At 42.3% G+C, this 72,089-nt stretch overlaps 3 protein-coding genes across 3 annotated transcripts in view; all 3 read right to left on the bottom strand.

Moving 5' to 3' along the window:
* LOC130848749 (pregnancy-associated glycoprotein 2-like) overlaps nt 1-5,870 on the bottom strand; it is a 16,927-nt gene extending 11,057 nt beyond the window's left edge. The window contains exons 1-4 of the mRNA XM_057727155.1: nt 5,821-5,870; nt 4,575-4,725; nt 3,526-3,643; nt 3,310-3,428 (exon numbers count right to left, since the gene is read on the bottom strand). Of these exons, the coding sequence (XP_057583138.1) occupies nt 3,310-3,428; nt 3,526-3,643; nt 4,575-4,725; nt 5,821-5,870 (438 nt within the window). The remainder of the gene's footprint in view (nt 1-3,309; nt 3,429-3,525; nt 3,644-4,574; nt 4,726-5,820) is intronic.
* Nucleotides 5,871-22,273: 16,403 nt separating this feature from the next.
* On the bottom strand, nt 22,274-53,412 carry LOC130848748 (pregnancy-associated glycoprotein 2-like). The gene is made up of 4 exons (XM_057727154.1): nt 53,325-53,412; nt 51,979-52,142; nt 22,532-22,649; nt 22,274-22,431 (listed from the first exon to the last, which is right to left on the bottom strand). The coding sequence occupies exons 1-4, from the start codon at nt 53,410-53,412 to the stop codon at nt 22,274-22,276; spliced, it is 528 nt and encodes a 175-aa protein (XP_057583137.1).
* A 7,276-nt stretch (nt 53,413-60,688) lies between these two features.
* The window catches only part of LOC130848270 (pregnancy-associated glycoprotein 2-like), a 15,786-nt gene continuing 4,385 nt past the window's right edge, over nt 60,689-72,089 (bottom strand). Inside the window, exons 5-9 of the mRNA XM_057726540.1 lie at nt 65,281-65,474; nt 64,302-64,418; nt 62,521-62,662; nt 62,336-62,434; nt 60,689-60,841 (exon numbers count right to left, since the gene is read on the bottom strand). Coding sequence (XP_057582523.1) covers nt 60,689-60,841; nt 62,336-62,434; nt 62,521-62,662; nt 64,302-64,418; nt 65,281-65,474 — 705 coding nt within the window. The remainder of the gene's footprint in view (nt 60,842-62,335; nt 62,435-62,520; nt 62,663-64,301; nt 64,419-65,280; nt 65,475-72,089) is intronic.

The following is a 72,089-nucleotide window of genomic DNA, read 5'->3' as shown; positions in this document are numbered from 1 at the left end:
TGAGTCTCTGCTGTACAGCAGTAATTAACACAACATTGTAATTCAACTATACTTCAATGAAAAAGAAACTTAAAAAAGACATATGAATTGGAAAAGAAGTAAAACTGTCACTGTTTGCAGATGATATGGTAAACTATGCATAGAAAATCCTACAGGTGCCACAAGAAAACTACTAGCGATCACCCATGAATTTGGAAAAGTTGCAGGAAACAAAATTAATACACAGAAATTTCTTGCATTCCTATACACTAACAACAAAATATGAGAAAGAGAAATTAAGGAAACTATCCCATTTAGCATCACAACAAAAATGATAAAATACCTAGGCTTAAAGCTACCTAAGGATACAAAAGACTTGTACCAGAAAACTGTAAAACACTAATAAAAGAAATAAAAAATGACATGAATATATGGAGAAATATACCATGTTCTTGGGTTGGAAGAATCAACACTATGAAAATGACTATACTACCCAAAGTAATCTACAGATTCAATGCACTCCCTATAAGTTACCAATGGCATACTTCACAGAATTTGGACAAAAATTTTACAATTTGTATGGAAACACAAAAGACCCTGAATAGGTAAAACAATCTTGAGAAAGAAAAATGGAGCCAGAGGAATGAGGCTCCCCAAATTCAGACTATACTACAAAGCTACAGTAATCAAGACAGTATGGTACTGGCACAAAACTAGAAATATAGATCAATGGCACAGGATAGAAGGTCCAGAGATAAACCCACACACATATGGTCACTGGATTTATGACAGAAGAGGCAAGAATATACAATGGAGAAGAGAGCCTCTTCAATAAATGGTGCTGGGAAAACTGGACACTTATGTGTAAAAGAAAGAAAATAAAAAAACTCCATAACAACATACACACAAAAAAACTCAAAGTGAAATAAAGATCTAAATGTGAGACAATAGACTATAAAACTCTTAGAGGAAAACATAGGCAGAGCACTCTATGAAATAAACAATAGCAATATCCTTTTTGACTCACCTCCCAGAATAATGGAAATAAAAATAAAAATAAACAAGTGGGACCCAACAAAACTTAAAAGCTTTTGCACAGCAAAGGACACCATAAAAAAGACAAGTAGACAACCCTCAGAATGGGAGAAAATATTTGTACATGAAGCAACTGCAGAACATTAATCTCCAAAATACACAAACAGCTCATGAAGCTCAGTATTAAAAAAACAAAATAACCAACACAAAAATGGGCACACCTAAATAGATATTTCTCCAAGAAGACATACAGGTGGCCAACAAACACATGAAAACATGCTCAAAATCACTACTCATTAGAGAAATGCAAATCAAAGCCACAATGAGGTATTACCTCACACCTGTCAGAATGGCCATTATCAAAAATGTAGAAACAATAAATGCTGGAGAGGGTGTGGAGAAAAGGGAACCCTCCTACACTATTAGTGGGAATGTAAACTGGTACAACCACTATGGAAAACAGTATGGAGGCTCCTCAAAAAACTGAAAATAGAATTACCATATGGCCCAGCAATCCCACTGCTGGGCATATACCCTGAGAAAACCATAATCCCAAAAGAAACATGTACCACGATGTTCATTGCAGCACTATTTACAATAGCCGGGACACAGAAGCAACCTAAATGCCCATCAACAGATGAATGGATAAAGAAGATGTGGCACATATATACAATGGGATATTATTCAGTCATAAGAAGGAATGAAATTGAGTTATTTGTAGTGAGGTGGGTGGACCTAGAATTAGTCCTACAAAGCAAAATGAGCCAGAAAGAGAAAAAGAAATACCATTTGCTAACTCACATATATGGAATCTAAAAATATGATATGATGAACCCAGTGACAGGGCAAGAATAAAGATGCAGTTAGGGAGAAGGGACTTGAGGACAGGGGGCGGGGGTGGGAAGGGGAAGCCGGGATCAGTTGCGAGAGTAACATTCACAAATATACACTACCAAATGTAAAATAGTTAGCTAGTGGGAAGCTGCTGCATAACCCAGGGAAATCAACTTGATGATGGGTGATGACTTTGAGGGCTGGGATAGGGAAGGTGGGAAGGAGCCACTGGAGGGATGGGATATGGATATATATATATAAATACAGCTGATTCAGTTTGTTGTACAGCAAAAATTGGCACAATAGTGTAAAGCAACTATATTACTATAAAGAACTTAAATAAATAAATAATAAATAAATAAATAATAAATAAATGCTGGAGAGAGTGTGGAGAAAAGGCAACCCTCTAGCATTGTTGGTGGAAATGTAGATTGATACACCCATTTTGGAGAACAATATGGAGGTTCCTAAAAAACTAAAAATAGGACAACCATATGACCCAGCAATCCCTTTACAGGGAATATACCTGGAGAAAACCATACTTCAAAAAGATACTTGTATCACAATGTTCATTGCAGCACTATTTACAATAGCCAGGACCTGGAAGCAACTTAAATGTCCATTGACAGATGAATGGATAAAGAAGATGTGGCACATATATACAATGGAACATTACTCAGCCATAAAAAGGAACTAAACTGAATTATTTGTAGTGAGGTTGATGGCCATTGTGTCTGTCATGCAGAGTGAAGTAAATCAGAAAGGGAAAAAGAAATACCATATACTAACCGACATATATGGAATTCAGGACAATAGTACTTATGAACCTAGTGGCAGGGCAGGTGTAGAGACACAGATATAGAGAATGGATTTGAGGGCACTGTGGGGAAGCGAGAGCTGTGATTTAGTGAGATATATATATATATATACATATGTCATATATACATTTATGACATGTATACACTGCAAAATGTAAAATGGATGGCTAGTAGGAAGCTTGCACAGAGCAGTAGGTGATCAGCTCGATGCTTTGTGAACGTAAAGTTTCAGGATAGGGAGGGAGGGTGTATGGGGATATATGTATGTGCATAAATATATATACATATATACACACAGCTGATTCACATTGCTGTACAGCAGAAACTAACACAATACTGTGAACAATTATATTCTAATAAAGATGAAATATATTCAATTCTGGAGAAAAAAAAAAAAAAACATTGAGCTGCTTCTGGGCAAAGGAGCTGCAAATCCACACCCCTAGCCACTGTCTGGGTTAGATATTCTGGGAGTTGTGTGTAAGCAGGGGCCCTGGATCACCATGGACACATGCTGCTGGGCAGACAGCCAGCCACTCGGGGACTTGGGAAAGATGGGCCACCCCGATTGGTCTTGCATGTGTTTTGTAAGCAGCAATCACACCCAGAAACTGTCCTGACTCAGGTTCTTGTTTCTAGTTACCCGAACGATATCATAGCCAAGAATTCCAACAATCCTCGCAGAGATGTATTTGATGTCAAAGGGCCGCTCGGAACGCCGGAAGCTGGTGGATAAACGAGGGTTGAAGAGCTTGTGTGCACCTGAAGATACAAGAGATGAGTATCCATCAGGTGCCAAGGATGAAGAAGTGTTTGGGAGGGGATTACAAGATGGGCAGGGGGAGTGGGGGGTACTCACGGCAGGAGATACTGGAGCAGTAGGTGGAGTGCACCCACAAGTCAGATGAGCCAGTATCAAAGAGGATCCTGAATTCCTGAGGGGGTGTTCCAATGGTGATGGTGCCAACATAGAACATCTACGGGGGCCAGGGATGGGTGGTTAGGGCAGGCCTCGCTGCCCTGGACATCCTTGATTAACGGAGTGATGCCCCCCTCAAGGTATCCCATGTCTCCTGAGTCACTTCGCAAATGCCCCAATCACAGCCCCAGCACAGACCAGTGCCTTCTCTGATTTTTTTTTTTTTTTTCTGTCCATGTGCAATCTAAGTTTCCTCACCGGGGATCATGCAGTATTAAAGCAGTCTTAACCATTGGACCTGCAGGAAAGTCCTTGTGCCTTCATTTGAGAAGCTCTCCATTCTCCCCTTCGAGGCCCGGCCTGAGTGTTTCCTTCTCCTCGGGGCCCTCCTAGGTCACACTGGGCCACTTCCTCTAAACTCACATGAAGTCCTTTCAACACCACAGATTTGGGCATTTAATTGGACATACATTTGTTCTTTACTTATTACTCAGGCTGGCCCATGTATTCTTGAAGGAGAGACAAGACCATTTTTAAAATCAGCAACAATAACCATAGTGTTAGATTTCTATGGTGTCACAGGCCATAGGGCTCAGTAGTTTTTACTGGCATCTTACTTGGATCTTTGGATGCTGAAATTCCTCTGCCTGGGATTGCAAACTTGATTTGCAGTTGGCTTTATCTTTTGATCAGATGTGGCTCACCTTTCATCCGTAACACTGTGGCACACTTAGATCAGAAAGAACAATCTTCCTCAAATAGATGACATATATTTGGCACAGAACTAGAGGTTTACCTGCCCCCTGCACATTACGGAGCACAGTCAAGAGTACATTCTCCTCTGGAATTGGGGTCCCTAATCCCCAGGGTTTCGGCTTCCTGCAGAAGCCCCAGCTGCAACATTCACTCAGGCCCCTTGAGATGAACCCCAGTGCTAGGCCAGAGCACTAGGGTGCTCTGAGGAGTGCCATCTTCCCCAACACACTCACATCCATGTAGTTCCTTGTGGGTTGAAGAGTATGATTTGGGTCATCAGTGGCAATCTGCGACATGTTCTCTGTGTTCTCCTCTAGGAAATTTTTCAGCATGTTTTTCTCCTTGAAGATTTCTCCCATGGGCCTGATCTTCGTTAGAGGAATTCTTTCACTGAACATTGAGAAAATAAAGCAAAAAAGGGGTAGAAATCAGCTGTCCATGTTATTGTATGACTGTCATACCTTGAACTGTATTGTCGCTGTGTTTTTTTTCCCAGCATTACTATGAGTGTCATGTTATTACCAGGATGGCACACAAAGACCTGGGCAAAGACCTCGATTTGGAAAGAGGTTCTGTGTTGTAATCGTGGGTAAGTTGTATGACCATTTGGGGTCTCAGTTTCCCCATCAGTAAAAAGGTGGAGTATAATAATCCCCATCCCCAATACAGAATGTTGTGGGTGTTAAGTGAGATGATGGATATAATGTACCAGGTATGCAGAAAGTCTCAGCAATGAGAACTATTACCATTGCAATTGTCATCCCACTGTATCTTTTTCAAAGAAGCTCTGGGAAGGATTTAGAAGGGGGGTCATTATCTTCTTTTTTACAAGGGGGGATTTGAAATACAGGGAGTTTATGACTTGGCTGTGGTCACACTGCTTTTTAGAGCTAAAACAGCCTACAAGTAGCCTTCCTGATCTTTCTCCAGGGCTCAAGCAGAAGTGAGGGGTGAGAGAGGAAGGCAGGAGATGAGGAATAAACTTAAAGATGTAGAGTACACAGAAACAAGGAAGAGTCAAAATAGGAAGAAAAAACCTCAGAGCGTTCTGCATGCACAGAAACATCCAAAGTGATGGAGAGATAAAACAGAGAGATATAGAGATGAAGACACAGACACATTAACATAGAAATGGAAAGAGAGCAGAGAAAAGACCTAGAAGGAAATATAGAAGAACTGCTGTCCATTAGGAAAACACTTACAGTTGCAGAGATTGTTAGCTGAACAATTACAAGGAATTTCATTTTCACATAGGTCATGATGTAACTGGTACCTTCAGGTTGTGCCACCCTGCAGGCTGATGCAGAGAATCTTGGGCCACACAGTGCCCGTGGCACGGTACTCATCAATAAATGTGACTTGAACTTTTAGACTGGCAGGAAAAGATTGCATCATTTGCAATCCTGATGGGTGGAAGCACAAAAGGAAAAGCAAAACACCAGAAAGGGAGATGATGCCACTCATGATCCCGGTACTTACATGGCAAGGCACTCTGACAGGGTCAGCAGCCCGAGGAACCCAAGCCACATCTTGTTTCATTCCAGCATCCAAGTACTCAGGAAATTGTGTGTTCTGCATATGAAACGGCCTCCAAGAACTCCTGCTTTTATATGCTCTGACTTGCCCTAATTGTCCCCTTTAGGCCACTAATGGACCTGATAAGAAATATGAGCCTCTGGAAAAAATCTGTACCTCCATCAATGTTCATGGGGAGTGGACTTAGAAAATTCTTACAATACAGAGCTTTCTACTGTAATCTCTTCCTTGGGAATGGGTGCATAACCAAATTGAACTGCACAAACTAAGAGTGGTGAGACTCTTGTCTAATTGGATATAAAACACTGCTACTAACGTGATAAAAGTAAACGCTAGGGTCCATGCTTGACATTCGTGATCTCATGTGGTCTTCCTAGCAACTTCATGTGTTTTCATGTCCCCATTTGGAAAGGAGATTGCTAGGAGGAAAATAATTCAAATTGAAAAATGAAGACTTGAGGGGTAGCCCTGTGACATCTGAGTGAGTAGCTTTAGGTAGTGGAACAAATGGCACAGATGTGGGGCACTGATGCCAATCTGCATCAAAATTCTAGGCTAGAGTAGTATTACAATTGCAGTGTTTCACTATTGGAAGAAATGTTATGCATGTGTCCACAAGACACTTTCTATATTCCAGTGAACATATATGCAGCACCCTGTGTGCTTGGGTCTGGGTAAATGGCTGCCAAGTCAAAACAGAGTACGACACAGGTGATACTGATCTTCAAGGAACTAGCAGTCTAGGGCAGTTGTCATAAACTCATGGCCCTGCAGGCAAGAGAAATGAATGGAAGGACTGGGTGGTTATCACGACACTGGGCAGGCAGCACACATCGCACAAGTGTGGACAGCCTCTCCTCAGCTACAACCATTGTCTGCCATGCTGGAAAGCAGCATGGATTTGTGATTTTTCAAAAGTGAGAACTCTGAATATTTATGTAAAATCCACTGATTTTAAAAGTTAGCGACTTTTTTCTTTTTTCTTCCTCATAAAACATAGTGTGAGCAAAACCTGAAACAAATGTGTGCTGAATTCAGCCTGCAGGCTGTGCAGGTTTTTATATTTGGCCTAGAGGCAGGAGTAGAGAGGGAAAAGAGAGGGCATTAAATTCATGTTGGTTGAAGGAATAAGAGACTGAATGTATCTTAACAATGTTAATTTTCCTTCCATTTGTAAAGAAAGATCTTCATGCCATATAAACCAAGAAATTTAATAATGCCCACTTGCTGAGAATCTGATATAATTCCTTAATATGATTCTTGCCTTCAAACATTTTGTCTACTAAATCAAACATAGAAAGAGATCATTTTTAAGCATCTTATCTGTCAAAAAAAAGACAAAAAAATGAACACTCATATCTCCTGCTCAGCCAGAGAAAAACAGGCTACATGTTAAATTGTTTTTCCAGCCAAAGTAAAGACAATGGAACTTTATGGCTCCATCTTGGGTTCCCAGGGCCTGGGTGTTCCTAAATGAGGTCTGTCCAGGCCTGTCCCTTGGGTAGAACAATGGAAATCTGGCCTGGTGACCATGTGGGTGATAGATGGTGTGATGAGTCTTATTACTCATTTTTGCACACTGTTAAGTTTTGTTGGTTCAATCCCTATGGAGGGGATTTGACAGTATCTAGCAAATGTCACACACAAATACCAGTTAGCTCAGCAATTCTACTTCTAGGGATTTATTCCGAAGTTACCCTGCTAAAAATGCAAACAAGACATATGCACATGCTCTTCCCTGCAACATTGTTTGTAAAAGCAAAAGATTAGAAACATACCTGAAGTGACCATGCATGGGGGAGTGTTGAATAAGGCATAGGACATTGAAACAATTGGGCACAATTGGGATGCAGGGAGACGTAAAATGAGTGAGCTTCTCAGGGTAGAGTGTTTAGTTTTTAAAAAAAGAGGGACCAGAAAAGTGTTTATAGTTTGTTGCTTCTCCATACACATATATGCCTATTTTCAAAAAGAAAGAGTGAAAGAATAAACCAAAACCTAATAAAAATTGTAATTTATGGGGGTGAGGCAAGGACAAAAGTGAGATTTTTCTTGTTTTTATACTTTGCTTTTCATTAATGTAAATGTGTTGCAGAATCAAAAAATAGATAAATAAACACCCCTGTCAAAATTGAGAACTAAGCCAAATGGAACCTAATTCTATCAAGTTGGTGACATAGCTGCACAGAACAAAGCATAAAGTAGCTTTAAAATGCAGAATTTTGACTCTGCATTCCCAGTGGGATTTCTTTTAAAGACAAAGACAAACAAAGAAACAAAACACCCTCCCTCCAAAACAAATGCAAAACCAAAAAAAAAAAACCCAAAAAATCTGAAAATATATTCATAATCTTATTGTTTGTGATATTGCTAATGTTATTTTGAAAGTATCATATGTATGTGCATACAAGTTAAAGCAAGTAAGTAATTAACACTCATGTGGTTATGAAGCAAGACTTTCACTGTAAGAGAGCAAAGAGATTTATACAACCAAAAAGCTTAAGTAAAACCCTGTGGTCTTAAAACTTGAATTGGAAGCATAAGTTTGTATCAATGAATTATTTTCCTTTTTTTTTTTTTTAAAGAAAATCTGTACTTCTTCACTCTGACCACTGAAAATCCTTGAAGCAATAGCAACTTAATAACAGTGACTATCCTGAGGCCTAGCTTGTAGCCTCTAAATACCATTTCCCATCAGAGGATCCAGAGACTCTTGAAGAGATGGCTGATTCCAGGGTCAGGCCAAGAAATGCACAAGATAAGCCTGGGAATCTTGAAGGACTAGAAAGTTGAGCATCTTCAAAGACCACCAAGGTCCAGATAACCCTGGGAATCTTGAAGGACCAGAAATTTGAGCATCTTCAAAGACTACCAAGAGCCAGATAACCCTGGAAATCTTGATAGACCAGAAAGTTGAGCACCTTCAAAGACTACAAAGGGCCAGACAAAAAGTTTTGGAAACTGTTTGAAGAGGCCAAAAGTGGGACAATTTTGAAATAGGAGGGTAGAGGGCAGGGCACAAATTTTGAAAGAATGACATAGATGAAGGATATGGAATGAAGTAAGTAGGACCAAATGGGTCCAAGATGGCAGACAAGTTGACTTCCACTAAACCTTCAGCATAAGGATCAAAATATGGATGGTAGCCTAATTCTTGGAATCCCCACCTCTTCTTGAAAGAGCTGGAATACTCTTTCCACTCATCAGCTTATGGAAGTACCTACCCATATAAAGGCTGACAACGCCATATTCTGGTGCCTTTCTCATCTTCTGTGATGGCCCATAGTCTCTCTATACAGGGTGTTTATCTCTAAATAAATCTATTTCTTACCTACCAGTTTGCCTCTCACGGAATTCTTTTGAAGATGAGACATCAAGAACCTGAGCTTCCTTTAATCCTGGAACCTGGTGTGCGATCTCATTTGGAAGACTAGGTTTTGGCCAGGTTCAAGTCTCTATTTCTTTCTTCTTTCCTTTCTTCTTCCTTCCTTCCTTCCTCTCTCTTTCTTTTTCTTTTCCTTCCTTCCTTCCTTTCTTTTTCTTTTCCTTCCTTCCTTCCTTTCTTTTTCTTTTTCTTTCTTTCTTTCTTTCTTTTTCTTTCTTTCTTTCTTTCTTTCTTTCTTTCTTTCTTTCTTTCTTTCTTTCTTTCTTTCTCTCTCTCTCTCTCTCTCTCTCTCTCTTTCTTTCTTTCTTTCTTTCTTTCTTCTTTCTTTCTTTCTTTCTTTCTTTCTTTCTTTCTTTCTTTCTTCCTTCCTTCCTTCCTTCCTTCCTTCCTTCCTTCCTTCTTTCTTTCTTTCTTTCTTTCTTTCTTTCTTTCTTTCTTTCTTTCTTTCTTTCTTTCTTTCTTTCTTTCTTTCTTTCTATCCCAGAAGACCTGTGAGACCAGCAATGTGTACTTATTATTGCTTTGACTTCCCTCCCTCTGATCTCTACAAGTGCTGACCCTTTATTCCCAACTTATAGCTAGGCCAACTCCCACTCACTGTCAACTTCATTGAGAACATTGGTGCCATTTCTTTGTGACAACTTTTTGGTCACTAACACCTGGTTTAAGGACTACCTTGGAATGCGTAGTATCTAAAATCGTTAACTGCAAAACTTGACAATATTGTGTGGTTGATTTTGACTTAGTGCAATTTTGGAAAACTCAGGAGTTAGAGATGTCATATCAGGCTTATTTGAAGTTGATCAGGCTGCATCAATCCTAACCAAAACTGACCTGGGCCATATACTCCAGAATTGAAAAAAGATTTGGATAATAGGAATTAAGAGGAAAAATCTTAGTATGTTATGCCATTAGGTTGGGCCACAATATGTGTTAAGAAATTTAAATCAAGTCATGTACCTTATGTTCAAATTTTCATGGCCTCATTTATAAGCAATGGAATCTGAAAATGAATTTAATGTGTGTGTAGCTCAGAGGGATAACTCTAGGAAACCACAGAAGTCATTTTAACTGAAACACCCTGTAGGCCATTGATTCCGAGTGATAGTGGATCCCTCCTCCCCTGAGGTCCAAGCCGTTTTGGCTGTGCATTTCCTAGCCCAGTCTGCCCCAGCACTCAGTTGCAAAATTGAGGAAAAAATGGTTGGTCCTCAGACTCTGATGAATGATTACTTCCAATTTGTTTATTTGGTCTTCAGTAATAGGGATATGGTGGAAAAGGATGAATGCTACCAGAGAGATATGCAAGAGTCCCAAATGATTGCAGTGGCTTTGTCCATGCAGAGATCATCAAAGGGGAACCTGTCTTTTCTGGGCCAATCTGGTCCTGGCACACCACAAGGCCCATGGGTACTGATACAAAGCCAACATATTATGTGTAGACAAAGGGGCACTAAGGGAGACTGATGATCAATGCGCCCTTTGCAAACAGCCAGGGCATTGAAAGAGGGAATGTCCCAGATGCCAGAGAGTGAAGGGGGTCCCTCGGCTGTTGATGGGTTTGCAATCAGAATGTTGTCAAAATCTCAGCTCCCTGTGCATTAATGCCAAATCAAAATATGGAGACAGAGTTATGGAGGATAAAGAAAGGGTGGCTTTATTTCCTTGCCACGCAAAGGGGGAACACAGTAGGCTATCACCTCAAGAACTGTGCCTCCCCTTCCCTGGGGAATAGGGAGAGGTTATATAGTCAGCAGTAGTGGTCAGAAGAATGTGGTAAGGATCAAGGCAGGAACAGTCTTGCATTCTTCTTTCTTCTGCAAAGTTTTAAAGGGGTGCGGTTTAAGACAGGATTAGGGTGTGTGCATCATTTTAGGTGGTCAGGTCTCCTAATCTGATGAGCTTCTCTGGTCCCTTTAATCTTGCCTCAAGTGGTTTCATGGCTGATCTTCCTTTGAATAGCAACTGTTTGGAATCTGCCCCTTGGAACTCAGGGAAGGTCAAAGAGCCTGGAGTCTTCCTAATATAAATGGGGGACAGACAAACAAAACCTCTACATCCAGGAGCCCCACAGGTCCCTGGTCAGCATCAAGAAGACAGTGGGGGCCCAAGGACAAAAGTGGCTCTGCCTAGAGATATCATCTACATAACTAATGTTGAGCCTCAGGTGGTCATTGATGTGGTGGACCACTTGATAGAATTTCCCATAGACACTGGTGCAACCTTCTAGGCCTTAACCGAAAGGATTGGAAACCTTGCCAGTCTTAAGGAATATGTAATGGGGATGTCAGTGAAGAGAAAAGGGCACACTTTCTTGGAAACCCATTTTGTGCAAAATCAATGGCCAGCTGTTTTTTACATTCCTTTTTTTTTTTTTTTTTTTTTTTTTTTTTTTGTGCCTGACTGTCACATCCCTTTAAAAGGAAGATATTTATTAACTCAGTTAGGGGCCACTCTGTTTCTTGAGGAGCAAGGGAAACACTCTCATCAGCAAATGATTCTAACAGAAAGCAAAGTGGAACAGATAAAATTGGAAGTTAAAATGAAGCCTTAGTAAAGACCATGAAATGTGGAATATTAAGGCTCTGTGCTTGGAAAAGATACCCAGCCAGTGATTATTAAATAAAAAGTGTTACATAATGCCTAAATATAAGGTACACATATCTTAAACCAAGGGAAGATCCTCAAAAATGTTTGTAAGTGGATTAGGAAAATAGGAGGCCCCTGGTCTGACTAAACTGACCATATCTGATATTCAGGGCCTCAGAGGAAATTTGGAACAGGTCTTCTCCCCTAAGATAAATGAGGAAAAGTAAAACTTTCCAACATAGGTAAATTGGTGTGTCAGTCTTTCAATATCATTGAGGTAACCACCTAATTCTATGAAAAATGAAACAAAACTGTCCTTCTTTTCCATATGTAGTCTTTAGAACCACAGGTGTGGCTCCAGAAGCAATCCAAAGCTCACCAAACTTTTTACCACTCCCAAAACCTTCCCTGATTATCTTAAGAGGCTTTTGAGTATTAAACAAAAGGAAAACAAAGGCAAACTAGGAGGAAGGTGCCTGCACCTGTGAGATGCAAATGTCCTATGTAGTGTTCTCAGGAACACTTATTTCCTCAGTCTTTTTAAATGCAAATTTAAATGCAAGTTGTAAAAAAGAGTTATAGTAATTTAGAACTTCACTTTTCAAAGATAAATAGAAATCCCAAGTGTCTTCTCTGAAAACACTAGTAAAAAGGGTTTAGCCATCTCAATAGGTCACCTTGATTTCTTACATCTACCAGAAGTCCAATTTGTATCCAACCTCCTGTAACTGAGGGGTTTTATGTTGTATCTGATATGGAACTGAAACTTTGGAAAAGGAACTATGAGGTCTCTGTGATTGTTTGTGTTTGAGTGTTCATATGTAAATATGTGGGTGTCATAGATGTATGGTATTGCCAAAAATTAACTAGTAAGATACCTCTATTTAATTGGCTTAAAGGAAATTAATTCCTTACATACATACTCAGAAATAGAAAATAATCTGATCAGAATGAATTTCAAGTTCAAGTCATCAGTGATATCTGGTATTGAAGGTGGCTTAAACTTGTTGGTTTGATTAATATAGGCATGTCTTTAGAGTCATCCATATTGAGTAGAATACTTCTGTTGTACCTAGGTTTGCTAAATGTCAAATAAATCCTTACTCTATAATAAATTTGTCAAGCAGAAAAGGAACTCTGTGTGGAAAAAAAAAGAAACATTTAAAGAATGTAAGATATACATTTTCAGTAAAAGAAAGTGGGAGGATGAGAAAAAAATACTGAAAAGCATTGTGTATGATCAGAATTTTCTATGATTGAATTAAATTTATTTGGGTAAATTGATTCTGTTGGGAGTAGGCTGGGACAACACTCAATTTGGATTCTCCCCCCAGTGTTTTCTTCAAATGCTTCTTTTAATAACAGATAGCATGAGTTTCTTTGCTGTTATGTGTATTTGCTTTTAAGAACTTTTGTTACTTTGATTAAGGAATAAGTATTGCCTCACAGTGACCTATGCTCTTATTTCACCAAGTGTTTTAAAACTTTTTGACACACTTCCCAAATATCAAATTTTAGTTAAGTTCCTTTTGATTTCCAGCTAACTGTGGAGTGCTTTAGAGGTCCTCTGAGGTATCTTAAAGGGAAATATTTAACTAGGATAATTTGGTATATAAGTTAAATGTAATCATTCACAATTATAGTTATTGCAAACAAGTTTGTCAGTCATACTATAATGAGATATTGAATTATGCCTTTCAAATCTGCTGTCATTTATAGATACTTTTGTACTCTGATGCTGGTACAAAAAGTGCTTCTTCAACAAGGGCACTCATAGAATGGATATGGAAGCAATTTCAACACTTCCACACCAGGATAATGGCTATGTGAATATTCCAGCCTACACAGACTTAAAACAAGGAGGTGTCCTGCTGCCCTTGGAGTCCCTAGATCAGGCATCCAGAGATTTTTACTCCCTGATAGGTGTGGTCAATGCCGCTACTCACACTAGAAGCAGTTACAGAAGATGGACAATTGTGCTTCTGCTTCCCATAAGAATATGGGAGTAAAATCTCTGAAAGGGGGATGAAACAGGAAGAAGGGGGCAGGGCACAACCTTTAAACCAATGACATAGCCTGAGGACATGACATAAATTGTATAGAGCCAAATGTGTCCTAGATGAGGGAAAGTTGACTTCCACTAGATTTTGAGCCTCAGTAAAACAAGCATAAGAATCAAAAAGTGGGTGATGGCCCACGTCTTGGAAATCCCTGTCTCTTCCTTAGATAGCTGGAATACATCTCCCACTCATTAGCCTATGGAAGTATCCACCTCTGAAAAAATTGGCAACCCCATAACCTGATGACTTTCTTATATTCTGAAATGGCCTCCTGTTTCTCTATGGAGTGGTTTCTCTCTAAATAAATCCACTTTTTATCTATGAGTTTGTCTCTCACTGTATTCTTTCTGAGATGAGACATCAAGAACCTGAGCTTCCTTAAGTTCTGAAATCTGGTGTGCAATCAGGTTTTAGTGGGATTTGAGTCTCAGCCTCCTGGGGTCAAGTTGTAATCTGAGGTGCACAGTTTCGATTTTAGCATCACATCAAATCAATTGAAGGAAGTTAAATATATAAACAGTCATGACTGGGAATTCCTGGTGGCATAGTGGATGAGACCCCACACTCCCAATGCAGGGGACCTAGGTTTGATCCCTGTCAGGGAAATAGATCCCACATGCCACAACTCATAGTTCACATGCCACAACTAAAGAACCTGCATGACACAACAGAAGATCCATGTGGTGCAATTAAGACCTGGCCCAGCCAAGTAAATGAACAAATATTTTTTTTTCTAAAAAGCATGAATGATATTTCTTATATGTCTGTACCACATTTTCTGTACCCAATCAACTGTTGACAGATCTCAGTTGCTTCTATATCTTCACTGCTGTAAATGATTTTGCAATCTACATGACAGAACAAATATCCCTTTGGGATCATGATTTTAAGATTTTGGGATAAATAACCAGAAGTGGGATTGGTGGATGAGACAGGAATTCTCTTTTTTTATATTTTGACAAAACTCCATTGTGATTTCCAGTGGCTACACCATTTTACATCCTCACCAACAGTGTACGGGGATCCACTTCCTCGTCAATACTCGCTATTCTTTGTTTTATGGTACTCACCCTCCTAATAGTTTTGAGATGGTATCTCACTGTCATTTGATTTGCATTTTCCTGAAAATTAATGAGGAAGGAACTCTCCTCATCCCAAATTTATGGAATAGGAAACTGCTGCCCACAAATAAACTTATCAAAGTCACATGACTGGAAGGTTTCAGAGGTGGGATTTGAACCCAGGCAGAAAAGCACCAGGATATGCTCTCTGGCAAGTACACTGCACTGTCTTCCATGTGCTTAGCCAACTTGGGATTATGTTGCTTTGTGTTCTGGATCTGATCTATTTCCTGTGTCCCTGACCCTCCATATCCTTCCAATAAGTCTCCCCTTTCCTTGAAGCCAATTGGAGTTAGTCTTCTCTCACTTGTGGTTCAGAGAAGGTTGTAGATCCTACCCGTTTATGATGCAGTTCCCCTACCCAAACAGAGGCATTGATTTGCATTAGCACCATTGGAAATGGAATCCTTTATTCTACCAAAAATAGGGCTTTGCAGTGTACAAAACCCAGTCCATCACCATCCCTGGGAGGGAGTTCCCTACGTGTGAGGAAGTGTGTGTTTGGAGTGGGCCTGATTGATTCCTGAAGCAGCCCCAGCATTTATACTGCACCAGCATCCCTGGGCAGGAGTTCCCTCCACATGAATGAGTGCCTGTTTGGAGTGGGACTGGCTGATTCCTGAAGCTGGCCCAGCATTTACACTGCAGGAGCCAGGCCAATCCTGTTGTTTCCCTGATTATTAACCAAGAAATACAGCCTCAGGAAGACGTCCAGGTCTCCAACCAGTTCCAGTTCTCTGTGCCCCCTTGAAACCCACTGAGACAGGTGCCCTTAGGACTCTATAGGAAACTAGCATACACCCCAATCAGCCTGAAGCCTTTCCTGCCATGCCCCTTAGTACCCAGTGCCAGTGGTTTCTTGGGTTTATTTCCCTCCTTTATTAAGAAACAAGTCACTCTCTCAGTAGCTTTGGAATTGGGTTACCCATCCAAGAACAAAAACGGCCAAGACATGTGGTCGCCCTGAGGGAGGGTGGGGGTAGGGTAAGGGATGCATTGCAGTTTGGTATTAGCAGATGCAGACTACTATACAGAAGATGGATACACAAAAAGGCCTTATGTACTGCATAAGGAAACATATTCAATATCCCATGACAAACCGTAATGGAAAAGAATAGGGAAAAATAAATAATATTATATATATATATATATAATTATACATAACTGAGTTACTTTGCTTTAAAGCAGAAATTAACACATTGTAAATCAACTATACATCAGTACAATGAAAAAAAAAAAAAGGCTTGTATTTCACCTGTTTTATTCCTTCTGACACGTACTCAATGTTTTCTCTGCAAACAATGCCTTTTCTTCTCCTGCTTCCCCAGAACCTCTTCTTTAAAACTGTGCTCAGCCCTTCTAGGAAGACTTCCTGGACCTACCCTCACCCTCCCTAACTACTCCAGGCTGGGTTGGGAGACACACCCTCATGCTCCTATTGTCTGAAGGCTTCATCATCCCTAATCTGGCCCCTGCACCCATTGACCCAGTGCTTGGGAAGTGCCATTTACATGGAGTCCAGGGTAGATTTGCCTCAACGCAAGCAGGCCTCCTCATGCCTCCATGAGGCTGGAGGTGGTGATTCACTGAAATTCCCTGTCTTCCTCAAAGCCTTCTTTAAGCTAATCTGCCTCCTTTGAGCTGACATTAAGCCTAAATCCTGGGCCAGGACTGTGCAGTCACTGTGAACCCTTTACTCATGTGAGCATCCAACATCCCCACAGAGGGATCTGGTAGCCCAACTTACAGAGGGGGAAGTAGATTTTAGCGAGAGGAAGTTGCAGCTGAGGACTAGGGGAACATGTAATTGACCATACTTCCAGGACACTTTCAATATGGGAAGGGAGACTGTTAAACATTATGGTGAGAAACACACTGAGACTGTCCCTGGCCAATTCTACTTGTCACTTGGCCTATTTCAGGGATTGCTAGAGCTGACTTTCCATGTTCACCTGTCTGAGGCCTCTGGTGGAAGTGGAGCTCTTTGAGGGCAGAGGCCCTTATTGTTCCCCTATCCTTGTGCCTCACTCCATGCCAGGATGGGATTGTGTCTCCATTTATTCCAGCATGATGGATGTCCCAGACTCCCCTTTACTCTCAAGTAGTTAGATTTGTGGGAGGCACTGACCCAGCCACAGAATCTCAGCAGCATCTGCAATGGTTTGGCTTGGTGCTCAGAGCCCACCCCCCCCTCATCACAGCAGAAGCCCAAGGGTTCCTACAAGGCCCAGATTTGAGAACCAGCCCCCAGGGTTTGCCCCTCACCTTCCTGATGTAGGCTTGAGTGGGCGCTGGGTTGCAGTTGCCATTGATGGTGAACATGATACTAGGCAGATGCCTGATGTTGCTACATGGAGCCGGGTACATTTAGAGGAAGAGGAAAGAGGTTGACTCAGCTGATCCCTGGTTTGGGAAAAGCTCCAGAGTGACAGTGATATGTCCCATCACCTGTTCACGAACAGATGTGGCAATGATGAGCTTCTGGATGGCAGTGACCAGTCTTGTTGGGACAAGTTGTAACATGCTCTCCATATTTACAATGGCCTGGCAGCCACAGAAACAAGCAACAACCACCCCATTCACGGTGATACTGAGACACAGTGGGAAAAAGTGGGCACCAGAATCACTCTGAAGTACCCCCCCACCACATCTGCCCCACTGCCTGACTGTTTCCAGAAGCCTTTCAGCTCATACTTTTACTTTGGTTTCCTTTGGTCTGGTCACCTAACCTTCTTTGACTTCCTTTCAGTTCTTGAATGCACCAAGCTTTTTTGTGACTCAGGGCCTTGCCATGGGCTGGTCGCCTTTCCAAGAAGACCCTCATCTGTTTGGTCTAGCTAGTTTCTCTTCATCTTCCAGATTCCAGATGAAATGTCACTTTTTTCAGGGAAGTATTCCCCCAGACTAGATCAGGCTCCTTCTTGGTTACTCTCTGTAAACACTTCCTCATTTGTACCAAAGTGGTAATTCATTATGTGTGTTATGCATTTCATGTACATCTGTCTCACTTGATGTGAGGGCAAGTTGCATCCTCAGTGCCTATCTCAAGTTTTCAGCGCACAGTGAATGCACAATGTATCTTTGTTGAATGAGTGAATGAATGAATGATTGAAAAAATGCATGAGCAATAGCCAGAGACCTGTGTCTTATGTCTGACCAATAGTGGGTTAACCCACACTGTGAAGATGAAGGTTCTCTGGGGCAACAGTCATTCAGAGTGTTTGGAGGGAGACACAAGTTGCCCTGGGTGAGGTTGTTTCCCATCACAGCCCCCTCACACGGCTCGGACACTGAGGCCACTGGTCCGGCGATGCCCAAGCTAGCCCAGGGGGCCTCCAAAGGACCCATGAGCTTCTGTCTGAGGATATCACACAGAATCCCATCATTGATTGCCCCTTGTTTTCAGGCCACTCTTGGATCCCAGCTTCCTGATTCTTTCTTCACAACCCCTGTCCCAATGTGTCTCCTGGATGTAGGTGTGGGTGGCAGTGGGTAGGAGAAGTGTCTTGTTGTATGCACTGCTTTCAGGTCTCAAGAATACAGCCAACCTCTGTACACTGCTAGGGAGCTTCTCCCAAGACCAGTTTTCCCAATTTGTCCAGGACTTTCCCTGTTTTGAAACTAGCACTTTTGTGTACTAAGAACTCCCTTGGTCCTGGGTAGTCCTGGACATTTGATCATCTTATCACAACCCTATTCAGGCTGGTGAAATTCTCCCTGATCTTCTTTTCACAGCACTTAAAGTTCCTCAAACCATGTTCCCTGCCTCATAGCACAGTGGATGCAGCAACGTCTGGGCTGCACACACCTCTCAGGACCCTGCTCAGGACATTGGTTGTGGCCCTAGGTAGGATACCTGGGATGATTATGAGCCCATGGATTGAGTGTACATTTTTGTGTTTGTGAGTATATGTCTATATGTCAGTGCATCTGTGCATGCCTGTGTGTCTGTGTCTGTGTCTGTGTCTCTCTGTGTGTTATCTGTGTTCCTGTGTGTGTTTATATGTGTGGCTCTGTGTGTTTAGATGTGTTCCTGTGTGTATCTATATGAATGTGAGTCAGAAATTATCTACCCACTGGTTATATTAAAACTCTGTTTTCCACAAGTCTACTGTCATCTCAGATATTGCTGTGCAAGTGTGAATGTGTTATATCATTTCATTTGTTACTGCAGTGTGAGCAAAAGTGAATGCCCCACTTGTGATTTACGTGAAGGTGGAGCATCATGCAGTGATTTATTCTTTGTTACCTGACTTGATGACTTTGTGTGCAGTGTGGAGAAAGTGTTTTGTTGCAAATAAGTCCATAGGAATAGATACACTTCTATCTATGGGTAGGGAAGTTCAAGGATAGACACACAAGTGTTAGCCATCAAGAATGAGCTGGATGCCCATTCTCATGAAGATGGGAAGACAGCAGTGGCTTGCAGCTCAGCCTAAAATATTTTTTAAATAGGGAACACAGAAACTTATTGACAAATGGACAAATTGTTTTGGAAAGCAAGGGAATTATGTCAAAAATTGATGTATCTGAATTTTCTAAATGTTAATTAAAATAAATTCTGCAGGCTAAATGTGGATAAATTTTAACTCACCCATATATGTATGTCTTTGTGAGAAGAGCACATGTCTCTTTGTGTCACTGTGTGTCTGCATGTGTCCATGTGCATGTGTGGAAGAATTACTTGGGGTGGCAGTCAGAGGAAAATGCTTATTTGCTCATGCTTTCCTGCCAGGAGTGAGTTCAGAACACTGGTATCTACTTGAGCTGTCCTTTGTGGTAGCTGTGGTCCACCCCACCAAATGTCACCATGCTGCCATTCTGCTTTTAGCTGAGGAGAGAAGGAAGAAGGAGATCTCCTTGAATAATGCCATTCACTGTCTGAGAGCTGTGCTTATACACCCATCAGAGGCACTACTATGGTCCCAATTTTACAGAAATGAAAATTGCAGCACAGAATGATTGAGCACCATACAAATTTTGGTTGCTGACTAATGAGTTGCACAGAAGAGATTCTAAGTTGGGCTTCCTGGCTGGCTCCCACCACCCACATTTCTAAAGAGGGCCTGTTCCCCTCCAGCAACCAGAGTGCTCATAGATACCCTAAAAGGACACTGTGCTGAAGGGGTCTGGCTGCCTTCTGTGTAGTCTGTCATTTTTCAGAGAAGCTGAGACCGTGGGCACTAAGAGGCTATGTTTAGTCTCACCCTGGGTTGGTTTCACTGGCCTGTGACCTGAGCCATCCTTGAGGTCCCATGTTCAACTCAGCCCTGAGCCTCTGCTCTTTCTATCTTGCAATTCACAATACTTTCTTGAATAAGAGGCACCACATTTTCACTTTGCACTTGGTTCTGCCAATTGTGTAACTGGTCCTGGGCTCCCAGTAAAATATTAGTGAGGAAGTAGACATTCCCACCATCCCTCTCCTTAAGTCCATATCAAATCCATCAGGAAATCCTGTTGTCTTTTCCTCCAACTTGTATCCTGACACCTTCCATTGCTCTCCCACTTCCCTCTACATGCCTGTATCAAGCTGCTGCCCTTGAGGCCATGAGCATGTTTGTGTTTGGATAAATATTTATTTACAAAACCATTTGTGGGGCAAGATGTGGCCCTGGGGGCATAGTTATGCTGGGCAAGACTGTCTCTCAGGAAACCTCTGTATCAGGTGGTCTATAAGTTTTCATGCAAGTGAAATCATCTTAGAGCTAATTTAGAGAGAGGGCTTGTCCAGCTCAGACTTACATATTCAAGTTGAAGACAAACACAAGCTGAGAAATGACATTCCAACTGTCAGGTTGTTGAAGACAGGGCTGATCCCTTGGAGGATTTGGCTGGGGTAGACCATTTCCAGGACACCGTCAATAGGTGTGTGATCCAACCCAGTCTTCATGGGTCCAGGCCAAATGTCAATACCAGGATCACTTTGACAAATTTCCCAATCTGTAGGAAAGAAGAGTGTTCCCACAGAAAGGTTTGGCATGTGGGACTGGGGTGGAGATATCATTAGCACCACAGAGAAGATCTGAGCCCTGGCTGTGCCCTGGGTGAACCAGACATGGGTAGACCAAGCTGGGATGGGAATTCAGTTCCATTTGTGTAAGGCTGTGGATTTTTACCCAACACCTGCTCCTCCTCCACACACCATCTGACGGGAGTCAAATTATCCTCATTTCTTCTGTACAGTTGGGAAAACTGAGACTCATGACAGGACCAAATGGTTCCCATTTGAGGATAAAATGAGTAGAAAGCAGGGTAGTCTTCTCTTGGCATCACTATGATCAGATGACAGATATAAACTGAATCCATTGACATGCATTGTGGCTTCTGCACCTCTCAGGAAGATAGAAGCCCCTTAAACAATGTTGCTACCAGCCAGAGTGGTAGGAAAAGAATAAATATATGTTCAATAAAAGGGTCAACTCCATGGTATTGATAGGACATGCTCTGAGTTTACAGGAAGTGGCCCAAGGTGACCTAGGAGGGCCATGTGGAGGAAACACTCAAGCTTATGCAAATTTTGCCTGGGAAACATGCTTTTGAAGATATGACTGTGTATGTGTGTGTGTGTGTATGTGTGAGAGAGAGAGAGAGAGAGAGAGAGAGAGAGAGAGAACTCAGGACTTTTGGGGGAGGCAGGCCATAGTTTATATTAGACTCTCAAAGGCCCCCTACAGCCCCATTTGTCACATCCCTCTTACAGCTGTGGTTCCCTGCTTTCACTTCCCAGACGCCTGAAGGCCCCGGCTGTCCCCAGGGGCCCATTATCAGTTTTAACCACTTCCAAATACCCCACATCTTCATGAATCCTGACTGGCTCACCAAGCTCCACCACTTACCAGATGTGTGATTTTGTCAAGGCCCTTTCTCCCTGCATCTCAGTTCCCTCCTCTCTATATGGGAGGTAATCATAGCACTTGATGTGTGGCATTGTTGCAGGTTAAACATATTCTTATCATGAAAGTGCCTGGCGCAGTCTAAGAATAGCAAAGTGGCTTCTTTATTCCCTCTCTCCCTGCTCCCAGCAAAATGAACCCTGAGCTGCTCATGATCAATGGGGCTGCAACTCCACATCCCAAATGGCTCTCTGCATTAGCCATTCTGGGAATTTATGTATCACCAGGGGTGCTGTCTCCCTAGCATCATGGCAATGCAGGGAGGGTGGCCTGCCATAAGGGGACTTTGGGAAAGAAATACCCTCCCAGGTGGTCCTTCATCTGTTTTGTAAGCATGAGTTTCTCTCAGGGCCAGGCCTGACTCAGCTTCTGGTTTCCAATTACCTGAATGGTGTCATACCCAAGAAATCCAGTAATCCTCCCAGAGCCATAGGTGAGGTTGAACTTTGAGGCCGAGAGCCCGGAGGTGGTGGATGAGTGAGGGTTGAAGAGCTTGTGTGTATCTGCAGAAAAAAAGTGGTGAGTGTCCCTCAGGTGACAAGGGGTGAGCATGGTTGGGAGGGGGAGTAAAATATGAGTGAGGTGGGGAGGGTGCTTACCCATGGCAGGCAGGACTGTAGCAGTAGATGGAGGGCATCCACAAGTTAGATAAGTCCGTGTCAAAGACAACCCTGAACTCCTGAGGGGTTATTCCAATGGTGATGTTGCCAACATAGGCCAGCTAAAGGGCCCAGGGAAGGGTGATGAGGGCAGGCCTGGCTGTCCTAGCCACTCTCAATTTCTGGAGAGCTGCCTCCCTCCAGGCCTCCCATGTTTCCTGAAATAACTTTGCAACCACCCCACCTCACAGCCTCTGCTCAGACCAGTGCCATAATTATTATATTATTATTATTATTATTATTATTATTATTATTATTATTATTATTATTATATTGTTCATGTGTGATCATCGTTCCCTGACCAGGGCTCAAACTCACAGCCCTTGAAGTTGAAGCACAGGGACTTAACAACTGGTCCTCCAAGGATGTCCTGGTGCCTTCATTTGAGAAGTTCTCCAGTCTCTTTCTCAAGGCCCAGCTTGAGTGTTTCCTCCACGTGGCCCTCCTAGGTCACCTTGGGCCACTTCCTGTAAACTCAGAGCACATCCTATCAATACCATGGAGTTGGCCCTTTTATTGAACATATATTTATTCTTTTCCTACCACTCTGGCTGGCCTATGCATTCTTGAATAAGAGACAATACCATTTTTTAAAATTAATAATAGATCAGACAGGAAGATGGTGGAGCAGTAAGATGTGGATATCACCCTCTTCCCCACAAATACATCAAAAATGCATCTACATGTGGAATAGTTCCTACAAAACACCTTCCAAACCCTGGCAGGAGACATCAGATTTCCAAAAAGGCAAGAAAATCTCTCCCCCCACCCCAAGTGGGTAATGCAAAATAAAATGCAAAAAAAGCAGACAAAGAATCTTGAGAAGATGAACCCCTCTGTGTGGGAGGTGTGAAGGGGGAATAGCTTCCACACACTAGGAAACCCCCTCACTGGAGGGGATGAATGGGGGGAGATTCAAAGTCCCTGGAGGAGAGAACAGCAACAGGTGTGCAGAAGGCAGAGTGGAAAGATTCCTGCATGGAGGATCAGTGCCAAGCAGCACTTCCCAGCCTGAGATGCTTGTCTGCTCACACACAACAGTGGGTGGTGCCTGGCTGTCAAGGCTTGGGATTCAGAGAACAGACCCCAGGGAGAGAACTCAGATGGCGTTGTGAAAACAGCCTGGGTGGCTAGTGCACCACAGCTAACTTGGATGCAGTTTGGGGAAAAGCCTGGGCCTGATGGAGAGGCAGGAAACCTTTCTTTCGGGGTGCTCAAGAGGAGCCACAGGAGCTTCCTTCTCAGCGCTCAAGGCTGAAGGGCAGCGCATGCACAAGTAGCATTGTTAGCCACACTTGCTATATTGGAACACAAGTGGCCTGCTGCCACGGCCACCAAGGATCCTGTGTGCAAGGCAAGTCATTGGCCACACCCTCCCAAAAGCTGGTGCAGCCCAGCACCTTCAATGGTCTCGTGTTAAGGATCAGCTTCCCTGGAAGAATGCACAGCACACTTCAGACTCACAGTGATCTCTGCTGTTGCAAGCACTGCCACAATTTTCAATTAGACTGACATACCCACCCACTCCCTGGACTGAATATGCAAGTGAGCTACAATCACTCTCTTTTGCCCCATTTTCTTGGGCAGGGAACTAACACATGAGAGCAGCCCACATGCAGAGACTGGACCAAAACCAAAATTGATCCCCCGGGACTGTAAGACCAAAGAAGAGAAAGGGAAACAGCCACAAGAGGAGCAGATTTAATACGCACAATCGGCTTGATAGACTCTGCATGTGTGGATCACCTGAATAGACATGTGTTTCTACAATGGAGGCTGTACACTGAGGGAGTAACTGTGGCATTTGGGTGTAACACATGCAGGACTATCACTAAATCAGAGTCTGAGCTCACTCCACATTGCCCACAGCAGGTGCAGGGATCTACCTAGAAGTGTTGGAGGACTTATTGATTTGTTTCACCTATTCCTGGTATTATGTATTTGTCAGTTTAATCTTTACTGTATATATTCCTATGTGGCTTTTCTTTTTGGTTTCATTGCTCTCTTCTTTGTTTTCAATCTTTTTCTTTTTCTTTTTTTTTCTCTTATTCTCTTTTCTCCTCTTTTTGTGAGTGCATGTGTGTACATATTTTTCTGTGATTTTGACTGCTGTCTTTTGTTTTTACCACTTGTTTTTTTTTCTGTTCTTTTCATTCTTCCTTTCTTTTCCTTCCTTTTCTTTCTCTTCTTTTTCCTCCTTTTCCCCCGTGCGTTGCAGCTACCAGGGTCTTGGTGCCTGGCTGGGCCTTGTACCTTGACCTCTGAGGAAGAATTGTGTCCAGAACTTTGTACTGCCAGGGAATTCCTGATCCCATGGAATATTAATTAGCAAGAGCTCTCCCAGAGGTCTCATTCTCAACACTAAGATCCACCTCTACCCAAAGGTCACCAAGCTCTAGTGCTAGATACCTCAAGTCAAACAGCTAGCAAGACAGGAACATAATCCCATCCATTATCAGACAGACTTCCTATAGTCATACTAAACTCAAGGACATACCAAAACACACCACCAGCCATGGACCTGCACATCAGAAGGACAAGATCCAGCTCCACACACAAGAACAGAGGCAGTAATCCCCCCAGCAAGATGCTAAAAAAGCACTGATTCAACCTCCCCACTGGGGACAGACAACAGAATTAAATATTATGACCCTGCAGCCTGAGGAAAGAAGAACCCAAACGTAGTCAGTTAAAGAAAATGAGAAAACAAAGAAAGATACAGCAGATAAAGGAATAAGGTAAAAATACACAAGATCACACAAATGAAGACAAGTAAGGCAGTCCACCTGAAAAAGATTTCAGAATAATGATAGTAAAGATGATCCAAGATCTCAGAAATAGTATGGAGGCACAGATGGAGCAAGTGAAAGAAGTCCTTAACAGGAGCTAGAAGAACTAAAGAGCAAACAGTGATGAATAACAGAGTAACTGAAGTTAAAAATACTCCAGAAGGAATGTAGAGCAGAATAATTGAGACAGAAGATCAGATAAATGACCTGGAAGATAGAATGTTGGAAATAACTGATACAGAGTGAAGTAAAGAAAAAAAGAATGAAAAGAATTGAGGACAGTTTCATAGACCTATGGGACTACATTAAACACACCAACATTTGTATTATAGGGGGCCCAGAAGAAGAAGACAAGAAAAAGAAAGGGTCAGAAATATATATTATAGGACATCATAGAGGAAATTTCCCTAACATGGGAAAAGAAATAGTCAATCAAGTCCAAGAAGCACAGAGAGTACCATGCATGATAAACCCAAGGAGAAACATACAGAGACGCATATTAGTCAAATTATCAAAAATTAAATAAAAAAGAAAAAATATTAAAAACAACAAGAAAATGTATCAAATAACATACAAAGGAACCCACATAAGGCTAAGAGGTGATCTTTCAGCAGAAACTCTGCAGGCCAGAAGGGAGTGGAAGGATATACTTAAAGTGATGAAAGGGAAAAACCTACACTCAAGATTATTTTACATTGCAAGGATCTCATTCAGATTTGAAGGAGAAATTAAAAGTTTTCCAGACAAGTAAGACCTAAGAGAATTCAGCACCAATAGGTCACCTTTACAACAAATGCTAAAGGAACTTCATTAGGCAGAAGCCACAAGAGAAGGAACAGACCTACAAAAACAAATCCAAAACAATTAAAGTGGTAATAGGAACATGTATATTGATAATTGCCTTAAGTGTGAATGGATTAAATGCTCCATCCAAGAGACAGAGTCTGGGGGAATGGATACAAAAACAAGACCCATATATATGCTGTCCACAAGAGACACACTTCAGAACTAGGGACACATATAAACTGAGAGTGAGGGGATGGAAAAATATATTTCATGTAAAAGGAAATCAAAAGAAAGCTGGGTTAGCAATACTCATATCAGACAAAATAGACTTTAAAATAATGAATATAACAAGAGACAAGAAAGGACACTACATAATGATAAAGTGTTTAATCCAAGAAGAATATATAACAATTGTAAATATTTATGCACCCAACATAGGAGCACACCAATACATAATGCAAACATTACAGCCATAAAAGTGGAAATTGATAGTAACACGATCATAGTAAGGGACTTTAACACCCCACTTACATCAATGGACAGATCATCTGAACAGAAATTAAATAAAGAAACACAAGCTCTAAATGACACATTAGACCAGATGAACTTAATTGATATTTATAGGACTTTCCATCCAAAAGAAAAACAAGGAAAAACAAAACAAAACAAAACAAAACAAAACAAAAAAAAGAATACACTTATTTGTCAAGTATACATGGATCATTCTCCAGGATAGATCACATCTTATATCACAAATCAAGCCTCAATAAATTTAAGAAATTTTAAATCATGTCAAGCACATTTTCTGACCACAATACTATAATACTAGGTATGCATTACAGGAATAAAAAACTGTAAAAAACTACAAACACATGGAGGCTAGATGACACAGTACTGAATATCCAAGTGATCACTGAAGAAATCAAAGAGGAAAACAAAAAATACCTAGAAACAAATGACAATGAAAACATTACGACCCAAAACCTATGGGTTGCAGCAAAATAAGTTATAAGAGGGAAATTCTTTGCAATGCAATCCTATCTCAAGAAACAAGGAAAATCTCAAATAAACAACCTAAACATATATCTAAATAATTATAGAGAGAAGAGCTAGAGAAAAAAAGAATCCCAAAGTTAGCAGAAGGAAAGAAATCATAAAGATCAGATGTGAAATAAGTGAAAAACAAATGAAGGAAACAAAAGCAAAGATCAATAAAACTAAAAGCTAGTTCTTTGATAAAATAAACAAAATTCATCAACCATTAGCCAGACTTATCAGGAAAAAAAAAAGGGAGAAGACTCAAATCAACAAAAACAGAAATGAAAAAGAAGTAACAGCTGACACTGCAGAAATACAAAAGATCATGAGAGGCTACTGCAAAAAACTATATGCCAAAAAATTAGACAACCTATAAGGGATGGACAATTCTTAGAAAAGTACAAACTTCCAAGACTGAACCAGGTGGAAATAGAAGATATTTCTTAAAACCAATCAGAAGCATTGAACTTGATATTCTGATTAAAAACCTTCCTACAAACAAAAGCCTAGGTCCAGGTGGTGACACAGGTGAATTCTACTAAACATTTAATGAGGAAATATCTATCCTCCTCAAACACTTTGAGAAAATAGCAGAGGGAGGAACACTGCCAAATGCATCCTATGAGGTCAACAACACACTGATACACTGATATCAAAACTAGAAAAAGATGTCACATACCAAAAAAAAAAAAAAAAGAAGAAGAAGAAGTAGAAGAAAGTTACAGGCAAATATCACTGATGAACACAGATGCAAAAATTCTCAACGAAACACTAGCAAACATAATCCAATGACACATTAAAAGGATCATACACCAGGATCAAGTGGGGATTTTCCCAGGAGTGCAATGATTCTTTAGTATACACAAATTAATCAATGTGATGCACCATATTAACAAATTGAAGGATAAAAACCATACAATCATTGCAATAGATGCAGAAAAATTTTCAAAAAAATTCAACACACATTCATGTTAAAACTCTCCAGAAAGTGGACATGAAGGGAACCTACCTTAACATAATAAAGGCCATGTATTACAAAACCACAGCCAACATGATCCTTAATGGTGAAAAATGGAAAGCATTTCTTCTAAGATCAAGAACAAGACAAGGGTGCCCACTCTCACTGTATTATTCAACATCATTTTGGAAATTTTAGCCACAGCAGAAAAGATAAAGAAACAAAAGGAATCCAAACTGGAAAAGAATGAGAACTATCACTGTTTGCAGATGACATGATAGTATATATAGAAAACCCTAAAGATGCTACCAGAAAACTACTAGAGTTAATCACAGAACTTGATAAAGTTACAGGATACCATATTAATGCACAGGAATCTTGCATTCGCATACACCAACAAAAGAAAATCAGAAAGATAAATTATGGAAACACTCCTATTTGCCACTGCAACAAAAAGAATAAAATACCTAGGAATAAACCTACCTAAGGAGGTAAAAGACCTGTATACAGAAAATTATGACACTGATGAAAGAAATCAAAGATGAGACAAACAGACAGAGAGATATATCATGTTCTGGGATTGGAATAATCAACATTGTGAAAATGACTAAACTAAACAAAACAATCTACAGATTCAATACCATCTCTATGAAATTATCAATGGCATTTTTCACAGAATTAGAACAAAATATTATACAATTTATATGGAAACACAAAAGACCCCGAATTACCAAAACAATCTTGAGGGGGGAAAAAAAAAACGAGCTGGAGGAATCAGGTTCCCTGACTTCAGACTACAGGACAAATCTATATTAATCAAGACAGTATGGTACTGGTACAAAAACAAAAATACACATTAATGGAACAGGATAGAAAGCCTATACATAAACCTACCCAAGTATGTATGGTAAACTTATCTTTGACAAAGGAGGCAGGAATATACAATGGAGAAAAGACAGTCTCTTCAATGTGTAGTTCTGGGTAGACTGGACAACTACTAGTAATAGAATAAATTTAGCACATTCCCTAACCCCATACAAAAAAATAAACTTAAAAAAGATCAAATACCTCAATGTAAGGTTTGACACTCTAAAACTTTTAGAGGAAAACATAGGCAAAACACTCTTTGACATTAATCACACAAAATATATTTAACCCCCCTCCTAGAGTAAAGGAAATAAACATAAAAATAAATAAATGAGACCTAATGAAACTTAAAAGTTTTTGCACAGCAAAGGAAACCATAAATATGACAAAAAGACAAACCTCAGAATGGGATAAAATATTTGCCAGTGAAGCAACTGACAAAGGATTAATCTCCAAAATATATAAGCAGCACAGGCAGCTCAATATCAAAGTAAACAAAACAACCCCAACCAAAAATGGGTAGAAGACATAAACAGACATTTCTCCAAAGAAAATATACAGGTGGCCAGCAAACACATGAAAAGATATTTGCCATCCCTAATCATTAAAGAAATGCAAATCAAAATCACAAGGAGGTATCACCTCACATCCATCAGACTGGCCATCATCCAAAAATCTAGGAATAATAGTTGCTGAAGAGGCTGTATAGAAAAGGGATCCTTCCTGCTTGGCTGGAAGGACTGTAAAGTGATACAGCCACTATGGAAAACAGTATGGAGGTTCCTCAAAAATCTAAAAATAGAATTACCATATGACCCAGCAATCCCACTTCTGGGCATATTCCCAGAGAAAACCTTAATTCAAAAAGATACGTGTACCAAAATGTCCATTGCAGCCTTATTTTAAAATTGCCAGGAAATGGAAGCAACCTAAATTTCCATCAACAGAAGAATAGGTAAAGAAGATGTGGCACATATATACAATGAAATATTACTGAACCATAGAAAGGAACGAAATTGAGTTATTTGTAGGAGGTGGATGAACCTAGAGTCTATCACACAGAGTGAAGGATGACAGAAAGAGAAAAGCAAATACCGTATTCTAGGTCATATATATGGAATGTAAATAAGTGGCACTGATGAACTCAGTGGCAGAGGAAGAAAAAAGACACAGATGAAGAGAACAAACTTAAGGACATGGTGAGGGAGGAAAAGAGAATCTGGGACAAAATGAGAGAGTGGCATTGACATTTATACACTACCAAATGTAAAATAGATAGCTAGTGGGACACAACTACAGAAGACAGGGAGATTATTCAATGATTGGTGATGACCTAGAGGGGTGGGATAGGGAGATTGGGAGAGAGGCTTAAGATGGAGGGGATATCGGGATATACATATAAAAAAAGCTGATTTACTTTGTTGTACAGAGGAAACTAGTTCAAAGTGTAAAGCTATTATACCCCAACAAAGGTTGAAAGAAAAGAAATCAATAATAACCATAGTGTTAGATTTTTATGGCATCAAAGGCATAGGACTCAGTAAAATTTTACAGGTGTCCTTCTTGGATATGCAGAGGCAGACCTTCCTCTCCCTGGAGTTTCAAACTTGATTTTCAGTTGGCTTTATCTTTGATCAAACATGGATCACATTTCATCTGTAACTCTGTAACTCACTTAGTTTAGGAAGAACAGCCACCCTCAAACTAATGACATATCTTTAGCCCAAAATGAATGTTTACCTCCGACCTGGTCATTGCTGGGCCTGGACTCCACAGACCAAGACTTGAGGATGAATGCCTTCTCCTCTAGGAATGGGGTCCCTGTTCCTCAGTGTTTTTGATTCCTGAAGGGGTCCCAGCCCCAACATCCAGTCTGGCACCTCCAGATGAACTCCAGTGCTAGGCCAGAGCACCATGGGGCGCTGTGGAGCACCATCCTCTCAACACACTCACATCCAGTTAGAAGAGATATATTCTGGCAATAACTATCATTCTGAGATGTGTTTTCAGTGTCCTCCAGCAAATACGTCAGCAGGGTTTTTTTCCCTGAGAATTTCTCACATGGTTTTGATCTTCCTTAGAGGGATTCTTTCATTGAGCATCGGGAAAAGGAAACAAAGAATGGGCAGCAATCAGCTGTCTATGTCATTGCATGAGTGTCATACCTTGCATTGTAATAATGCCATGTATTTTCCAATAATTTTTATGAGCGTCATGCTATTATCAGGACAGCATGAAAAGAGCAGGACGATGACCCCGGTTTGAATACCGATTGTGTTGTGTAATCTTCCATAAGTCATATGACCATTTGAAGTCCTAGTTTTCTCATCAGTAAGAAGGTGGAATATGATAACCTCCATCCTCCAAATACAATGTTGTGGGTATTAAGTGAGATGGAGGATATAATGTCCTTGATATGCTGGCAGTCCCAACAATCACACCCAATACCATTGCTATTGCCATCCCACTGTATCTTTTTCTAAGAAGCTGTGGTAAGAAGGTAGAAGTGGGGCCATTACCCTCTTTTCACAGGGAAGAATTTGAAATGCACGGAGTTTGGGACTTGGCTGTGCTCACACCACATGTTAGAGGTAAAACAGCCTAGAAGTAACTTCACAATCTTTCTCCAGGGATCAAGCATAGAAAAGGGTGAAATAGGAAGCCAAGAGCTGGAATATAAATTAGGGAAATTAAGAAGCTAGAAAAGCAAGAAACTGTCAAAATACCAAAACAAACAAACAAAAATCAGAGAGTTCTGCATCCACAGTATTAGAGAGATAAAAGAGAGATACAGAGATGAAGACAGACATATTCACACTGAAATGCAGACAGAACAGAGAGAATACCCAGAAGCTAATACAGGAGAAATGCTGTTGCATAGGACCACACTTACAACTGCAGAGGCTGTGAGCTGAACAATTCGAAACAGTACCATTTTCACATAGGTCATATTCTGAATGGCACACCCAGAGTTGTAGTCCTGCAGGCTGACCCCAAGACACTAGGTTTCCATAGTGAAGTAGTCATCAATAAGTGCGAGTTGAATTTCAGGACTGTCAGAGAATGATTACATTTCCATTTAACCCTGATGGTTGGAAGAATTAGAGGACAAAAACAAACAAACAAACAAACAAAAACAAAAACAAAACAAAAATAAAACCAAAAATCAGAAAGGGAGATGATACCACTTACATTCCCTGTTGTTACATGACTAGGCACTCTGAAAGGGCCACCAGGCTGAGGATCTCAAGTCACATCATACTTCTCTCTTAGGTCCAAGTACTCAGGAAAGTGTGACATGTGCATGCAATGGTGGCCAAGATATTTTAATTGTATATGTTCTGACCTGCCCTAATTGTCGCCTTTAGGCCACTAATGGATCTCATAAGAAATATGAACCTCTCAATGAAATCTATAACTCCATTGATGTCTGTGGGGTGTGGACTTAGAAAATTCTCAGAATACAAAGATTTCTACTGTAATCTATTCCTTGGGGCGTGGCTACAAAACCAAACTGAACCACACGGACTAGCAAGTGAGGAGACTCTTGCCAACTTGGATACAAAACATTGCTCATAACGAGATGAGAGTAAATGCTAGGGGCCATCCTTGACCTTTGTGACCTTATGTGGTATTCCTCCCAACTTCATGAGATGTGCATTGCTGTCCTCAGATGGAGAAGAGATTGCTAGGAGGAAAAGAGATCAAATGGCAAACTGAAGCCTTGAGGGGGCTTCCCACTGACATATGAGTGAGTGATATGGATAGTGGGGCAGATGGCACACATCAGGGGTACTTATGATGGCAATCTGCATCAAAAATCTAGGCTAGAGTCGTATTACAATTGCAGAGTTTCACTATTGGAAGAAATGTGATGCATGTATCCACAAGGTACTTTCTATCATCCAACAGACATATGGAGCACACTGTGTGCTGGGGTCTGAGTTAGATGCTGGAAAGTCAAACTTGAATAAGATACAGGTGGTCCTTATCTTCAGTTATTGAGCAGTCTAAGGGCAGTTCTCTCAAACTCATTACCAGGAAGGAGTATAAATTAGTGGAAGAACTGGGCTTTTGTCATGGACACGGGGCAAGCAGCATATGCTCTATTAGTGGGGGCAGTCTGTCCTCAGCTCAAAGCAGTGACTGCCATGCTGGAAAGAAGCCTGGTTGGCCAATTTTTCAAAAGAAGTCAGAAGTCTGGATATTTATGTACAATCCACTGATTGTAAATATTATAAATATTTTTTCTTCTTCACAAAACATACTGTTTGCCAAACCTAAAACAACTTTGTGCTAGATTCATCCATCAGGCTGTGCAGGTTTTTATTTCTGGCCTAGAGCTGGCAGTAGAAAGGAGACAGAGTAGGGGTTCAATTCATGTTTGTTGAATGAATAAGAGACTGAATGCCTCTTACCCATGCTAATTTTCCTTCCACTTGTGAAGATAGATGATCATGGTCCTATAAACCAATGAATTTAATAATGTCTCTTTGCTGAGGATATGATATAATTCCCTAATTGGATCAATGCCTTGAAACATTTTGTCTACTAAAGCAAACATAGAAAGAAATAATTTTTAAGAGTCTTATCAATCAAGGAAGACAGAAAAGACCACTCAGCACTGCAGCTCAGCCTGAGATAAACAGGTTATCTGTTAAAATGTTACTCCAGCCAAAGGAAAAATAATGGAGTTTTGTGGCTCCTTCCAGGATTCCCAGGACCTGGATGTTCCTGTGTGAGATCTATTCAGTCCTGTCCCTTGGGTAGAACAACAGAGGCTTGCCTGTTCACCACATGGCTGATAGATGGGGTGATGCATCTTCCTACTCATTTTTTCATATTGTTAAAATTCAATTTTGATGGTTCAATCTTTATGGAAAGGATTTGACAGCACCTAGCAACGACACACACAAATACCATTTAGCTCAGAAATTCTACTTCTAGGTATTTATCCCAAGGATACACTAACAAAAATACCAAAAGACACATGCAGAGGCTATTCACTGCAATATGGTTTGCAAAAGCAAAAGATTAGAAACATACCTGAAATGACCATTGTCAAGGGAGTGTTGAATAAGGCATAGGGCATGTGAACAACTGGGTTAAATGGGGATGGAGGGAGGCAGGATGGCTGAGATATACAGAGTTTACTGTTTAGTTTTTTAATAAAGAGAGACCAGAAAAGTGCTTATGGTTTGTTGTTTTTCCATACATATATGTGTCTATTTTCATTAAGAAAGAATGGAAGAATAAAACAAAAATAATAAAAAAATTGTAATTAATGGGGCAGAGGAGGGACAGAAGTGAGATTTTTCTTGTTTTATAGTTTGACTTTGCAACCATGTAAATGTGTTACAGAATCAAGAAATACATAAGTAAACACATCTGTCAAAATTGAGAAATAAGAAAAATGTGCCTAATTCCATCATGTTGGTGACATAGTTGCACAGAACAAAACATTAATTGAGCAGCTTTGAAATGCAGAATTCTGACCCTACATTCAGAGTGGGATGTCTTCTGGAACAAAGAAGAAAAAAAAAAAGGCAAAGAAAAACACCCTCCCTCCAAAACAAAAGCAAAAACAAAAACCCAAAGAAAAATGAAACTATATTCAGTACATTATCATTGGTGATTTTACTACTGTTATTTTGATAGCATTGCATTTATGTGTATACAAGTTAGAGAATTAAGTAATCAATGCTCATATTGTTATCAAGTAAGATTTTCAGTGGACAAGCGAGAAGAGATTTAAGTGTACAATGAAAAAGCTTAAGTAAAACCCCATGGTCTTAAAACTTGATTTGGAAGTATAACTTTGTTAGCAATGAATGATTTCCTTTTGTAAAAAAAGAAAATGTGTCCTTCTTGATTCGGACCACTGAAAAACCTAGAAGCAATGGCAACTTGACAACAGTGAGTATCCTGAAGTCTAGCTTCTTACCTCTAAATCCTATTTCCTATGAAACAATCCAGAGATTCTTGAAGAGATGGCTGATATCAGGGCTGGGCCAAGAAATGCACAAGATAAGCCTGGGAATCTTGAAGGAGCAGAAGGCTGAGGGCCTCCAAAGAACACCGGGGTGTAGACAACAAGTTTAGGAATCCACATGTAGAGGGGTGTAGACAACAAGTTTAGGAATCCACATGTAGAGGCCAAAAGTGGGGCAATATTGCAACAGGAGGGAAGGGGAAGGGGTTAGGAACAACCTTGGAAAGAATGACATAGATGGAGCACATGACATAAATTCAGTAGAACCAAATGGGTCCAAGATGACAGACAATTTGACTTCCACTAGAACTTGAGCCTTAGTAATACAACCATAAAGATCAAAAAGTGGGCTGTGGCCCAATTCCTAGAAGTTACCACTCCTTCCTGAAATAGCTGGAATATTCTTCCCACTCATTAGCCTATGAAATTACCCACCCCTACAAAAATTGACAACCCCATACCCTGGTGACTTTCTCACCCTCTGAGATGTCTCATGGGCTGTCTGTGCAGTGTGTTTCTCTCTAAATCAACAAAAGTTTTACCTATGAGTTTGTCTCTCACTGAATTCCTTCTGTGATGAGACATGAAGAAGCTGAGCTTCCTTAAGTCCTGAAACCAGTTTTGTGATCTCAGTTGGAGGAATTTGGTTTTGTCAGGGTTTGAGACCTGGCACATGGGTACAAATTGAGGTGTAGAATTTCAAATGGGAACCACAAAGCAGCAGTGATAAGGTAAGAAAATGTTGAGAGTTAGGTCTTGGTCCTAAACAGGCCCATGTTACTGAACTTGGAGAGGGAGCATTGAGCGGTGGCATGAAGGGGGATCTTAATTTCCTTCCAAGGAATAGAACCTGGGTAGTCTGCATGGAAACTAGGAGTCCTAGCCACCAGACCAGCAAAGGGTTAAAGGCTAGAAGCTTTTTTTTTAACGGGCTCTTGCCCCCAGTGAAAAATGCATTTCTCATGGAGGCTAAAACTGTAAAAGGAGGTACAATGTTTATTATCAGAGACATAGCATAGCAACAAGTGGGAGACCACACAGAGAAACAATGTTTTGTTAGGATAGAAGCAAGGCAGAGATGCACACTTGGAGAGAAAGGGTGTATAGATCCTCCCTAATGAGGAGGATTGCAAGTAAAGAGGTGGTTAAGTCATTCATATCTGGCAGTTCTTCCCAGTCTTTGTTTACCTTAGTTCACTTATGTGGTTTCTTTCTTCACACCTGACCAGTTCCAGGACCCTTCCCATCATCCGTGCACAACTTTTTACCAAGATGGATTTCAGCCCAGAGGCTTATGGGAAAGCCTTAGCATGACATATTATGGGGTGGTGTTCCTCTCTTTTGAGCTCCAAAGAGCATTTTGTGCATGGGCAATGTCTCCCTTGTGCCTAGGATGGGGAGTGTATGACCTCTTGAGCTCATAACAGGGCTTAGCCTCTCCCTGTCCCTGCCAGAAAAGTTTCCAATGTTTAGTTATTTACCCTATTCCTGTTGCCGTTACTTATATCAAAGTGCAGATAATGAAATACAGGAATCTGGTCATAAATATGTAGTCCTGGAGCCAATTTGTCTCTTGCCTCAGGAAATGTAAATGGGGGCTGGTAATGAATGTCCAGCTTGGAGATCATCTTCTGCTTTGCCTCATGAGATGTAAATGTGAAGCCAGTTGTAAATGTCTAGTCTGGAGCCTTTCTATCTCCTATGTGAGTAGGTTATCTGCCAGGTGTACTGGGGAGGACTCTTTGCTGATATCTGCTCGTTTTTGACTGACATGTCAACCCTCTATGTGTATACATATTCAACAGCAGGTCCAGGACACAATTGTTAGTCTCTATACTCTTCTTCTTGACTCTGAGGTTTTTCTCATACATTCTTACATTCTTATTCATTTGTTCTCTATTTCTTTCTTTCTTATTTACATTAATCCCAGCAGAACTGTGTGACAACCAAGGTGTACTTTTCAATGCTTTTACTCCCCTCCTTCTGACCCTTACAAGTGCTGAGCCTTTATCCCCAACTTATACCGAGACCAGCTACTGTACATCATCAACACAATTTGGGAAGTGCTTGTGCCATGTCATTTTGACAGCTTTTTGGGCACTAACACCTGGTTGAGAGACTACCTTGGAAGGGCCAGCATCTAAAATCATAAGTGTAAATCTTGACCATATGGCCTGTTTGATTTTGACTTAAGAGTGGGATTTTGGATAGCTTGGGACTTAGAGGTGTCACTTCAGGCTGTGTGAAGTGAGTGAGGATGCATCAATCCTAACCAATACCCTTCTTGGCCATATAATCTGGGATTGGGAAAGATTTGGACGACAGGAATTAAAAGGAAAATGAAAACTTAGTAGGCTACATCATCAGGTTTGGACACAATATGAAATTTAAAGAAATTTAAAGAAATTTAAAATGGAGTGAAGTACCCTATGTTCAAATGTTCATTGTCTTGTATCTAGGCAATGGAAACCAAAAGGAATTTAAGGCATATGGAACTAAGGGGATAACTTCAGGAAGGTAAAAGAGGATTGTTTAACTGACAAAACCTGCAGGGCCATGGAGTCAAATGAACATGGAACCCTCCTCCCCCAAGGTCAGGCCCTTTTGGCCATGCATTTCCTAGCCAACTCTGTCCCAGACAGCAGTGCAAAATTTAGGAAACAATGGCTGATCCTCAGATGAATGGTTTCTTCCAATTGATTTATTTGGTTTTAAGTAAAAGTTATATGGTGAAAAAGACTGAACACACCCAAAGAAATATGCAAAAGGCCCTAATGACTGCAGTGGCTTTCACTGGTCAGAGATCAACAAAGGGAAAGCTGGCCTTTCCAGGCCAATCTGGCCCTGGCAGACCACAAGGCCCACAGGTACCCATACAAGGCTAGTGAACATATGTGGACAAAAGGGGCACTGAGGGAGGATTGTGATTGATGTTTCCTTTGCAAATGGCCAGGGTATTGGAAAAGGGAATGCCCCAGATGCCAGAGAGTGATGGGGACCCCTCAGCCATTGATGGTTTTTCAATCATAAAACAGTACAGGCCCAAGGCCGAAGGCCGAAAGTGAATCTGCCCAGAGATACTATCTATGTAACTAATGTCAAGCATCCACTGTTCACTGATGTGGTGGTCTACTTTACAGAATTTCTTATAGACACTGGTACAATCTTTTCAGCCTTAACCCAAAGGATTGAAAACCTTGGCAGTCAAAAGAAAAACGTAGTGAGGTAGGCAGGGAAGCAGCAGGGTCACACATTCCTGGAACACATTTTGTGCAAGATCAATGGCCAGCTGTTTTTACATTCCTTTCTGTTTGTGCCTGACTGTCCCATCCCTATGATGAAGAGAGTTATTACCTAAGTTAAGGGCCACTCTGTTTCTTGAAGGGCAAAGGAACCACCATCATCACTAAAGGGTTCTAACACAAAGCAAAAAGGAAGAGATAAAATCTGAAGCTAAAATAGAGGCCTTAGTAAAGACCCTGGAATGTGGAGTATCAAGGTTCTGGGCTTGGCCAAAGATATTCAGCCAGTAATTACTGGTAACAAGTGGTATATAGTGTCTAATATAACTTACAGATTTCTTCAACCTAGGGAAGTTCTCCAAAAATGTTTGTAAATAGATTACCAAAATAAGAAGCCACTGGTCAGACTAATGTGACCATAGCTGATATTCAGGGCCTGATAGGAATTTTGGAAGAGGCCTTCTCCCCTCAGCTGAATGAAGAAAATTAATACTTTCCAACAGGGGTGAATGAGTATGTCAGGCCTTCAATAACATTGAGGTAACTACCCAATTCTTTGAAAAAAGAAAACAAAACTGTCCTTATTTACAAATGTAGTCTTTATAGAACCAGAAGTGTGGTTTCAAAAGTAATCCAAATCCCATCAATCCTTTTACCACTCCCAAAACATTCCCTATTTAACTTAAGAGGTTTATAAGTATTAAACAAAGGGGGAAAAAGGTGAAACCAAGAGTTACTTGCCTATAACTTTGAGATGCAAATATCCTATTTGGTCTTCTCAGGATATCTTATCTCTGCCATCTTTTAAAATGCAAATTAAAAAAAAAAAGGGTAATTTAGAACTTGACTTGTCAAGGATATAGAGAAATCCCAAGTGTCTTTTCTGAAAACACTGGTAAAAAGTGTTTTGTTATCTAGATAGGTGTGATTTATTTCATCTGCCAGAAACCCAAGTTGAATCCATTCTCTTCTAAGCAATTGGTTTTAGGTAGTACCTGACTCAGGACTGAAATTTTGGAATGGGAACTATGAGGCCTAAGTGTTTGTTTGTGTTTGTGTGTTCATATGGACTTATGTGTGTGTCCTAGATATATGATATTGCCAAAAATTAATTGCTAAAATAGCAGTATTTAATTGACTTAAAGGAAATTAAGTACTTATATAAATCCTCAGAAATAGAAGATAATGTGGTCAGAATGTATTTCTTGTTCATGTCATATGGAAAATATTCAGAACTAAACTGGTATCTGGTATTGAAGGTGGTTAAACTTGTTGGTTTGATTAATACAGACATGTCTATATAGCCACCCATGTTGAGTATAATACCTCTGTTGTACCTAAGTTTACTAGAGGTAGAATAAAAAGTTATTCTGCTCTAAATTTGTCAACCAGAAAAGTAACCCTATGTGGAAAAAATAAAACCTTAAAAGGAAAGAAAGATGTGTGATTTCAATAAAAGAATGTGGGAGGAATGAGAAACAAGATACTGAAAAGAGTTGTGCCTGTTCAGGATTTTCTAGGATTGGATGAAATTTAGTTGGGTAAAAGGATTTTGCCAGGAATAGGCTGGGATAAGCCTGGATCCGGTTTCTCCCTCCAAAATTTTCTTGAAATGCTGCTTTTAATAACAGATAGTATGAGTTTCTTTGTGTTTAAATGGTCTGAATTTGCTTTTGAGTTCTTTTGTAATGGTTAAGGGATAGGTTTTGTCTCATAGTGACCTATGATCTTATTTGACCAAGTGTTTTAAAACTTTTGAAAAATGTCCTAAATATAAAATTTTAATTAACTTTCTTTTGATTCCCAGCTAACTCTGGAGTGCATCAGAGGGTCCCTGAAACATCTTAAAGAGAAATGTTTAACTGAGGTTATTTGGTATGTTAAATGTAATCATTCATAATTCTTCCTATTGCAATCAAGTTTATTGATTATACTGTAATGAGATGTTTAATCATGCTTTTCAAGTCTTCTGTCATTTATAGATATTTTTGTACTCTGATGCTGTAGAAAATGTGTTCCTCATCAAGGAGATTCATAAAAAACCTAGGGAAGCAACTACAAAAGTTCCACACTGGATAATATGTATGTTAGTACTCCAGCCTATACTGACTAAAAACAAGGAGGTGTCCTGCCCCAGGGGCCCCTAGATCAGGCATCCAGATATTTTTCTCCCTGACAGGCAGGGTCACCCACCTATTCAGCCTTGAAACGGTTACAGAAGAGGAACCATTGTCTTTCTGCTTCCCATAATAATGTGGGAATAAAATCTCTGAGTGGGGAATGAAACAGGAGGGCAGGGCCAGGGCACAGTCTTTGGAAGAATGGCACAGCCCAAGGACATGACATAAACTATGTGGAGACAAATGTGTCCAAGATGGTATACAAGTCAACTTCCAGTAGACACTTAGCCTTAGTGATGCAAATCTAAAGATCAAAGATTTGGTGGTGGCCCAATTTCTGGAAATCCCCACCCTTTTCTGAAATAGCTGGAAAACTTTTCCCACTCATTAACCTTTGAAATGGCCCACCCCTATAAAAACTGGCAATCCCATACTCTGGTATCAAGTTGATCGAAAGAAATTAAAACAGAAATGATTGGGAATTCCATGGTAACACAGTGGAAAACACTCCATGCCCCCAATGCTGGGGTCATGGGTTTGATTCTTAGTCAGGAAAGTAGATCCCACATGCCACAGCTAATCGATCACATGCCACAGCTAAAGATTCTGGATGCCACAACTGAAGATCCTGTGTTCTGCAGCTAAGACTCAGCACAGCCAAATAAACAATTTTTTTTAAAAGCCCAAATGATATTTTTTGATTCTCTACCACACTTTCTTCATCCATTCAACTGTTGGTGGATCAAAGTGGTTTCTAAATCCTGGCTATTGTGAATGAAGCTGCAATGTACATGACAAGGCAAATATCAATTTGAGATCATGATTTGAAGTTTTTGAAATACATATCCAGAAGTGGGATTGTTGGATCAAATAGGAATTCTCTTTTTAATTTTTAGAGGAATCTCCATTATGATTTCCAGGGGCTACATTTTACATCCCTACAAACAATCTGCAGGCATCCACATCCTCATCAACATTTGTTATCTTTTGTTTTTCAGTAATGACCATCCTAATAGATGTGAGATGGTATCTCACTGTCATTTGATTCACATTTTCCTAATGATTAGTGAGGGAGGAACTATCCTACTCCCAAGTTTACAGAATAGGAAAATCGCTGTCCAGAAATATAATTATCAGGGTCACGTGACTGGTATGTGTCAGAGGTGGGATTTGAACCCAGGCCGAAAAGCTCCAGGATGTGTATGCCTGGAGAGTATGCTGCTCTGTCTTTGATGTGCTTAACAAACCTGGGTCATGTTATTTTGTATTCTGTTCTTTCTGCTCAATATCATACTGGAATGATTTCTCATAACACTAAATATACTCCTAAAACAAAATTTTAAGGTGGTTGATTTTGTGAGGGCCTATCTATGCTGTGGACATTTTATGTTTAATGGGTCTGGGGATGTCCCAGATTTTCTTTTTGTTAGAGAGTCTCAGGAGTATATCCTTCCTTATTTAAGTTTTGGGGTACTTCTTATCATTGCTTTAGCATAAAGTTTAGAAGCAAAATAGCTATTACAAGGAGCATATATATTTGAGGAAGAAGTCATCTCCAAAAAGATTGTGCCAATTTACACTCTTTCAAGAAGTGTTCAAAATCTGTCTTTTTCTACCTTTTTGTTTTCTTTTCTTTTCTTTTTCCTTTCTTTTCTTTTTTTTTTTTTTTTTCAATTCTACCTTTCTCTCACCAGTGGCTACAAATCTCTCTGGTTGCCAATAGGTAAAGGATAAAACTGGGAGATAGGGGAAGATTGTTGCTTTGAAGATCAGTCTTCAGGACTTCCATGACCCTCCAGTGGTTAACGATCCCTGCTCCAATGCAGGGGACATGTGTTTTACCCCTGCTCAAAGAACTAAGATTCCACATACAGTTTGGTGCAGCCAAGAAAAATAAAAAATAAAAAATAAAAAAAAAATAAAGTGATGAGGATCTGAATGTATCTTCATGTTGGCAGCACAGGATACAAATGTAGATCCTCAGGAACAGTGGGCTCATTAACAGACAGAGCTCCAGCCCTGGCCTTAGGCTCATCTATAGAAGCAAACTGTGATTTTTCTGGTTGATATTATGGCAGTAAGTCATACTGACATCATGTTTCCCAACATGGATGCAGCAGTGTGTTCTAGTGGAAGTATCTAAAAATCCATCAATGAATTTATTTATATAAGTGATTATTGAGTGCCTAGTACGTACCTGTCACCAATATGGGGGTGAGAAGGTGGCAGGAGGCTTCCTTCATCTACAATGGCTGTCATGCCCAGCAGGGACTCAGGGGGAGACCCTGAAATGGCATATGTTATTAAACAGATCTATTGCTCTTTCTCTTATTGGTGGTTTCTCACCAACAAAGTGATATCACCTATGGTTCCATGAAAAGCCCTTAGAAAATGAGTTTGACAAACTGTTCACTTGAGTATCCATTAAGCCCAGATCATGATCTTTATAGTTAAAAAAAATTAAAAAAAAAAAAAAAACCCTTATACTGCTCTCTCCTTTCCCTCCTTTATCATCTCTGCAACTGGTCCTTTTCCATTCCCTTCAAGCTGATCATAACCCAGTGCCATCCCATAGGGGCCAGGCACATGTAACCATGGACATATGACAGATCTGCACACACATGGTAACTACAGGGCTAGCGGTGGGTTCCAGGGTGGGTGGCAAGACTGAAGTTAATGCCCCTCCTTGCCCTATGCCAGACTCTCCCTGGCTCCCAGAATAGGAAGCCCCTTACTCTTCTGGCCTCCTACCCACAGCTCTGTTGTTTTCTCCATCTAGCCATCTCCATGGAGGGTTGTGTCTTTATCTGTCTCCATGAACCAGTGGTGGGTTCTTAAACAGACTCTCTATCCCAGGCGTGCACCAGAGCACTTTGCACATAGTAGGTGCTCAGTAAATTTGTACTGAATGAAAAGATGAAGAAGGAATGCAGACGTACCTTTCGCTGATGTTTGTCTTGCCTGACTAACAGCCTATACCATGCATTGTGTTGTGGGTGTGTTTTCTCCTTTATTTATTGTTTCCTGTTCATTCTCTCCTCTGGGTCTTCCTCCACCTTTTCCCCTTGATTTCCCCAGGCTGGGCCTCTGCCTAGGGTTTTCAGGTGGGAAGAAGTGATACTTCCACTCCAAATATGCCAAACCATGGCAGCTGGAACCAAATCATTTGTAGCTCTTGGGCAAGTTCAGAAAGGTTGAAAGATTTGTGCACCCTGGGTCCCCCTTTACATGAGTGTCATCATACCCAACAGCCTTGCAGCCCAAGGGGAGGAAAATACCAGGCCCTGCAGGTATGGGGCTGGCTCAGAAATACACACTGCCTGTGAATTGGGAAGTGGGACTGGAAAGGACACTGCAGCTGTGGGTGGCAAAGAGACAGTTACTGAGTGGTGAGACAAAAAGGAACAATCTCAGCTTGAAGAGTCTCACCCAGAACAGTCCTAGAGTAGAAGAAGTCCACTGCCAAACTCCTCTGAGAAGAGGTGAATAGAATCAATTTTTATTACCCCTTACCTTCCTTCTGAATGAGGATATATCAGTGTTGATGAGGCCGTCACCAACTCTCCCATGGTCTAGAACACACTCCTGTCACTCCGTTAGGGGCTGCCTCTCCCCAGCTTCAGTCACATGGTGCTGGAAGAAACTGTCAGTCACCTTGGGCAGGGCCTCATGACCAAATAAAGCCCATTATAGTACCCCTGCTCTTGCCAGAATGATTTGTCCAGGGCTGGACGCATGATCTAAAGTGAATCATTCAGAGCCCTCCCTGGTACCCTGATGTTTTCTGAGCTTTTTTACTTACACTTGAGATACCTTGGGGATATACGAGTAGAAGCCTGAGGGAAGAAAGCTATCAGGCTAAGAGAATCAAAGATGAGAGAAGGGGTAGGGTGAGGGAGAGAAAGAGTGAGCACAAGGCTTCTGACTTCTTGGGTCCAGTGTCTGAGATGTTTGGATCTGCTCTGGTTCCTGCGTCCCGAATCCCCAGTATCTTTCCAGTAAGTCTCCCCTTTCCCTGAAGATTGTTGGAGTTGGGCTCCCTTGCACTTGTGGTTCAGGAGAGGTTCTAGATCCTGTCTGATCATGATGGGCTTCCCTGACACAAACAGAGGCACCGATTCACATTAGCACCATTGGGAGTGGAATCTTTTATTCTACTGAGAATAGGGCTTTGTGGAGCACCAAACACAGTCCACCTCCATCCCTGGGTGGGAGTGCCCTATGTGTGAGTGAATGTGCTTGGAGTGGGCCTGACTGATTCCTGAAGCAGCCCCAGCATTTACACTGTGGGAGGCAGGCCAATCCTGTTGTTTCCCTGATCATAATCTGAGAAATACAGCCTAAGGAAGATGTAACCCAGGATCCAGGTCTCTGTCTATACCCAGGTCTCTGTGCGCCCTCCAAAACTGCTGAAACAGGTGCCCTGAGGACACTGGGGGAGTCAGAAATATACACCTGTCAGCCTTATCCATTATCTGCCACCCCCTTCAGTATCCAGGGCTGGCCACTTCTCGGTTTTATTTCTCTTCTTTAATAAGATCCAAGTGGCTCTCTGAGCAGCTGTGTAAGTGGGGTGCCCATCCAAGAACAGGAATGGCCGAGACATGTGGTTGCCCTCAAGGAAGGGTGTGGGGAAGGGAAGGATTGGAGTTTGGGATTAGCAGACACAAACTACTAAATGGAGAATGGATAAACAACAAGGTCCTACTGTATACCACAGGGATCTATATTCAATATCTCATGACAAACCATAATGGAAAAGAATTGGAAAAAGAATATATATATATATATATATATATATATATATACACACACACATATACACAAAATATATATGTATATATGCCTATATAAATATATAAACACAACTGAGGCAATTTGCTGTACAGAAGAAATTAACAACATTGCACATCAAGTACACTTGTGACACATGCTTGAATATTTCTCTGCAGGCAATGACCTTTCTTCTCTCACTTATCCAGATCCTGTTGTTTAAAACTGTGCTCAGCCTCTCTAGGAATCCTTCCGGGACTCCAGATGGCATTGCATGACTTATCCTGGTGTTCCCGCTGTTTGAAGCCCTCATCACTCCTAATCTGGCCCCGGCACCCCTTGACCCAGCCTCTGGGAGTGCCTTTTGCATGGAGTCCAGTGTAGATTTGCCTCATCCCAAGCAGGCCTCCTCATTCCTCCATGAGGATCGGGGTTGCATATTATTGAAATCACTATCTTCCTCAAAGCCTTCTTTGAGCCCATCAGCCTCCTCTGAACTCCCACAGGGAACTGACATTAAACCTCAACCCTGTACAGGGGCTGTGCAGTCACTGTGCGCCCTTTACTCATATGAGTATCCAACCTCCCCACAGAGGGGTCTGGTAGCCAAGCTCACAGATGGTGAACTTGGTCTTAGCAAGAGGAAGTTGCAGGTAAGGACTAGGGGAACCATGGAATTGATCATCCAACCAGGATACTTTTGAGATGGAAAGGGACACCATTAATCATTATGGTGGGAAAACACACTGAGACTGTCCCCAGGCAACCTCACTTTTCACCCAGACTATTTCAGGGATTGCTAAAGCTGACTCTCTGTGTTCATCCATTAGAGGGCTCTGGTGGAATTGAAGCTCTTTGAGGGCAGAGGCCCATAGTGTTCCCCTCTCCTGTGCCTGCACCATGCCGCCACAGGGTGGAGTCTCCATTAATTCCAGGATGATGGATGGCCCAGACTGCTCCTTACTCTCATGTCCTTGATTTTGTGGGGGGCCCTGGCACAGCCACAGGGGCTCAGCAGCATCTGCAGTGGTGTGGTTTGGCCTAAAGGGGGCCACCTCCTCCCAGCAGCAGCCCAAGGTTTCCTGCAACACCCAGATTTGAGAACCAGCCCCCTGGTTTGGTCTCTCACCTTCGAGATGTAGGCTTTAGAGGGCACTGTGTAGTCATTGCCACTGATGGTGAAGATGATACTAGGCAGATGCCTGATGTTGCTACTTGGAACCATGTACTCTTAGAGAAAGAGGACAGAGTTTGACCCAGGTTAACTAGGTGATCCCTGGTGTGTGGAGAGCCTCAGAGTGACCCTGTGCCACGTTCCTTCACCTCTTGACCAATACGCCTGGTGCTGGTGAGTTTCGAGATGGTGGTTACCAGTTAAGTTGGTCCAACCAGCAACGAACCTCCAGTATCCATAATGGCCTGGCAGCCAAGGAAACAACCAACAATTAACCCATTCATGGTGATGCTATGAAATAGTGGGAGATATTGGGCACCAGGATCACTCTGAAGACTCCCCCACAATTGACCCTCTCTCTGACTGTCTCCAGAAAAGCCCTTCAGCTCATGCACTCACTCTATTTTCCTTTGCTCTGGCCACATAAACTTCTTTGACTTCCTTTGAGTTCTTGACTGCACTAGGCTCTTTTGTGCCTCAGGGCCTTGACATTTTCTGGTAGCCCTTCCTAGAGGACACCCATCCCATTAGTGTAGCTAGTTTCTTCTCAACTTCCACATTCTAAATTAAATGTCACTCTTCCAGGGAAGTCTTCCAGGGAAGTCAGACTAGATCAGGCTCCTGTCCTGGTCACTCTGTGTACACTCTTCCTCATTTGTAGCAAGCACCGAAGTGATAATTCATTATGTGTGTGACTCATTTCATGTACATCTGCCTCACTAGATGTAAGGGCAAGTGGTATCCTCAGCGCCTCCCTGTAGTGTCCCTCACACAGTGGATGCACAATGTAAGTTTGTTGAGTGAATGAATGAATGAATGAATGAGTGAGTAATTGTGTAGGTGAAGAAATGTATGAGGGATAATCAGTCCTGTGCATTGTGTCTGACCAATAACAGGTCAACCCACGTAGTGAAGATAGATGTTCTGTGAGGCAGCAGATGCTCAGAGTATTGAGGAGTTGAAATCAGGCTGCCCTGGGAGAGATTGTTTGCCAGCTCAGTCCTCACACCTGGGTCAGACACTGAGGCCTGCAGCCAGTTGATATCAATTTAGCCCAGGGGTTATCTAAAGGACCCATTAGCTTCTCTCTGAGGGTATTACAGAATCCCATTGTCCGTTGTTCTCGGGCCATTCCTGGATCCCCGCTTCCTGATTCTCTGTCAGAGCCTCAGCCCCACAGTGCCCAGGATTGGGGGTTGGGTGGCAATGGGTAGGGGGAGTGTCTTTTTGTATAAGTTGGTTTCATGTTTCAAGAATGCAGCCAATCCCTCTCCACTGCTGGTAAGCTTCTCCCTAAGGGGAACAGTTACCCCAGTTTGTCCAGGACTTTCCCTATTTTTAAACTAGTAGTTTTTTGTACTAAGAATTTCTTGGGGCTAGATAGCCCTGGACATTTGGTCATCTTATTACAACCTTGTTCAGGCTGGTGAAATTCTCCCTGATCCTGTTTTCACCACAGTTTAGGGTCCTCAAAGCCTGCCATCTGCCTCACAGCACAGTGGGTGCAGGCCTCTCCGGGCTGCACAAACCTTTCGAGACCCCGTTCAGGACCCTGGTCAGAGGCCTGGTCAGGAGGGCTGGAGTGATTATGAGCCCATGGGTATGCGTGTATCTGTGTGGTTGTGGGTCTGTTTGTGTGTGTGTCTGTGTGTCTCTCTCTGTGTCTGTGTGTGTTTGTGTATCTGCGATCCTGTGCAAGTTTATATCTGTGCTAAAGTGTGTGCTTATATTGTCTCTGTGTGTTTATATGTGTATGTTTGTGAGTGGAGCGTATGAATTTGTGTGTGACTGTGTATGTGTGTGTTCATTTGGGTGTGTCTGCATGTGTCCATGTGCATGTGTGTGAGCATCACTTGGGGTGGTCCTCAGAGGGAGAGACTTACCGGTTCATATTTACCTGCCAGTAGTGAGTTCGGGACACTGGTATCCACTTGAGCTGTCCTTTGTGGTAGCTGTGGTCCACCTCACCAAACATCACCATGCTGCCATTCTCCTTCCTGCTGAGGAGAGAAGGAAGAGGGAGAGCTCATTTTAGAAGAATAACACCACTCACTGTCTTAGGGCTGTGCTTATCCACCCATCAGTGGTACTACTGTGGTCTCCATTTTACAGATGAGGAAATCAAGGCACAGAGGGATTGATTACCCGACCAAGGTTGATCACCAACTAATGAGTGGCACAGAAGAGGTTTGAGGCTGGGCAGCTTGGCTGAGATCTGACCATTCTTCCTTCTAAAGAGGGCCTGGCCCCCTCTAGCAACAACAGTGCTCTGAGATACCCTAAGAGGACACTGTGCTGGAGGGGTCTGGCTTCCACTTTGTGTAGTCTGTCATTTTTCAGAGAAGCTGAGGCCTGAAATCACTAAGGCCTGGCTTCAGGCTAACTCAGGGTTGGCTTCACAGGCCTGTGACATGTGACATCCATGGGGACCCACACTCGGGAAGACCCCCCACTTCTGCACCCCCTGTCTTGAAATTCTGAGTACTTTTTGAATGGGATGTCCCACATTTTCATTTTGCACTGACTCCTGCCAATTGTGTAGCTGGTCCTGGTCTCCTGGTAAAATGTTAGTGAGGAGGAAAACATCCCGCCATCCCTCTCCTTCCTCCATATCAAATCCATCAGCCAATCCTGTTAACTTTTCTTCCACCTGTAGGCTGATATCTTCCATTGTTCTCCCTCTTCCCTAACCCCTGGACCAAGGTGCTGCCCATTAGCCCATAAGCATGGCTGTGTTCCAATAAAACTTTTTTTACAAAAACCAGTGATGGGGCCCAATGTGGCCCTGGGGTCATATTTATACTTGGCTAGACTGTCTCTTAGAAAAATTATTGATCAGGTGGTCTATAATTTTTCATCCAATTGAAAGCATCTTACAGCTGATTTAGAGAGAGGGCTAGTCCAGTTCAGATTCACATGCTCAAGTAGAAGGCAAATACAGGCTGAGAATTGATGCCTCATGTTTTCAGGCTGTCTAAGACAGGGCTGGTCCCTTGGACAGTGAGGCTGGGGTAGCTCAGACCCAGAATGCCATCAAAAGGTGCCTGTTCCAACCCAATCTGCATCTTGCTCAGGCCAAATGCCTGGCCCCGGATGACAAGGTTCCTGATCTGTTGGAGAGGAGAGTGTTCCCACATAATGGTTTGGGATGTGGGGTTGGGGTTGGACTTGGGTAGAGATGCCATTAGCACCTCTGAGAAGACCTGAAGCCTGTCTGTGCCCCACTTAGACTTCAGATGGTTAGACCAATCTGGGACAGCAGTTTGGGTTCCATTTGTGCAGACCTGTGGATTTCAACCAACACTTGCTCCTCTTGCACACACCATCTGATGTGAGTTAGAACGGCCTCATGTCTTCTGTACAGATGGGGAAACGGAGACTCAGGAGAGGACCAAATGGCTTCCACTTGAGTAAAAAATGAGGAAAGAGAAGGGCTGTCTTCTCTTTGGCATCACTGTGATCATTTGACAGAAATAAGCAGAATCCATTGCAATGCATTGTGGATTCTGTATCCACCAAGGAAGAGAGAAGCCTGTTATACAATGTTGCTGCCAGGGTTCTTATGAAAATTGTCCCTGGGAAACACACTTTTGGGTATGTGCATGTGTGTTTGTGTGTGTGTGTGTGTGAGGGAGATACATAGAGGGAGAGACACAGAGAGAGGGAGAGACAGACAGAAAGGCAGAGAGAGAGTACTTAGGCCTTTTGGGGAGGCAGGTCATAGTTTTTGTTAGACTCTCAAAGGTCCCCTAGAGTGAGAACCCATTTATCAGGCCCTTCCCACATCTGTGGCCCCCTGCTTACCCTGCCCAGATGCCTGAAGCCCTTGGCTCGCCCAGTTTCCCAATATCAGTTTTATCCTATCCCTAAATACCCCACACATGTATGAATCTGTATTGCCCAGCCCGGCTCCACCACTTACCAGATACATGACCTTGGCAAGGCCCTGGCTCTCTATACCTCAGCTCCCTTCTCTGTATAATGGAGCTAATCATAGTACTTGCTCTGTGGGGTTGTTACAGGAATAAAGACGTCATTGCCATGAAAGTGCCTGGCACATACTGAGAATAGAAAAGTGGGTGCTTTTTTCCCCTCTCTCCCTTCTCCCAGCAAAATGAACCTTGAGCTGCTCATGGGCAAAGAAGCTACAATTCCACACCCCAAGCCACTCTCTAGGTTAGCCATACCAGGAATTTTTACGTCAGCAGGGATGCTGTCTCCCCAGAGACATGTGCTGCAAGTTGGGGGCCAGCTACTAGGGGAGTTTGGGAAAGAAGGGCCCTTCCAGTTGGTCCTGAATCTGTTTTATAAGCATTGGTTGCTCTCAGGGCCATCCCTGACTCAATTTCTGCTGTCCAGTTACCCAAGCAGTGTTATAGCCAAGAAATCCTCACCTCTAGATGAGGTTGAATTTCTGGGTCCAGAGCCGGCAAGTGGTGGACGAGCGAGGGTTGAAGAACCAGTGTGTACCTGCAGACACAAGTGATGCGTGTCCCTCAGGTGATAAGTATGGAGAAGGGGATGGAGGGGGAGTAAAAGATGATGGAGGAGTGGGGGGTGGGTACTCACGGCAGGTGGGACTGTAGCAGTAGACAGAAGGCACCAACAATTCAGATGAGCTAGTTTCAAAGATGACCCTGTACTCTTGAGGGAACATTCCAATCATGATGTTGCCAACATAGGCCAGCTGGGGGGTCAGGGAGGGTGGTTAGGGCAGGCCTGGCTGCCTGGGCCACCCTTGATTCCTGGTGTGCTGCCTCTCTAGAGGTGTTCTGTCTCCTGAAATCAATTTTCAAACACCCCAACTTAAAGGCTCTGCTCAGACTGAGGTCTTCATTCATTTTTTATATTTGCATTTTTTAATTTTTTGTCTATGAGTAATCTTAGTTCCATGACTAGGGATCAAACTTGCTCTCCTTTCAGTAAAAGCCCAGTGTTAACAACTGGACCTCCAGGGAAGTCGCAATACCTTCATATGAGAAGTTCTCCAGTCTCCCCTTCGAGGCCCAGCCTGAGTTTTTCCTTCTCCATCTGGCCCTCCTAGGTCACCCTGGGCCACTTCCTCTAAACTCAGACCATATCCTGTCAACTCCACACAGTTGGCCCTTCCATGTATTTACTCTTTGCCTATGACCCAGGCTGGCCTATGCATTTTTGAAGGAAAAATGAGACTTTTTAAAAAATTAATAACAATAACCAGAGTGTTAGATTTTTAGGGCGTCATAGGCCATTGGTCTCAGTAATTTTTACTGGTGTCCTTGGATCTGCGGAGGATGACCTTCCTTTGCCTGGGGTTACAAACTTGATGTGCAGTTGGCTTTATCTTTTGATCAGACATGACTCACTTTTCATCTGTAACTCCATGGCTCACTTAGTTCAGAAAGAACAATCTCCCACAAACTAATGACATATCTTTGGAATAGAAATAGATCTTTACCTGTCCCTTTGTCATTGCTGGGCCCAGTCACCATAGACCAAGAGCTGAGGATGAGAGTGCCTTCTCCTCTGGGTATGGGGTCCCTGATCCACAGTGTTTCTGCTTCCTGTTGGAGCTGCAGCCCCAACATCCAGCCTGGTACCTCCAGATAAACCCCAGTGCTAGACCAGGGCACTAGGGAGCACAGTGTGGCACCATCCTCCCAACATACTCACATCCAGGTGGTCCCTCAGGGGATGAAGAGAAAATTTCAGGTCATGAGCTGCATTCTGTGATGTGTCCTCAATGTTCTCCTCCAGGAAACTTGTCAGCAGGTTTTTTTCCCTGAGGTTTTCTTGCATGGTCTTGATATTCATTAGAGGGATTCTTTCACCGAATACTGGGAAAAGGACATAAAGAAGGGAAAGGAATCAGCTGTCCATGTTATTGTATGACTATAATGGCACTGAGTATTTTCCCAGCATTTTTATGAGTGCCATGTTATTATCAGGATGCTGTGCAAAGAGAAGGGTAAAGACATTCATTTGAATACAGGTTCCGTTGTGTAATCTTGAGTAAGTAAAATGAGCATTTGAAGTCTCAGTTTCCTCATCGGTAGAAAGGCAGAATATAATAATCCCCATCCCTCATATAGAATGTTGTGGGTATTAAGTGAGGAGATGTATATAATGTACCTGATATGTAGGAAGTCTCAACAATGACATCCATTAGCATTGCTATTGTCATCCCAGTGTATCTTTTTCAAAGAAATTCTGGGAGGATGTAAAAGGGGAACACTTTTCCTCTTTTAACAGGGGAGGTATTTGAAAAGCAGTGAGGTGGTGACTTGGCTGTGGTCACACTGCTTGTTAGAGATAAAACATTCTCGAAGTAGCCTTCCTGATCCTTCTCCAGGCCTCAAGCAGAAGAGAGGGGTAAGAGAGGAAGCCAAGGGATATGGAATAAATTAGGGAAATTAAGAGGCTAGAGAAGCAAGGAAGAGTCAAAATAGGAAGAAAAAAACTCAGAGAATTCTGCATGCACAGAGACAGCCAAAGTGACGAAGAGATGAAAGAGAGAGATACAGAAATGAAAACACAGACACATTCATACTGATATGGAGAGAGAGCAGAGAGAAGATGTAGAAGCTAATACAGGAGAAATGGTGTTCCATAGGACCGCACTTACAGTTGCAGAGGATGTGCAATAAACAATACCAAGTAGTGCCATTTTCACATAGGCACCCCAGAGTTGTGCAACCCAGCAGGCCCACCAAAAGACAGTTGATTTCCATGGCAAGGTACTCATCAATAAGTGGGAGTTGATCTTTGTGACTGTCAGGGAATGATTACATTCCCTTCTAACCTGATGGGTGGCAGAATAAGAGGACAAGAAAACCCCTAGAAAGGGAGATAATGCCACTTATAAACCCCATACTTATATGACTAGGCACTCTGAGAGTGCCACCAGCACAAGGATCAGAAACCACTTCATTCTTCCTTCCTGTGTCCAAGTACTAAGGAAAGAGTGGGTTCTAAGCATGCAATGGTGGCCAATAGCTCCTAGTTACATATGTTCTGACCTTCCCTAATTGTCCCGTTCAGGCCATGAATGGATCTGATAAGAAATATGAACCACTCGATAAAATCTCTACCTCCATCGGTGTCCATGGGGAGTGGACTTAGAACATTCTCAGAATACAGAGATTTCTACTGTAATCTTTTCCTTGTGGCATGGCTGCAAAACCAAACTGAATTTCATGGACTAACTAAGAATGGAGAGACTCTTGCCAACTTGGAGATAAAACAGTGCTACAAATGTAATAAAAAGAATTGCTAGGGAGAAAATTTGACATTTGTGACTCACACAGTCTTTCTAGAAACTTCAAGAGTCGTGCCTTGTTGGACTTAGTTGGAGAGGAGTTTGCTAGGAGGGAAAGTGGTCAAATGGCAAAGTGAAACCTTGAGGGGCAGCCCAGTGACATGAAAGTGAGTGGCTTTACATACTGGGGCAGATGGCACAGATCAGGGGCACATATGATAACAATCTGCATCAAAAATCTAGGCTAGAGTAGTATTACAATTTCAGAGTTCCACTATTGGAAGAAATGTGGTGGATGCATCAAAAAAAAAAAATACTTTCTATCATCCAACAAATATATACGGAGGACCCTGTGTGCTGGGGTCTGGGTTAGATGCTGGAAAATTAAAGTCGACTAAGACACAGGTGGTCCTTATCTTCAGGGAGCTAGCAATCTAGGGCAGCCCTCACAAACTCATGGCCTAGGAAGCAAGAGAATGAATGGGAGGACTAGTCAGGCATCATGGACATGGGGCAGACAGCTCATGCCCTGCTATTGGGGGCAGCCTCTTCTCAGCTCCAACCAGCATCTGCCATGCTGGAAAGTAGCCTGGTAGGCCAAGTTTTCAAGAGAAGTAAGAAGTCTGGACATTTATGTAAAATTTCCTGATTTTAAATATTAGCAATGAATTTTCTTTTTCTTCTTCACAAAACTTCATGTGAGCCAAACCTGAAACAACTGTGTGTTGGATTCAGCCTGTAGCCTGTGCAGATTTGTATTTCTGGCCTAGAGATAGGATTAGAGAGGGGACTGAGAGGGGGTTCAATTAATGTTGGTCAGAAGAATAAGAGACTGAACGCATCTTAACCATGTTAATTTTCCCTTCCATTTGTAAAGAAATATCACCAGGGTCATGTAAGCCAACGAATTTATTAATGTCCATCTGCTGAACATTTGATATAATTCCCAAATAGGATCTATTCCTGGAAACATTTCATCTACCAAATATAATATAGAAATGAAAAAAGATAGAAAAGACCACTCAGAGCTCCTGTTCACCCTGAGTTGAACAGGCTACCTGTTAAACTATTATTCTAGCCGAAATAAATACAAAGAAGTTTTATCTCTCCTTTGAGGATTCCAAGGGCCCGGATGACCCTGTGTGAGATCTATTGAGGCCTGACCCTTGGGTAGAACAGTGGGAGGCTGGCCTGGTCACCAGGTAGGTAATAGATGGGGTTTTGCACCTTCCTACTCATTTATGCACATTGTTTAAATTCAGTTTTGGTGATTTAATCCCTACATAGGGGATTTGAGAGCATCTGGCATGTGACACACAGAAATACCATTTAGCTCAGCAATTCTACTTCTAGGAATCTATCCCAAAGATACACTGGCAGAAATACAAGAATACATAACACAAGGTATTCACTGCAACATTGTTTGTAAAATCAAGGATTAGAAACATACCTAAAGTGACCATCCACGGGGAGTGTTGAATCAGGCATAGGGCATCTGAACAACTGGTTAATATGGGGATAGAGGGAGGCGTGCAATGGGTGAGATCTTCAGTGCACACACTTTAGTTTTTAAAAAAGAGGGACCAGAAAAGTGCTTATGGTTTGTTGCTTTTCCATGTATATATATATATACACATATATATACATATATATATACACACACACATATTCATTAAAAAAAGCGGAAGAATAAAATGAAAATTAAAAAAATGTTTAATTCATAGGGGAGGGGCAGGACAGAAATCAGATTTTTCTTCTTTTATACTTTGACTTTGTAACCACATAAATGTGTTACAGAATAAAAAATAGATATATAAACATTTCTGTCAAAATTGAGAACTAAGACAAATGAGCATAATTCTATCAAGTTGGTGACATAGATTCAACAACACATCACTTAAGGGTATTAAAATGCAGAATTTTCACTCTACATTCAGAGTGGGATATCTCCTCAGGACAAAGATAAAGAAACAAACAAAAACATCCTCCCTCCAAAACAAAGCCAAAGACAAAAAGCCAGAGAAATCTGTATCCAAACACTTATTGCTGGTGATATTGCTACTGTTACTTTGAAAGTATTTTAAGTATGTTACAGGTTAAAGCAAGTAAGTAATTAATGCTAATGTTGTTATGAAGCAACATTTCCAGTGGAAGAAAAAAAGGAGTTTTAAGTGTACAACCAAAAAGCTTAATTAAATTCCTGTGGTCTCAAAGCTTTAATTGGAAATATGTTTGTAGCATTTAATTATTTTTCTTTTTTTTACAAGAAACTCTGTACCTGTTGGCTCTGAACCCTGAAAACTCTAGAAGTAATGGTGACTTGATAACAATGACTATCCTGAGGCCTAGCTTTTGGGCTCTAAATACCATATCCAACCAGAGGATCCAGAGATTCTTGAAAAGATGGCTGATTTCAGGGCTGGGCCATGAAAGGCAGAAGATAAGCCTGAGAATCTTGAAGGACCATAATGTTGGGGGCTTTCAAAGACCACCAGGGTCCAGACCAAAAGTTTAGCAATCCATATGAAAAGGCCAAATGTGCGATAATTTTAACTTCACATCAAATTGACTGAAACAATATAAATATATAAAAAGCTATGACTGTTACTTCCCTGGTGGCATACTGGACAAGACTGCATGTTCTCAATGCAGGGGGCTTGGGTTCAATTCTTGATCAGGGAAATGGATCCCCTATTCCACAGCTAATAGTTCAACTGCTACAACTATAATTCCTGCATGCTGCAAGAGAAGATCCCACCTGCCGCAATTATGAGCTACTGTAGCCAAAGGAATAAATATATATATATATATATTATAAATGCCTAATAATACTCCATTGTATGTCTCTACCACATTTTCTTTATCCATTCAACTATTGATGGACCTGAGTTGTTTCTACATCTTGTCTATTGTGAATGATGCTGCAATGTGCAAGACAGTCATCTAGGAGAGACACCAGTGAGTGATCCTGATGAGAAATCTTAATTTCCTTCCCAGGAAATGAACTTGGGTAACCTGGATGAAAAACAAGGAATTCTAACCACTACACCACTAGGGGCTAGAAGTGAGAAGAAAAGTGATCTTACCTCTTTCCCCAATTTGAAAGGAAGAATGTTTCAAGGAAGCAACAGCTGTAAAAACAGGTACAAAGTTTATTTTTAAGAGACACAGAACAATGTATGGGAGAGCACACAGAGAAGCAGTATATTTATTTAAGACAGAAGAAAGGCAGACATACACACCCAGAGAGAAAGGGTATGGGCATCCTCTCTAATAAGGAGGAACACAGCAAATAAGAAACAAGGCAGAGATACACACCCAGGGAGGAGTGCGGGGATTCTGAGCAAGGATCCCAGGAAAGAGGTGATTTAAATTACTTATACAGGACATCTCTCCTGGGTCTTTGTTTACATTTACCAACTATCTTTTTTTTTTTTTTTTTTCCACATCTGACTGCTCCTAGGACCCTCCCCAAGATGTGAGTTCAACTTTTTGCTACAACGGATCCCACTGCAGAGGCCTATGGGTGCATGTCCACACTTATTATGGGGTGGTGCCCCCTCTTTTTTGACCACAGGGAGACTTCCTACACAGGGAGTTTTTCTTTGAACTCAGGTGTGGGCACCTTATCTCTTTACTTCATCAGAGCTCAGTTTCTGCCATGAGCTTTGTCCTTGGAGTGTCTGTGTGAGAACAGAGCTTCAGTTTGTCTCCACTTGAAAAACACCATCTGTCCAGCCCAGGGGACCATCAATCTCCTACCTTAACAGGACAAATATCCTTTTCAGATCATGATTTTAATGTCCAGGAATGAATACTCAGAAGCTGGATGGCTGGATCAAATAGGAATTCTCCTTTTTATGTCTTGAGGAATCTCCATTATGTTCTCCAACAGCTACACCATTTTACATCCCCAGCAACTGTGTACAGGTCTCTGCATCCTCATCAATGGTTGTTATATTTTGCTTTTTGGTAATGACCATCTTAATAGATGTGAGATGGTATCTTGTTGTCATTTGATTTGCATTTTCCAGATGATTATTGAGGATGGAACTATCCTTATTCCAAATTTACAGAATAGGAACCTGATGTCCAGAAATGAACTTATTGAGGTCACATGACTTGTAGGTGTCAGAGGTGGGATTTGAACCCAGGCAGAAAAGCTGCAAGAGGTACATGCCTAGCAGGTATGCTGCACTGACTTCCATGACCTTAGCACACTTGGGTCATATTTTTTGTATTATTTTCTTTTCTGTGAATGTCACATTTGAACGATTTTTCATAACACTAAATACTCTCCTAAGGGAAAATCTTAAGGCGGCTTATTGTATGATGGCCTATGTATACTTTGGACACTTTCTGTTTAATGGATCTTGGGAATGTCCCAGATTTTCCCTTTTGTAAGGGACTCGGAGGACTTCATCCTTGCTTATTTATATTTGCAGGTGCTTCTGATCATCGCTTTAGTATAAACATTAGATGCAAAATTTCTGGGTAAAAGACCATACATATTGTAAGAACAAGTCATCTCCAAAATTATTGTACCAATTTACCCTCTTTCAAGATCTACCTTTTTTTTCTGTCTTTTCTCTCAAAGGTGGCTATAAATCTCTCTGGATTGCAATGGGTAAAGTATACAAGTGGAAGGTGGGAGAAGATTGTTGCTTTGAAGGTCAGATTCTGGGGCTTCCCTGGTGAAACAATGGTTAAGACTTGGAACTTCTAATGCAGGTGACATGGGTTTAAACCCTGCTCTGAAAACTATGTTACCACATGCTGTGTAGTACAGCCAAAAAATAAGTTGGTGAAGATCAGATTTTATCTTCATGTCGGTAGCACAGCGTACAAATATAGAGCCTGATGAACAGTGGGCTCATTAACAGACACAGCTCCAGCCCAGGCCTTAGGCTCACCTAGGAAAGTAAAGCCTGCCTTTTGCTGGTTGATAGTATGGCAGTAAGCCATGCTGACCCCATAGGTCTCCCAACATGGATGTAGCAGTGTTTTCCAGTGGAAGCATCTGTGAACTCATCCATTCATTCTTTCAAAATATATTTATTGAGGGCCTTCTATGTGCCTGTCAGTAGTACTGGAGCCAGAATATAGGAGGAGGCTTCCTTAATCTGTGCAATGGGGCTCATGCCCTGCATGGGGATCATGGGGAGACAGTGACATGGCATATGTAATTAACCAGAGCTATTACTCCTACTCTTCTTGGTGGTTTCTTACCAAAAGAGAAACATTGCTTATGGTGCCATGAAGAGCACTTGGAAAATGAATTTGATAAACTGGTCACTAGAACATCCATAAAGCCTAGGCCATGATATTTATCGTTTAAAAAAAAAAATACTGGTTCTTCTCTCACCTTTCACCCCTTTATCATCTGTGCAACTAGACCTCTTTTACTTCCCTGAAGCCTATCATAATCCAGTGCCATCCCAAAGGGACCAGGCACATGAAACCATGGACATACAGCTGATCTGCACACACATGGGAACTGCAGGGCTTAGGAGTTTGTCTCAGGGTGGGGTGGCAAGACCGAAGTCAATACCCCACTCATCTTATGCCAGCCTTTCCCTGGCTCCCTGAAGAGGAAGCCCCTCACTCCTCTGTCCTTCTACCCACACCTCTTTTTTTTTTTTTTTTCCAACTGTCCCTGCCCATTTGGATTTCTCTCTTTATCTGTCTCTAGGAACCAGTGGTGTGTTCCTAACTCAGCCTTCTGTCCCTGGAGTCTACCACAGCACCTGGCACACAGTAAGTGCTCAGTAAATTTGTTCTGAATGAAAGCATGAGAAAGAATGTGAGACATCCCTTTCACTGATGGTTGTCTTGTGTCAGATAAGACTCATACTACACATTACATTGGGATGTGTTTTCTACTTTATTTATTGTCTCCTGTACCTTCCCTCATCTGGGTCTCCCTCCAACTCTGACCCTTGGGGCTCTGCCTGGTGGAAAAAGTGATACTTCCACTCCAAATGTGCCAAACCATGGCAACTTGAGCCAAGTGGTTTGTAGCTCTGCCCTCAGAGGAAGCTCAGAAAGGCTAAAGGCTTTGTGCATCCTGGGTCCCCCTTTACATGTGTGGCATTCTCCCCAACAGCCTTGGAGGCCGAGGGAAGGAACATGCTTTTCCCTGGAGGGGTGGGGCTGTCTTAGGGATCCACAGAGGCTGTCAGTTGGGAAATGGGCTTGGAGTGGACATAGCAGGTTTGGGTAGAAGGGAGCTGGTGACTGGGTGTTGGGGGACAAAGGGGAAACATCTCAGCTTGAAAGGCCTCACCCAGAACCCAGATGGAGCAAAAGGCCAGTTCCCAAGATCTTCTGAGGTGGGAAGAATAGAAACTATTTTTATTACCCCTTACCATTCCTCTGAAAGAGGAGTTGGTAGGGCCATCACCATCTCTTCCATGGTGTAATACATTCTCCTTCCACTTCTTTTGGTGCTGCCTCACCCCAACTCCAGTCAGGCATTGCTGGAGAAAACTGTCCATCATGTTGGGCAGGGACATGTGACCAAAAAAAGTCAATCACAGTACCCCATGACCCCGCCAAAAATTTGGAGCAGTGCTGGACACATGATCTCAGTTGAACCAATCAGAGCCCTCCCTGTTACCCATATGCTTTTTTGAGAATCTCTCCTTATGGGTTAGATGCCTTGGTGATATACTTGTAGAAGCCTGAGGTAAGAAAGCTATCAACCTAAGAGAATCAAACATAAAAGAAGGGAAAGAGCGAGGGAGAGAAAGAATGTGCTGCTGGCTTCACATTTCTTGGGTCCAATCACTGAGATGTTTGGATCTGCTCCGGTTCCTGTGTCCCAGATCCCTAGTATCCTTCCAATAGGTGTTCCCTTTATTTGAAGCTAGTTGGAGTTGGACTCCTCTTGTAGTTCAGATGGGGTTCTACATCCTGCTGGCTTTTGAGGCACCTACCTGATCAAAAGACAGGCACCCATTCCTATTAGCACCATTGGGAATGGAATCCTTTATTCCTTCCTCAGAATAGGACTTTGCAGAGCACCGAACACAGTCAACCACTATCTCTAGGTGGGAATGCCCAATGTGTGAGTGAGTGTGTGCTTGGAGTGGGCCTGATTGATTCCTAAAGCAGCCCCAGCAGTTACACTGCAGGAGCCAGGCCAATCCTTCTGTTTTCCCGGTCATAAACTGAGAAATACACCCTTAGGAAGACTTCACCCAGGATCCATTTCTCCGGCAGTTTGAAGCTCTCGGTGCCCCCTCCAAAGTTGCTGAAACAGATGCCCTTAGGACCCTAGGGGAGATGGAAATACACCTAGGTCAGCCTCAGTGCTTATATGCCACCCCTTCAGCATCCAGAGCCAGTGGCTTCTCGGTTTTATTTGCCTCCTTTTGTAAGAACCTAGTGGCTCTCCTAGCAGCTGTGGAAGTGGAATGCCCATCCAATAACAAGAAAGGCCAAGACAAGTTTTCCCTGAGAGAGGGAGGTGGGGATGGATGGATTGGGAGTTTGTGGTTAGCAGATCCATATTACTATATTTAGGATGGAAAAACCACAAGGTCCTATTGTATAGCACAATGAACTGTATTCAACATCACATGATAAACCATAAAGGAAAATGATAGGAAAAAGAATGTGTGTGTGTGTGTGTGTGTGTGTGTGTGTGTGTGTCTGTGTCTGTGTCACTGCTGTACAGCACAAATTAAGACAATATTGTAAATCAAGTATACTTCAGTACGAAGAAGAAGAAGAATGGCCGTACTTCCTGTTTCATTCCTACTGTCGTAGTTCCTGTGTTTCTTTCCTTTTGACCCGTGCTTGCTGTTTTCTCTCATGGAGAATGCCTTTTCTTATCCCTCTTCCCCACATTCTGTTCTTTAAGACTGTGCTCAGCCCACCTAGGAAGACTTCCTGGACCCATGCTCACCCTCCCTGGCCACTCCAGGCTGGGTTGGGTTAATTACCCTGCTGCTCCCCTTGTCTGTAGCCCTCATCACCCCTAATCTGGCCCTGGCATAGCTTGGTTCAGCCCCTGGGGGTGCCATTTGCATGGAGTCGAGTGTATATTTGCCTCAACCTAAGCAGGCCTCCTCAATGCCTCCATGACACTGGAGGTTTTGATTACTGAAATTCCCTGTCTTCCTCATAGCCTTCTTTGAGCCCAGCAGCCTCCTATGAACTCTCATAGGATGATGACATGAACCCTCAACCCTGTGCTGGGGCTGTGCAGTCACTGTGCACCCTTTACACACATGAGAACCCAACCTCCCCACAGAGGGTTCTGGTAGCTTAGCCAGGGGAAGCTGGAGAGGGAGGACTATGGGAACCATATAATCAATCATCCAACCAGGACACTCTCAAGGTGGGAATGGTGACTGTTAATCGTTATGGTAGGATAACACACTGAGAGTGTCCACAGCCAACCTCACTTGTCACAGGGCCTATTTCAGGAATTGCTAGAGCTGACTTTCCGTTTTCATCCATCCGAGGGCTCTGGAGGAAGTGAAGCTCTATGAGGGCAGAGGCTCTTAGTGTTCCCCTCTCCTTGTGCCTCACACCATGCCGGCATGGGATGGTGTCTCCATTTATGCCAGCATGATGGATGTCTCAGAATGCCCTTTACTTTCAATCGGTTGCTTTGTGGGAGGCACTGTCCCAGCCACAGGGACTCAGCAGCTTCTGTAAGAGTGTGGCTTGGACTATAGTGGACCCCCTCCTCCTAGAGCCAGCCCAAGGGTTCCTGCAAGGCCCAGATTTCAGAACCAGTCCCCAGGGATGGCCCCTCACCTTCCAGATGTAGGCTTTACTGGGAACTGGGAAGTCATTGCCGTTGATGGTGAAAATGATATTAGGCAGACGTCTGATGCTACTACATGGTACCGTGTACTGTTAGAGAAAGAATAAAGAGGTTGGCCCAGTTTATCCCTGGTGTGTGGAGAGCCCTAGAGTGACCCTGTGGCATGTCCATTCACCTCTTCACCGGAAGATGTGGCACTGATGAGCTTCTGGATGGCAGTGACATGTTCAGTTGGGCCAAGCAGAAGCGGGCTCCCGGTATCCAGAATGGCCTGGCAGCCGTGGAAACAACCAATAACCAACCCGTTCATGGTGATACTGGGAAACAGTGGGATAATTAGACACCAGGATCACTCTGAAGTCTCCCCATATGACTACCCTCCTCCCTGACTACCTCTATAACAGACCTTCGGCTCATGACCCGACTCTGTTTTCCTTTGCTCTGGTCACCTAACATTCTTTGACTTCCTTTCAGTTCTTGAATGCACCGGACTCTTTAGTGCCTCAGGGCCCTGGCATGTGCTGCTCGGCCTTCCTAGAAGACCCCCATTCCCATTGTCTAGCTAATTTCTGGTCATATTCCAGGTTCTGGATTAAATGTCACTTTTTCAGGGAAGTCCTTCCTCCAGATTAGCTCAAGCTCCTGTCTTGGTCACCCTTCTTTGACTCTTTCTTATTTGTAGCAAGTACTGAAGTGGTAATTCATTACATGTGTGACTCATTTCATGTATGTGTGCTTCACTACATATAAGGGCAAGCTGTATCCTCAGTGCCTCCCTCAAGTGCCCAGCACATGGTGGATGCACAATGTATGTTTGTTGAGTGAATTAATGAATGAATGAGTGAGTGAGTGAGTGAGTGAAGAAATGTATGAGAAATAACCAGATACCTGTGCCTGGTGTCCAACCAGCAATGGGTCAACTCACACAGTGAAGCTGCAGGCTCTCTGGGGAAGCAGATGCTCAGAGTTTTGAGGAGGGGAAAACAGGCTGCCCTGGGAGAGGTTGTTTCCCAGCACGGCCCCCTCAAATGGCTCAAACACAGAGGCCCCTGGCCAGGTGATGCCCGAAGTAGCCCAGGGGGACTCCAAAGGACCCATAAGCAACTGTCTGAGGATATCACAGAGAATCCCATCAGTTATTGCCACCTGTTCTCAGGCCATTGCTGAATGCTAGCTTCCTGATTCTCTCTGTCACAACCCCTGCCCCACGTGTTCCTGGGATAGGGAGTCGGGTGGCAATAGTTCAGGGGAGTGTCTCTTTGTATGAGTTGGTTTCAGATCTCAGGAATGCATCCAGCCTTTCTCCACTGTTGCTAACCTTTTCCCTAAGGTGACCAGTTCTCCCAGTCTTTCCAGGACTTTCCCTGTTTTTAAACTGGCATTTTTGTATTCTAAGAACTCCCTCATTCCCAGGTAACCCTGGACAGATGGTCATCTTATCACAACCCTGATCAGGCTGGTGAAATTCTCCCTGATCCTCTTTTCACAGCATGTTAGGGTCCTCAAACCATGCCATCTGCCTCCCAGAGCAGTGGGTGCAGCCTTCTCCAGGGTGCACGCACCTCTCAGGACCCTGTTCAGGACCCTGGTCAGGGCCCTGGGTAGGAGGCCTGGGGTGATTATGAGCCTGTAAGTGGTGTGTGTATGTGTGTGTTTGTGTGTGTGTTTGTGTGTGTGTCTGTATATGTATCTCTGTGTGTCTCTGTGCAGCCCTGTGTGTCTCTGAATGTGTCTGAATATGTGTGTGTGGGTATCTGTGTTCCTGCACCTCATTATATGTGTGCAAATGTGTTTGTTTATATGTGTTTCTGTGTCTGTTTATATGTGTATCTTTGTGGGTGGACTATGTGTGTGTGTGTGACTGTGTATCTATGTGTGCATTTGTGTGTGCCTGCATGTGTCCTTGCACATGTGTGAGAGCATCAATTGGGGTAGTCCTCAGAGGCACAGGCTTACCGGTTCATATTCATCCGCCAGTAATCAGTGTGGGACACTGGAATCCACTTGAGCTGTCCTTTGTGGTAGCTGTGGTCCACCCCATCAAACATCACCACGCTGCCATTCACCTTCCCGCTGCAAAGGGAGGAAGAAGGAAGGCTCATGGTAGGAAAATAACACCACTCACTGTTTGAGGGCCGTGCTTATCCACCCATCAGATGGTAGGTCATTTACCCACTAAGTGGCAAGGAAGAGGTTTGAAGCTGGGCAGCCTTGCTGCACTCTGACCTCTCACCCTTCTGAAGAGGGCCTGGTCCCCTCCAGCAACCAGAGTGTGCTCATAGATACCCTCAGAGGACACCATGCTGGCAGGGTCTGGCTTCCCCTTTATGAAAGCTGTCATTTTTCAGAAAAGCTGAGGCTGGAAGGCACTAAGGGCCTGCTTTCAGGCGAACTTAGGTTTGGCTTCACCATCCTGTGACCTTTGCCATCCATGGGGCACAAACTCAGCAGGGTCCCACATGTCCTCTCTCCCTGTCTCTAAATTCCTATTATTTTTTGAATAGGATTCCCACATTTTCATTTTGCACTGGATCCTGCCAATTGTGTAGTTGGTCCTGGGCTCCTAGTAAACTATTAGTGAGGAAGTAAACATTCCTGCTGTCCTGCTCCTTCTTTCCATATCAAATCCATCTGCAAATCCTGATGCTGATGACTTTTTCTCCAACCTGTGTCCTGATACCTTCCATTGCACTCCCTCTTCCCTCCTCCAACCTGGACTAAGCCACTGTGCTCGAGTTCATGACCATGGCTATGTACCAATAAAATTTTAATTAGAGAATCCAATGGCAGTGGCAGATTTGGCCCTGGGACCTTAGTTATGTTGGACTAGACTGTCTGTCAGGAAACTTCTGTATCAGGCAGTCTTTAATTTTTCATGTAACTGAAAGCATCTTACAACTGATTTAGAGAGATGGCTTATCCAGTCCAGACTTACGTGCGAAAGTAGAAGGCAAAGACAGGCTGAGAAATAACGCCCTGTCTGTTCATGTTGTCGAAGACGGGGGTGACCGCTAGCGTGCTGAGCTTGGGATAGCCCAGGCCCAGGATGCCATCAAACTTTGCACCATCCGTCCCAATCTGTTTCTTGCTCAAGACAAAGGCCTGGGCCATGACGACAAGATTCCCAATCTGTGGGAGAAGAGAGTGTTCCCACACAAAGTTTTGGGAAGTGGAGCCGGGACTGGGCTGGGCTGGGCTGGAGATGTCATTAGAACCGAAGAGAAATCCTGCAGCCTGGCTGTGCCCTGGGTGGGCCTCAGATGGTTAGACCCAGTTGGGACAGGAATTCGGGTTCCTTTTGTGCAGAGCTGTGGATATTAACCAACACCTGCTTCTCCTGCACACACCAGCTGAAGGGAGTCAAATTGCCTCATGCATTCTGTACATGTGGGGAAACTGAAATTCAGGATCAGAGCAAATGGTTCAAACTGGAGGACAAAATGAGTAGAGAGCAGGGTAGTCTTTTCTTTGGCATCACTATGATCAGATGACAGAAATGGACTGAATTCATTGGAATGAACTCTGGATTCTGCATCTGCCCAGGAAAACAGAAACCCAATATACACGGTTAGTGACAAGTTTCTAATGAAAATTATACCTGGGAAACATGCTTTTGGAGATGTGTGTATTAAAGAGAGAGACAGACAGACAGAAAGACAAAAAGACACAGAGAGAGAGAGGGTAATCAAGCCCTTTGAGGGAAGCAGGCCATAGATTTTATTAGACTCTCAAAGGCTCCCTAGAGTGGGAATCCATTTATCAAGCCCCTCCCTCATGTGTGTCCTCTTGCTTTCCCTGCCCAGATATCTGAAGCCCTTAGGTTCCCCCAGAGGCCCAAGATCAGTTTTATCCTCTCCCCAAAATCCCCACACCTGCATGAATCCTGACTGCCCATCCCATCTCCATCACTTACCAGATGCCTGACCTTGGCTAGGTCCTGGCTTTCTGCACCTCAGTTCCCTCCTCTGTATAAAGGAGCTAATTATAGTACTTGCTGTGTGGATTTGTTGCAGGATTAAACACTTTATTAGCATGAAAGTGCATGGCACAGTCTAAGAATAGAAAAGTGGGTACGTTTCTCCCCCCTTCCCTGCTTTTTGCAAAATGAACCTTGAGATACCTAGCCCAGTTGCCAGACACTATCGGGGGACCTCGGGGCCCAAGGAGACCAGAGGAAGCCCTGAGCGGCCAGGTAGAGCATGGTGGGGGGGAGTCAGGGGAGAGTAGAAGTTGAGGCCAAATAGGACTGGCGCCCCTGAGGGGTGACTGGGGGATGGGGGAGTTTCCTATCTGGAGGGACCCTTGGGGTCTCACAAGACCAGCAGGAAGCATGTGTAATTTTCCCTTCCCAAGCAGCCCGGAGGTCTGCTGGGCTCCCCAGCCAGGTCCTCCACCTTCTGAGGCCCTGTCTATGACCCTTGGGTCCTATGGGTGTAGGAGAGAGGGAGGATGGGGGAAGAGATGGAGAGGCAGATTGTTGGAGTTTCCTGCCAAGATTGCAGAATGAGCAGAATTGGGAGGGCTTTTCCCCTGCCCACTTGGTTCCCTAGAAGCCTTTTGGGGTCCTGGGTCTGGTCCTTCCTTCTCTGGGGCCCCGTCTGGCCATGTGGATCCTGGCTGAATGGAAGGGAGGGAGAGAGGAGGTAGAGAAAAGAAAGAGATGCAAATAGTTGGGGGAACCCCCTATGTCCAGAGGAGCAGGGAATGTGCTGCTGGCCATTTCTCCACCTGTTTGGCCCCAGGAAGCCTGCTGAGCTCCTTGGTCAAGCCTTGCACTTTCCAAAGGCACTCCAGGGCTGTGGTCCTAGGGGCCATAGGAGGGAAATGCTGGGAGAGGAGGAGAGGTAGATGGGGGGAGGAGTCCTCTGAGATCAGAGGATCAGGGAGGCATAAAAGGCATTTCCTCTGCCCACTCAGCCTGGGAAGCCTGCTGTGCTCCCAGGCCTGGTGCCCAAAACTCCAGGCCTCCCTCTGAGACATGTTGGTCTTGGAAAAATAGGAGGGCTGAGGACAGAGAAGAGGAGAGACAGATGTGTGGGGGGCTGTGGGGACCTTCCATGATCAGAGGACCAGAGGAGACATCACAGGTTATTTTCATGCCCACTTGGTACCAGGAAACTTGCTGGACTCCTGGACTTAGTCCTTCTCAGTCCAGGGCCCCCTCTGGCTGCATGGGTCCTAGGCAAGTGGGAGGGAGAGAGGAAGAGGGAAGGGGAAGAGAAGCAGACCTCTCTGGGACTGGGAGATCTGGGGACATGCCTGGTGTTTCCCTTGCCCAGTTGGCCCCAAGAAGCCTGTTGGGCTTCCAGATCTGGTCTCCTGCCTTCCAGTGCCACCTTCAACCACATGGGTGACGTAGGAGGCATAGGAGGGAGTGGGTGGGGAAGAAGAGAGGCCAAGGGGGAAGGACACTCTGAGATCAGAGGACTGGGGGAAGCCCCTAGCATTTTCCCCACCCACCCAGGCCCAGGGAGCCTGCTGGGATCCTGAACCTGGTCCTCTGCCCCGAGGGTCAGAGGCACTCCTGGGCCCCTCCTGCCTCACTGAGCCTAAGTGACACTCCCCACAACCCCCCAAGACCTTTTCTGGCTCTGTGGGACCTAAGCTTATGCCCCACCCACTCCCTAACCCCCCACCCCCACCTAAGCACCACCTCCCACATCCAAGGCCTTTTCTGGCTTTCCCTCCCTCCTCTTTTTTTATTATTGTAGTTCTCTTTTACCTTCCAGTTTTTGCTTCATCTATTTTATTAATTTTTTTAGCATATCTGCTAGATGTTTTCAAACCTTATTATATTATTTATTCTGTTACTGTTCTGCTCCATTATTTCTCCTGCTCTGGGCAGCTTGTGTGATCTTGGTGCACAAGCCTGGGGTCAGGCCTGAGCTCCTGCAGTGGGATCTCTGAGTCCAAAACATCATGCTAACAGGGAACCCAAGGTCCCATGGAATATTCATCAGACTGAGAACTTGCAGAGGTTTTTACCTTGGCACCAAGACCCACTTTTACTCAACATCCTACAAACTCCAATGCTTGAAGCCTCAGGCCAGACAACCAGTAAGAAAGGAACACAATCCAGCCAATAAAAAAAAAATAATAATAAATAAATAAAAATAAAAAAGATGACAAAATATGTCACAGATGAAAGAACAAAGTAAAAACCTACAAAAACAAATAAAGGAAGAGAAAATAAGCAACCTAGCTGAAAAAGAATTCTAGAGTAGTGATAGTAAAGATGATCCAGAATGTTGGAAATAGAATGGAGGCACAGCTGTAGAAAATACAAGAAATGATTAAAAAGATCTAGAAGAACTAAAGAACAAACAAATAAAGGTGAACAACACAATAACTGAGATGAAAAATGCTCTGGAATGTATCAATAAAAGAATAAATGAGGCAGAAGAATGAATAAGTGAGATGGAAGATAGAATGGCGGAAATAACTGCCAAAGAAGAGAATAAAAAAAAAAAAGAAAAGAATGTAGGACAGTCTCAGAGACCTCTGGGATAACACTAAATGCACCAACAATTGAATTAGGGGGGTCCAAGAAGAAGAAGAGATAAACAAAGGGTCTGAGAAAATATTTGAAGAGATTATAATGGGAAACCTCCTTAACATGGGAAAGGAAATAGTCTCCCAAATCCAGGAAGCACAGAGATTCCCATACAGGATTAACCCAAATAGAAACACACCGAGACACATATTAATCAAACTAACAAAAATAAAATATAAAGAAAAAATATTACAAGCAGTAATGGAAAAGCAACAAATAACATACAAAGGAATCCCCATAAGGTTATCGGCTGATTTGTCAGCAGAAACTCCACAGGCCAGAAGGGAGTGGCAGGATATATTTAAAGTGATGAAAGAGAAAAACCTACAACCAAGATTAGTCTACCTAGCAAGGATTTCATTTAGATTTGACAGAGAAATCAAAAGCTTTAAAGACAGGCAAAATCTAAGAGAATTCAACACCACCAAACCAGCTTTACAACAAATGCTAAAGGAACTTCTCTAGGAGGGAAGCACAAGGGAAGAAAATGACCCACAAAACAAGTCAAAAACAATTAAGAAAATGATAATAGGAACATACATATGGATAATAACCTTGAACGTAAATGGATTAAATACTCCAACCAAAAGACACAGACTGGCTGAATGGATATAAACATTAGACCCATATCTATGTTGTCTACAAGAGAGCCACTTCAGACCTAGGGACACATACAGACAGAAAGTGAAGAGATGGAAAAGGATAATCCATGCAAAAGAAAGCTGGAATAGCAATAATCATATCAGATAAAATAGACATTAAAATAAAGAATGTTACAAGAGGTAAGGAATGATACTATATAATGATCAAGGGGTCAATCCAAGAAGAAAATATAACAATTAGAAATATTTATACACCAAACAGAGGAGCACCTAAATGAATAAGGCAAATGCTATCAGCCATAGAAATGGAAATCAACTGTAACACAATAATAGTAAGGGACTTTAACACCCCACTTACACCAATGGACAGATCATCCAAATAGAAAATGAATAAGGAAACACAAGCTTTAAATGACACAAAGGACCAGGTAGATTTAATTGATATTTATAGGACATTCCACCTGAAAGTGGCATAATACAATTTCTTCTCAAGTGGACATGGAATGTTCTCTACAATAGATCACACCTTGGGTCACAAATCAAGCCTTGGAAAATTTAAGAGAATTTAATGCATATCAAGAATCTTCTCTGACCACAACACTATAAGATTAGAAATCAACTGCAGGGAAAAAAAAAAAAACTGTAAAAAACACAAATATATGGAGGCTAAACAGTGCACAACTAAATAACCAAATGATCACTAAGAAATCAAAGAAGAAATTAAAAATACATAGAAATAAATGACAATGAAAACGTGAAGACCCCAAAACCTATGTGATGCAGTAAAAGCAGTTCTAAGAGGGAAGTTTATAGCAATTTAATCTCACCTCAAGAAACTAGAAAAATCTCATATAAACAGTCTAACCATACACCTAAAACAACTAGCAAAAGAAGAGCAAGAAAACATAATGTCAGTAGAAGAAAATAAATCATAAAGATCAGAGCAGAAATAAATAAATTAGAAATGAAGAAAACAATAGAAAACATTAAAACTAAAAGTTGGTTCATTAAGAAGATAAACAGAATTGGTAAACCTTTAGCCAGACTCATCAAAAAAAAAAAAATGGAGAGGACACAAATGAATAAAATTAGAAATGAAAAAGGAGAAATCACAGCTGACACTGCAGAAATACAGAAGAGTGTAAGAGACTACTATAAACAACTATATGCCAATAAAATGGACAACCTGAAAGAAATGGACAAATTCTTAGAAAGGTACAATTTTCCAAGACTGACTCAGGAAGAATTAGAAAATATACACAGACCTATCACAAGTAAAGATTTTGAACCAGTAATAAAAAAATCTTCCAACATACAAAATCCCAGGGCCAGATGACTCCACATGTGAATTCTATCAAACATTTAGAGAAGAGCTTACACACATCCTTCTCAAACTCTTCCAAAAATTGCAGAGGGAGGGATGCTCCCAAATTTGTACCCACCATCACCCTGATACCAAAACCAGAACAAGATATCACAAAAGAAAGAAAGAAAGAAAGAAAGAAAGAAAGAAAGAAAGAAAGAAAGAAAGAAAATGACAGACCAATATCAGTGATGAACATAGATGCAAAACTCCTCAACAAAATACTAGCAAACAGAATCCAACAACACATTAAAAGAATCATACACCATGATAAAATGGGATTTATCCCAACAATGCAAGGATTCTTCAACATATGCAAATCAATCAATGTGATACACCATATAAACAATTTAAGGAATAAGAACCATATGATCATTACAATAAATGCAGAAAAAGCTTTTGACAAAATTCAACAACTGTTCATGGTAAAATCTCTCGAGAAAATGGGCATAGAGGGAACCTACCTCAAGATAATAAAGGCCATACATGACAAACCCACAGCAAACATTATTCTCAACGGTGAAAAACAGAAAGCATTGGCACTATGGTCAGGAACAAGACAAGGATGTCCACTCTCCCCACTCTTATTCAACATAGTTTTGGAAGTCCTAAGAACAGGAATCAGAGAAGAAAAATAAATAAAATAAATATGAATTAGAAAAGAAGAAGTAAAACTGTAACTGTTTGCAGATGATATGATACTATACATAGAAAATGCCTAACAATGCCACTGGAAAACTGCTAGAACTCATCAATGAATTTGGAAAAGTTGCAGGATACAAAATTAGTTCACAGAAATCTCTTTCATTCCTATACACTAAAAATGAAAAATCAGGAAAAGAAATTAAGGAAACTATCCCATTTACCATCCCAACAAAAATAATAAAATACCTAGGCATAAACCTACCTAAGGATACAAAAGACTTGTACTCAGAAAACTATAAAATGCTGATGAAAGAAATCAAAGATGACAAGAACAGTTAGAGAAATATACCATGTTCTTGGATTGAGGAATCAATATTGTGAAAATGACTATACTACCCAAAGTAATCTATAGATACAATGTAGTCCCTATCAAATTACCAATCACATTCTTCACAGAATTAGAACAAAAAAAAAAAAAAGATTACAATTTGTATTGGAACACAAAAGAACTTGAATAGCCAAAACAATCTTGGGAAAGAAAAACTGAGCTAGATGAATCAGGTTACCAGACTTCAGACAAT

The sequence above is a fragment of the Hippopotamus amphibius genome, chromosome 3 (assembly GCF_030028045.1).
Source record: "Hippopotamus amphibius kiboko isolate mHipAmp2 chromosome 3, mHipAmp2.hap2, whole genome shotgun sequence".
Classification (NCBI taxonomy): domain Eukaryota; kingdom Metazoa; phylum Chordata; class Mammalia; order Artiodactyla; family Hippopotamidae; genus Hippopotamus; species Hippopotamus amphibius.
Note: the sequence above shows the minus strand (reverse complement) of the source record. Positions and strands in the feature narration are given on the sequence as shown.

Coding starts and splice junctions, on each gene's coding strand:
- LOC130848748 (XM_057727154.1), bottom strand. CDS start 53,412: ATGGACACCGATGGAGGTAGAGATTTTATCGAGTGGTTCATATTTCTT. Junction 22,650..51,978: donor CCCTGAGGGACCACCTGGAT/GTGAGTATGTTG, acceptor TGGGCCCTTTAG/CTGGCCTATGTTGGCAACAT. Junction 22,432..22,531: donor CTGCTACAGTCCTGCCTGCC/ATGGGTAAGCAC, acceptor TTTTTTCTGCAG/ATACACACAAGCTCTTCAAC.